General features: G+C 37.1%; 8 protein-coding genes across 14 annotated transcripts; 4 read left to right on the top strand and 4 right to left on the bottom strand.

Annotated features, from left to right (window-relative positions):
* The first annotated feature begins 13,490 nt into the window (after positions 1–13,490).
* LOC121756826 (probable L-cysteine desulfhydrase, chloroplastic) lies at positions 13,491–16,554 on the top strand. Its single transcript, XM_042152225.1, has 2 exons — positions 13,491–15,026; positions 16,253–16,554. The coding sequence occupies exon 1, from the start codon at positions 13,706–13,708 to the stop codon at positions 15,020–15,022; it is 1,317 nt and encodes a 438-aa protein (XP_042008159.1). The 5' UTR covers positions 13,491–13,705; the 3' UTR covers positions 15,023–15,026; positions 16,253–16,554.
* Positions 16,555–18,730: 2,176 nt separating this feature from the next.
* Positions 18,731–21,964, top strand: LOC121757176 (nuclear envelope-associated protein 2-like). 3 transcript variants are annotated; one of them, XM_042152691.1, is made up of 6 exons: positions 18,731–18,878; positions 19,208–19,428; positions 19,634–19,741; positions 20,792–21,253; positions 21,354–21,455; positions 21,594–21,964. In XM_042152691.1, the coding sequence occupies exons 2-6, from the start codon at positions 19,255–19,257 to the stop codon at positions 21,753–21,755; spliced, it is 1,008 nt and encodes a 335-aa protein (XP_042008625.1). In that variant the 5' UTR covers positions 18,731–18,878; positions 19,208–19,254; the 3' UTR covers positions 21,756–21,964. The 3 variants fall into 3 exon arrangements, with proteins under 3 accessions (XP_042008625.1, XP_042008624.1, XP_042008626.1); XM_042152690.1 differs by having other exon boundaries at positions 18,732–18,878; positions 19,114–19,428; XM_042152692.1 differs by lacking the exon at positions 18,731–18,878 and adding an exon at positions 18,895–19,013 and having other exon boundaries at positions 19,114–19,428.
* Positions 21,965–23,539: 1,575 nt separating this feature from the next.
* LOC121759622 (PLASMODESMATA CALLOSE-BINDING PROTEIN 4-like) lies at positions 23,540–25,412 on the bottom strand. The gene is made up of 4 exons (XM_042155277.1): positions 24,956–25,412; positions 24,398–24,871; positions 24,076–24,319; positions 23,540–24,004 (listed from the first exon to the last, which is right to left on the bottom strand). Exons 1-4 carry the CDS (start codon positions 25,023–25,025, stop codon positions 23,818–23,820), a joined length of 975 nt encoding a protein of 324 aa, XP_042011211.1. The 5' UTR covers positions 25,026–25,412; the 3' UTR covers positions 23,540–23,817.
* Positions 25,413–30,316: 4,904 nt separating this feature from the next.
* LOC121759160 (serine/threonine-protein kinase haspin homolog) lies at positions 30,317–37,481 on the bottom strand. 2 transcript variants are annotated; one of them, XM_042154666.1, is made up of 15 exons: positions 36,564–37,473; positions 36,358–36,481; positions 36,196–36,285; positions 34,799–34,886; positions 34,030–34,553; positions 33,193–33,316; positions 32,729–32,838; positions 31,882–31,993; positions 31,659–31,751; positions 31,525–31,586; positions 31,310–31,440; positions 31,159–31,229; positions 31,033–31,085; positions 30,676–30,742; positions 30,317–30,582 (listed from the first exon to the last, which is right to left on the bottom strand). In XM_042154666.1, exons 1-15 carry the CDS (start codon positions 36,577–36,579, stop codon positions 30,448–30,450), a joined length of 1,800 nt encoding a protein of 599 aa, XP_042010600.1. In that variant the 5' UTR covers positions 36,580–37,473; the 3' UTR covers positions 30,317–30,447. The 2 variants fall into 2 exon arrangements, with proteins under 2 accessions (XP_042010600.1, XP_042010599.1); XM_042154665.1 differs by having other exon boundaries at positions 36,196–36,481; positions 36,564–37,481.
* A 6,043-nt stretch (positions 37,482–43,524) lies between these two features.
* On the top strand, positions 43,525–48,047 carry LOC121758483 (probable receptor-like protein kinase At5g18500). The gene is made up of 9 exons (XM_042153873.1): positions 43,525–43,875; positions 44,097–44,181; positions 44,938–45,627; positions 45,739–45,843; positions 46,100–46,222; positions 46,336–46,506; positions 46,594–46,723; positions 47,076–47,288; positions 47,562–48,047. The coding sequence occupies exons 3-9, from the start codon at positions 44,960–44,962 to the stop codon at positions 47,676–47,678; spliced, it is 1,527 nt and encodes a 508-aa protein (XP_042009807.1). The 5' UTR covers positions 43,525–43,875; positions 44,097–44,181; positions 44,938–44,959; the 3' UTR covers positions 47,679–48,047.
* A 15-nt stretch (positions 48,048–48,062) lies between these two features.
* On the bottom strand, positions 48,063–53,328 carry LOC121758484 (ecotropic viral integration site 5 ortholog-like). Of its 3 annotated transcripts, none has more exons than XM_042153875.1 (9): positions 53,178–53,328; positions 52,569–52,811; positions 51,277–51,472; positions 50,258–50,428; positions 50,065–50,181; positions 48,931–49,128; positions 48,779–48,838; positions 48,603–48,701; positions 48,063–48,350 (listed from the first exon to the last, which is right to left on the bottom strand). In XM_042153875.1, the coding sequence occupies exons 2-9, from the start codon at positions 52,703–52,705 to the stop codon at positions 48,255–48,257; spliced, it is 1,074 nt and encodes a 357-aa protein (XP_042009809.1). In that variant the 5' UTR covers positions 52,706–52,811; positions 53,178–53,328; the 3' UTR covers positions 48,063–48,254. The 3 variants fall into 3 exon arrangements, with proteins under 3 accessions (XP_042009809.1, XP_042009808.1, XP_042009810.1); XM_042153874.1 differs by having other exon boundaries at positions 52,569–52,723; XM_042153876.1 differs by having other exon boundaries at positions 52,569–52,624.
* A 7,681-nt stretch (positions 53,329–61,009) lies between these two features.
* On the bottom strand, positions 61,010–62,434 carry LOC121757809. The gene is made up of 3 exons (XM_042153289.1): positions 61,616–62,434; positions 61,423–61,533; positions 61,010–61,339 (listed from the first exon to the last, which is right to left on the bottom strand). Exons 1-3 carry the CDS (start codon positions 62,432–62,434, stop codon positions 61,010–61,012), a joined length of 1,260 nt encoding a protein of 419 aa, XP_042009223.1.
* A 1,988-nt stretch (positions 62,435–64,422) lies between these two features.
* LOC121757039 (early nodulin-like protein 1) lies at positions 64,423–66,128 on the top strand. 2 transcript variants are annotated; one of them, XM_042152507.1, is made up of 3 exons: positions 64,423–64,709; positions 64,782–65,345; positions 65,448–66,128. In XM_042152507.1, exons 1-3 carry the CDS (start codon positions 64,535–64,537, stop codon positions 65,918–65,920), a joined length of 1,212 nt encoding a protein of 403 aa, XP_042008441.1. In that variant the 5' UTR covers positions 64,423–64,534; the 3' UTR covers positions 65,921–66,128. The 2 variants fall into 2 exon arrangements, with proteins under 2 accessions (XP_042008441.1, XP_042008440.1); XM_042152506.1 differs by having other exon boundaries at positions 64,428–64,709; positions 64,782–66,128.
* The last annotated feature ends 3,449 nt before the right edge of the window (positions 66,129–69,577 follow it).

The following is a 69,577-nucleotide window of genomic DNA, read 5'->3' as shown; positions in this document are numbered from 1 at the left end:
TAAAAACTTTTCAATAATTTTTGTTGCTATAAATTTTGTTATTGTTTGATAATATAGCTGCAAATTTATTTGATAAGGTCAAATCCATCGTTGCAAAAAAATTTTGATTTCATAACTTCCCTCCCAAACAAAATCGGCATATTAGAAAAAAAATAGCTAGGATATCAAATGTGTGTTAGTAAAATCAAATCCTTCCTTAACTTGGTCCTAAATCTTAATCACTAACTAACCTAGGCATATCCCATATTAGTTATCAAACAAGCCCTTAATTACTAGTTACTAGAGTAATAAGTAACGTAATTAACATTAACATATAGAAAAATTAACAATAAAGTCAGTTAGCCATGGCCCATGCGGCTCAAATGTTCAACTCCAATTGCACTAAACAAATCAATTATGTAGCCAACGAGAAATTCATGGACACGTTACGTAGTTATCTCTAAATTAGGCTACATTTTTGGAATGGATTATTCTAGTAATCCTTTACTACGACAACACTCGCAAACGTTTTTGCTCTTATAAAAATATTGTCATGATTTGACACATGCTATCTTTGCCATAATAGAGTAAATTAGTAGTTTTGATTGATTTTAAAATTTATAATTTTTTATGTATAGACTTTCTTACCTGCTAAGAATTGATTTTTTTTATAAACAAATCTAGATATATGTATATATAATTCAATTAATCATGCTATAGTTATAGAAACGGTTAGTTTCGTCATGAGACATGAACTACTTGCCATTATGTGATTGATATTATTTTCATTTAGTAATAATAAAAATTTTTGCTAGATTTCTCAACTTTAGTATTGAAAAACTCAACTTTATAATTAAACAATAAATACAATTTGTAATTTTGTAATTTAAAAAAGTAAACTCTCAAATTGTAAAGAAAGTATGTTCATAACAAAACTTCTTCTCTACTTGACATTATTTTTTTGGCGCAAAATATTGCACCATTTAATTTAAAATCTCTCATGCATGAGTAGTAATACTATGTATAATATCACCATCGAAAATAGGATTCTAGTTAAAAATTGTAACCCATCATCAAATCCCCTTTATAATATTTTTCAACTTGGGACCATATAATATAATATAATCATAAAAGTAAGAGAAAGTCGCAGTACATTATTGAACCAACATAAATATTAGGTGACATTCAAATTCCTTTACAATACATATTTTAAGACCAAAGTAGAAAGTATGATTACTACTATTAAATGGGCCCAAATGGCTAATAATGACAAGCCCAAATGCTACTAAAACTAAGTCTAAATATCTCTAACCTTACACCGCGCCTCTATAATATGTAATCTTTGAATCCGGCCCGGCTAAACCCCGTTGAGGCTCCGTCGCGCGGGGGGTTTGCCCCTCCACACGCCCCCTTCATTGACCAATGGGAGTCCAGCCCGGCTAAACCCCTTAAGAGTCTGATTACTATATAGAGTTTAACTTTGATCCGTATGTCTATTTAAATGTCTCAGTAAATATTTTGTATGATCTGATAGAAATTAATGAGTTCCATCATAAAATTAATTGGTGATAGGAGGAGTGACATATTAGAATTATATATTGGTTTCAGTCCTTATATGAACATCGATGTGGGATAGTGATAATTTTATATCTAGTTTCAATTGCTAACACCCTTCCTTAAATCCTTATGATTTTATATCTAGTTTCAATTGCTAACATGATCGTGAGAGGTTAAAGTTTCACAAGTTTGTTTGTTAAGTATGTTTGTCCATCATCTTTAACTCTGGCCATCTGGCCAGTTTATTTGGAAAATTAATTAGGTTTTAGATTCCTGTCTTAATTTAGTCTTATTACCATAGTATTTAAATTTAACCCGATTTTAGCATGACAACATCACTAGGCATGCACACGGTTCAAAAATCGCCGATTCCGAACCGGAACCGGCGATTCACGGTTCAAAATTTCATTGAACCTGAACCGGCCCGCCAAGGTTCTAGGCGGTTCCGGTTCCGGTTCAAAAAAACCGGCAGTTCATGGGGTGGTTCAAAACCGCCAGTTTTCAGCCAAAACCGCCAGTTCGGCGGTTCAAATTTTTTTTCGTTTTAGTCTTTATTTGACCGAGACTACAAGTCACAACTTATTATGTTGGACTTAAGACTTTGAGTTGAAAGATAGTGTATTGGATGATTCTCTTTTATAGCTACATGTTCTTGGATGTGTTGCTCTTTCTTTCAATGTGGGATAAAAGTCATTATTTGTAACTACATGGTAGATTTCCATCATCTTTGTTTATATCTTGACTATTTTCTATTATTATAATTATAATTTATTACATAAAGTATTATTCTTTGATCTTTTATCATTATCGACTCGTTTGTGTGTAAGTTTATGTAGTATATGTTAACTAATAAATACCATTATACACACTAAGAGAATAATTATTACAAATTGTATTAATATAGCGATAACTATTATATGAATGATTATTTATCTATATACAAATCATATTACTCAATAATTGTTTATTCTTATCAATCAAAAATATATTCACAAATAATAATTTTATTTATATAAATTATACTACATCTATTAGAATAATAGCTATTATACAAAATCATACTATTAGTCTACTACTAATATAGTATATAAACTATATTATATCACTATACACATCAACAACATTCTTTAGTTATCTATTTTTGTCATTATGATACAAATTATATTAATTGTTGTTCTTTTCACATTTTAATCAATAGATTGAGAAAAATTAGCAACATGCTTACATTTAAATCTAATTGTTTGAATACGTCCACATTCTATAAATATACAAATTATGAGCAACATGCAACATTCAAATTTAATTAAACTATTCAAATTAAACTATTCTAGTTGATACTATTATTATCTATAAATTTGTCTTAGAAAAAAAATCATACAAAAATAAAGATAATGTTAGTGACTAATTAAATGTAGTATAAAATAAAGAAAAGTAGAAAACAAAAGAAAATTTTGTATCCCACATTGGAAAAAGATGAATGAATGATCTAAACATATAGTTATAAAAGAAAATACTTCAACATATTTTGTCTCACATTGAAAGTGAAACGCAAAATATTTAAGGATATCTCTATAAAAGTGAAACAACCAAGAATGATTTTTTAGAATTATTAAAAGTGAACACATTTAAATCCAAATATTATTTGAACACATCCACATTATATAAATATACAAATTATGAGCAACATGCAACATTCAAATTTAATTAAACTATTCTATTTGATGCTATTATTATCTATAAATTTATCTTAGAAAAAGAATCATGACAAAAATAAAGATAAAATTAGTGAATAATAAAATATAGTAAAAAAATAAAGAAAAGTAGAAGACAAAAGAAAGTTTTGTATCCCACATTGGAAAAAGATGAATGAATGAGCTAAACATATAGTTATAAGAGAAAATACTTCAACATATTTGTCCCACATTGAAAGTGAAACACTAAATATTCAAGGATGTTTCTATAAATTAGAAATAACTAAGAATGGTTTTTAGAATTCAGAGGCCCAATAAATAAATATGGTTATTATGAAATTCTTGTATTTATTTATTTATTTGTGAAAATTGATTGATTTTTAAATATAAAAATTAATTTTTTTAAATAATAAATATATTTTTAAAAATTTCATTTGAACCGCCTGTTCGAACCGGCGAACCGCCGGTTCCGGTTCCTGAAATTCTTGAACCTGAACCAGCCCACATGAATTGCTGAACCGTCTGCCGGTTCGGAACCGGCGGTTCGATTACGACATCACCAACCTATTCCTAAAATGTCTAGACGTTCTTGAACAGTCATTCCTTATGAGATCTTACTTCATATACTAAATACTACTAATACGTATGCTAAGTTAACGTTTATAAATGACTTGAAGTCGAGTTATGCATGCAACGATTTGTTGGGGTCTTAAGTGCGTTTATCTCATATAATCATAGACATATTAAAGTCTCGCTTCGGAAGTACTCCCCCGTCCCCCATTAATTGTCTACTTTTGCCATGTTCGTCCGTCCCCTATTAATTGTCCACTTTCACTTTTTACCATAAATGGTAAGTAGATTTCACATTTCACTAACTCGTCACATTCACCTTTTATTATAAAACGAATATATAAAAATGGGGCCCCTATTCCACTAACCTTTTCAACTCACTTTCATTTACGTTACTTAAAGCCTGTGCCAGAACCAAAATGGACAACTATTAGAGGACGGAGGGAGTATATGAACTAACTAACAAATTTAAAAAATCATATAGTTATTCATTAGATATTAGATTTTGTATATCAAAACATGAGTAATATTTTTAAAGATAAACTTCACCGTCATTCATTTTACATCTTGAATAAAAAAATATAAGAAAAATTGAATGATAGTCAAAACCGGATGTTGCATTCATGCGGATGTGATTGTGAACTTGGGTAAATGTTAGACTACATATGGATGTGGTTGGAATGATATGGAGAGATTAGCATGACCCGTGTATAAGGATTATACACATAAATAAGGAAATAAACTATTATTAGTTGTATATTTAATTTTTTTAGAGAGAATATTTTTTTGGTCCGCGAACTTTGCTAAGGTATCAATTTTGATTCGTAACATTTGAAAATATCATTTGAGGTCCATTAATTTCGATGTAATATCATTTGAGCTACTATTTCATTATTTTGAACGTTTCATTATTTCATTGTTCTACGGTTAGAGTGATGTTTCTGTTATATTTTCTTATAGTGATCTATTTTATTCATATCAGTGAAGTAAAACATGCATAGAGTGATGTATTCGACGGTTAGAGTGATATTTCTGTGATATTTTGTTATAGTGATCTATTTTGTTAACATCAGTGAAGTAAAAACATGCTTAGAGTGATGTATTCAAAGGTTAGAGTGATGTTTCTTTGATATTTTGTTATAGTGATCTATTTTGTTAACATCAGTGAAGTAAAAACATGCTTAGAGTGATGTGTTCCACGGTTAGAGTGGTGTTTCTGTTATATTTTCTTATAGTGATCTATTTTGTTCATATCAGTAAAGTAAAAACATGCTTAGAGTGATGTATTCCACGATTAGAGTGATGTTTCTGTGATATTTTGTTATAGTGATCTATTTTGTTCACACAAGTGAAGTAAAAACATGCTTACAGTGATGTATTCCACGGTTAGAGTGATGTTTCTGTGATATTTTGTTATAGTGATCTATTTTGTTGACACCAGTGAAGTAAAAACATGGTTATAGTGATGTGTTCTAGGGTTATAGTGATGTTTCTTTGATTTTTTGTTATAGTGATCTATTTTGTTAACATCAGTGAAGTAAAAACATGCTTAGAGTAATGAGTTCCACGATTAGAGTGATGTATCTTTGATTTTTACTGCAGCTTCTACTGCAATAAGGTCGAAGACTCGGGAAGATGGACCTCGAAAACAAGTTACTACAACTTCTCCTGAAATGAGGTCTAAGAATAAACATGATAGGCCACAAAAACAAAAACCATATAGTGAGTTATTTAATTATTTAGTATCTTAGCGAAATATATTATGTATATGGCAGAGTAATTCATGCATAATTTTGAACTATGTTAAGTGTGTATTCATGAATTTGACCAATTTTTTTGTATTATGTCTTCCAGCCTCAAAGCGTGGGAGGTCACAAACCAATGATGAAGAAGAACAGCCTGCTAGAAAGAAACAGGCTAAAGGAAAGAGAAAAATGGTTTCTGATGAACAATTTAAAATCAGAAGACCTAAACTAGTTGTAAAGATAGGGGTGAAAGTTCTTGTTGATGTCATTGAGAAAATGAACTCAAAATAAATAGCTGCTCTAGAAGATATGGACAAGATTTAGTTCATCTCACAATAACAAATGTGACCATTTCTCAGTTGTTGAAGTTTAATAATAGCATTATTTGAGAAAATGAACTCAAAACAAATAGTTGATTTATCAACGAGCTCATCGGAAAATCACGGAAAAAGGCTGGAACCCAAAACTTTCTGGATGCAAACATTGATGAAAACCAGCCATTATTGACCAGCCCATATCTTTCCATTATAGCATGCCAAGTTTCTTTAAATGCATCAGGTTCTATCAACTCCGACCAAACACATGCATTCAATTCCTTCTTTAGTTCTTCACTACCAAGCATGTTCTTTGGCAATTTGTCAGCAACTTTATTCATAACGTGCCACATACAACACCGGTGTCTCGTATTGACAAGAACCTTCTCAATAGCAACTTTTATTCCCAAGTCTCGGTCGGTTACGATGAGTTTGGGGGCCACACCCATACACTTTACAAATTGGTTAAATAACCATGAAAAGGAGTTGGCATTTTCCTTGGACAAAAGGCCAGCAACAAATGTCACAGGGCGACCATGATTATCCTTGCCCGTAAAAGGAGCAAATATCATACAGTACCTACATATTAAAATCAATATAAGGCATGCAGAATATACTTCACTATATGAACAATATACGTCACTGAAATGAAAAAACAGTACACTATAATGCATGCTCAAAATACATCACTATAAGCATATACTAAGTTCACTAAATGCTCAATATACTTCACTAAATGAATAAAAATAGTACACTATAAGGCATGCTCAGTATACTCCACTGAATGTTCAATAAAAATAAAAAAAAACAATACACTATAAGCATACAGAAATATACATCACTGTAATGCACAATATACATCACTATATGCTCAATACACTCCATGTCAAGGCATGCTTAATACACTTCACTGTAAGCATATTGTAGTTCACTAAGTGCTCAATATACTTCCCTAAAATGAAAAACAATACAATGTAAGCATGCAGATATATACATCATTGTAATGCACAATATACATCACTATATGCTCAAGATACTCTATGTCAAGGCATGCTCAATACACTTCACTTTAAGCATATTGTAGTTCACTAATTGCTCAATATACTTCCCTAAAATGAAAAACAATACACTATAAGCATGCAGAAATATACATCACTATATGCTCAATATATTCAATGTCAAGGCAGGCTCAATACACTTCACTGTAAGCATATTGTAGTTCACTAATTGCTCAATATACTTCCCTAAAATGAAAAACAATACACTATAAGCATGCAGAAATATACATCACTATATGCTCAATATACTTCACTGAAGTGAAAAATAGTAATTAGTATGCACATACCTATTTGTTGAGTATATCGTATCAAAAGAAACAATATCACCATACAAATGATAGTTTCTCTTGGCAGTAGGATCACACCTACGCGAACAGAGCAAAATCACCAGATTTTGAAACTAAATAGGCAATTTAGGAACTGGAAGCGGATGCTCAGCCGTTGGATTCACGAGTCGATCGCGGGGACCGCGGAAGCTTCCGTGGTTCATCCATGGCTTCATCTGCCACCTCCGTCCGCTTGCCGCTGCTTCGCCGGAAGCGATGATCAAAAGAAATTGAATCAATTGATTACCTAGCTAGGTTGCAGGAGAAAGGCTGCCATCGGTACTTGAGGTAATTCCGATCTGGACGGCGGTATTTGAGGCAATTGAACTGGTCGTCGATGAAGGGGCAGGAGGAGAAGTCGTAGAGCGGGTAGGAGGCGTCGTACACCCATTTACCGCGGAAAATATTGCAATTGGCGGCGCCGACGAGGGCGCGGCGGGTGGTGTCGAGCTCGGTGGCGGAGGCTGGGGAGAGGAGGATGAGAGGGGAGAGGAAAATGAGTGTGAATAGAAGCCCCATTTTTTCTGAAATTGGAGTTGGAAATTTGAAGGAGACGGTTGGAGTTGAATATGGTTTCCAAAAATGCCCTTGTTAATTACTTTTTATTTAAAACATGTAAAAATAGCTAAGCCATAAGATTAAGTTGGAGTATTAAGATGTGTGGCTGAGATTTGTTCTCTAGTTATACACTTAAAAATAGTTAAATATTGATCACTCCTCTATATATAATGATTTACAAACGCAAAATTTTTTAGAAGAAACCACAAATTCAACGTGATCTACAATCAAAATAACCGCTGAGTTTGGAAGAGAAAATCATGGGATTTTCCATAACAACCACCAACGTCAATTCCCTAAACTAGCCTTTTTGCAATTTTTAAAGATTTAGTTTAACAAAAGTTGGCATTATTTAGAGCCGTTAGATCTTCAGAATGAATGGCCGAGATTAAAAAGAACAATAGAACAAAAGATACAGAAAGCAAATGAATACAACCATATATATATATACACGCGTACTATGCTGATAAATTCATAATTGTACCTGATATAATTTTTTATTATAAGAAATTTATGATTTTTTAGCTAATTTTAATTTTAAACGTTGTGGATAATTTAACCAAACCTGATAAACCTGATGATATTTTTGGCAAATTGACATTAGTTGTATTTTACAAGTCATTGCACGAATAACGCATTTTCTTGATTGAAATAATTTTATACACATCCACGAGAAAGGGAAAAAAAATACTACTACTTAGGTGGAAGAATAACAAACATTTTATTGCAAACACATTTTACAAACCTAATCTTTTCGATCCAAAAATCCTACTATTAAATATTACTCCTAAATTATAACAAGTATACATGTACATCCTGAGTTTTAAGCGAACTACAATTTCCCTTGTACAAATTATAACAAGTATACATGTACAATTTCCCTAATCCACTATTTATTCATAAAAAAAATGAAGAATCTCAAAGCAAAAACACGCATTCCTCTAAAAACTTGGTAAAAATAAAAATAAAAATTTACCCCAATAAACTTTTTCTTCGTTTTATAAGCCATCCGCAACGCTGTCTCTTATCCGTCTCATCTCTTAACTATTCATGGGCCCCACTGTACTTTTTACTCCATCTCTTAACTAAGAGACAGCACCTGCAACCCTCCATCTCTTATCTGTCTCTTAACCATCTCATCCCTTAACTATTCATTCAATTTCATTTTTTATTTTTATTTCCAACAAATTCAATTAATAAAAACACACTTCATTAAATAAAATAAATTTTCAACTTAAAATTCTAAAAAAATTTAAAACCTCATTAATAAAATCCTAAAAAAATTAAAATGCATAATTTAAATAAAAAAACATTTTTTTATGGTGGATTAATTTGTGGGAATGATTTGATATTTATAGAAATGATTGGAGGCTTTAAAAAATTAAAAATTTGCAAAAAAACACCTACAAATGGCTAGTGTATTTTTTGGGATTTTTTTAAACTTTTTTGAATTTTCCTGAATTTAAAAAAAAAACAAAAAAAACATTTTTCGGATAAAAACGATGCCCACTCACGGCCGGCGAGTGGGCGTCACGGACGAACATGAGCTCGCCATGTCGCCAACGCGCGTGGCGAGACGTCTCGCGAGCTGTCCCTCCGGGACAGGCGTCTCTCCGAGACGGGATGGAGACGGAAGGCTGCAACGCCTTCTTTTATCCGTCTCGTCTCTCCGGGGACGAGATAAGAGACCGTTAAGGGATGCGTTGCGGATGGCCCTCAAACAACCCCATATCGCAATGACAAAATGAGTATGAATACATAAGAAATAATACATCATCTAAACTATTTAATGCATACAACCTGAAAAAGAATAAAGTATTTCCCTTAATTATCGATTGAATATTACTGAATCAAAATAAAGATCTAAGTTGCCTTTGCCTGTAATATGAGTATACAACCATTTTTATTGAATATATGGGGTTTTATCATTTAGTAATTCTCACATTCGAATATACGATATTTTAACCAATTCTGAATTGGACACTAGTATATGGTGTGGCGATGTTATCAATGATTGATTTAATTACGTTAGAGCATCCACAATAGGAATAGCCCAGCCATAGCCTAGCCACAAACTCCTCATGCCACATCATCAATATTAAAAATCCTCCTGCCATATCATAAATAGCTCAGTCATAGCCTAGCCACATCATAAATAGCCCAACCACATCAATAGCCACATCACTAATAACACAATATACGGAATTTAATTTACGAGACATATACAGGAACATTAATAATACTATTTTAATTTTTAAAAAAAGTACAATAAATTAAAAAAAGTACAAAATAGCTGGTAGGCTGCTGCTACCTTGCCCCACACGTTGACGATCCTCTGGTTATTAGAAACAAGAGGATCGTCGCAAACACTCACCCACGCCTTTGACAGCGCAACATTCTCCTCGTCCGTCCACCTTCTCCGTACCGTGGGGTCATCCCCACCCGGCTGAGACGACTCCCCGACCTTCTTTCCCTTGCCCTTCTTCTTTGGGGCGCCACTACCCTGCACTGCCCCCCCCCCCCCCGTTTGAACGGGAGTTTCCGGAACTCCGAGACTATCAAACCCCAAATCCGACAAAGCAAAATCATCAAAACCGCTCGGCGTGAACTGCGCATCCGTTGGGGTCGATGTGTGCGATGAAGCAGTCAAAAAATCAAAACTGGGGCGATAGACGCCCCCCGGCGTCCCCTGCGTCGCCGAACCTCCCCCGGGTATCATCTGCATATTGGGTACCCACCCCGGCATCATCTGCATATTGGGTGCCCAACCCCGCATCGCCGGGAACCCCCCCGGCGGACTCCCTCCGGTCGGCATCCCGGGTAGCATCTGCTGCAACGGGTACATGTTGTAGTACCTGGGCATCTGATTCCATCCGCCTCCAACGGGGATTGAGGGAGTTTGAGAACCGCTCGTCCCTGAACTAGGCTCGTTGTTCAGATCCATTTCTCGGTGTTGATCTTGTACAGAAATTAAGATAGAGAGAGTACTCGTTAATACAAGTGGTGCGGATGAAAATGAAGTGCAAATCGCGTATATATAGTTAAACATGCCCACGGTTCACGAACCGGCGGTTCCGGTTCGGTCGATTGCGGAACCGGAACCGAACCGTGAGGCTATTTCACGGTTCCGGTTCCGGTTCCGGTTCGGAACCGCCGGTTTTCCGGTGGTTTTGGCGGTTCCGGTTTTCGAACCGGCGGTTTCGCCGGTTCAATTATTTTTTTTATTTTTTTTTTAAAATTTGAAATTTGGCTTTATACAATAAATCGGAACAAGACAATGCATAATTCAAGCACAAATAAGACGAATAAGGAGAAAATGAAATAAATTTTATTGATTTTGAGTTGTAACGGACAACGATACATTACAATTTACAATACATAAGTATACAATACAACAACATACAACAATATAATATAATTTACAAGTGTCGTCGCCTCGTGGGACTCGGAAGGTAAATAAAAAAAACATGAAATGGGGGGGAAAAAGGAAAAATTGAAAAGGGCTTGGGATCAACTTAAACTTTCAAAGTTAAACTTTTCAAATTTAAGTTAAGTTGCCTACGTATCCACAATTTTATTGAGGAATCAAAGCCCACGTAGTTCTCTTACCTTAGGATCAACCATTTTTTCTTGCAAAATGTTGCCCATTTTCTAAGCAAACACATATCAGCACGCCATATACACATTGCTGCATTTCTAATAGGGGCAATTTGATCTTCCAAAGCAATGCAATGCATCTCGAACACACATAGTCAGAATATTATTCAAGCATGGAAAAAATTAGCACTAATAGATAGTTTGTTCTGATTTTTTCCATGATAGATGCTTGAATAATGTTCTGACTATGTGTGTTCGAGATGCATTGATTGCTTTGGAAGATCAAATTGCCCCTATTAGAAATGCAGCAATGTGTATATGGCGTGCTGATATGTGTTTGCTTAGAAAATGGGCAACATTTTGCATGAAAAAATGGTTGATTCCGAGAAGAATTGTACTTGAAGATCATTAAAATATATTCCCCATTTGATAAATTTCACCATGATGTTGGAGGTTAAAGACCTTTCAGCTGGTCTAGGAGGTTGAGGAGGTTGTCCACGACCACGCCGACTCCTTGGTGGTGGTGGGGGTGGCATTTCTTGAACCTCTTCTACCTCCTCCCCCTCCTCCTCGTCGTCATCATCATCATCATCTTCATCAACATTCACAGGGGTTGGACTTTGTTGGGAATAGGCACCGCGACCGGGAGCACCACTACCGGTACCAACATAAGCATCGCCTTGGTATTGAGAGCGAGAAAGAGCAATAGCATGTGCCACATCTTGCTCTTCTCGAGCCTACAAAATAATATTTGTATTGTAAATACAAAATAAAATTATGAACAATAATGTAATGTAATTCAAAATTAATTAAATTAGTAGATAATAAATATTAACCTGCCACTCATCCATGTTCATTTGAGAAATTTCATCAATAACGGATCTCCGAGATGGCCTCTTGGCCTTTCCGTTTCCCTTATCAACACGACCTTCTCGGGATGAAGACATATTGCTATGTAGAAATGTAGAAATATGGAATAATATTTTTTTTTGTTTTAGCAATTGAGAAAGGAAGACAACTTATAGAACTACGGGAACAAGTATAAGTGTATAACAATGCGTAATAAGAGTAGCACTTGCGTAATTAAATGGAAGCACAATAGCACAAATGAGAAATTGGAGACAAGAGAGAGAGAATTGGGAGATTGAAGAGAGAAACTCTTATTAACACAAGAGTGAGGTGAATGTAAATGAAGATAGAGGGGGGTATTTATAGATAAAAATGGGGGGGAAATGGAAGAATTCGAATTTGAAATTTGAAAAAAAAAATTTGAAAAATCGGCAAAACCGGCGGTTTTTGGCGGAAAACCGCCGGAACCGTCGGTTTCCGGGACGAAACTGCCGGTTCGGTCAACGAAACCGTCTGCAAAAGCTGCGTCATGTCGCCTCGTTTCTCGCGCCGCAACCGGAACCCTCTGAACCGGCGGTTAACCGCCGGTTAACCCGCGGTTCACGACCGAAAAACCGCCGGAACCGGCCGGTTTTTCAGCTAAAAAGTTGCCGCCGGTCTGCCCCATCACATTCCTTGAAAAACGCGCCTGAACCGGCGGTTCAGCCGGTTAACTGCAGGTTCCGAACCGTCCGGAACCGCCGGTTCGGTGACGGTTCCGGTTCGAAATATCTTGAACCGGAACTGGACCGTGACCTGAATTCCGACGGTTCCGGTTCGGGAAAAAGGCCACGGTTCCGGTTCGGAACCGGAACCGCAGGTTCCGGTTCGGCGGTTAACCGCCGGAACCGGAACCGGTGGGCATGTCTATATATAGTGTTTCGAAAATTAAAAATAAAAAATAAAAAATCCGCTGGGCTATGCGCTGGGCGATCCGGGCGCTGCAATGGAGTCGAGCGGATCGCCCAGCGCATAGCCCAGCGGTTTTTGACCGCCGAGCGCTAGGTGAAATTGATATCCGGAAAACCGCTCTGCGGTTTTCGGATCCTCCAATGATTCTCCAGCGCCGGCGCTCGGCTAGGCGGTGCGCTAGGCGCCATTGTGAATGCTCTTAATATTACTTTCATGTTACATCGTGTATTTCGTTTCCTCTTATTTTATTAAAGTTGAATAAAAATCCAATTTAATATGAGTGAGACACGTCATGATGTGTAGGCGCAACAAACACAGTGAGGTAGAGAGAGAGAGTCAACCAGCTGCTCCGCCGATTGGAGAGAGAAAGTTGTCCCTGTTCCTTTTTCTGGTATTGTTATTCTATTCATTTTGGCATTGGTTTATTCAATTGCTTACTCATTCTCAACTTTCGATTATGTCGATCGCACTATTACTTTTTCCACTAACTCTCTCTCCTTTCTTCCCCAAATGGCCTGCCCTATCACCGCCACCGCCAATTCAAATTCCAAATCCAAACAAACCCTAATTTCTCCATCGGAGATCCAATCGGAGTTCTCACACCACGACCCTACCGTCGCCCGCGTCAACAACGGCAGCTTCGGCTGCTGCCCTGCCTCCATCATCGCCGCCCAGCACCGCCACCAGCTCCTCTTCCTCCGCCAGCCCGATCATTTCTACTACAACACTCTCAAGCCTTCCATCCTCCAAACGCGCCTCCTCATCCAAAACCTCATCAACGCCGATCACGTCGACGAAGTCTCCATCGTTGACAACGCCACCACCGCCGCCGCCATCGTCCTCCAGCACGCCGCCAGGGCTTTCACCTCCTCCGCCTTCCAGCCCGGCGACGCCGTCATCCTTCTCCACTACGCCTACGGCGCCGTTAAGAAATCCGTCCACGCCTACATTTCCCGCACCGGCGGCCACGTCATCGAGGTCCACCTCCCTTTCCCTGTTAAATCTAGCTCCGAAATTGTTTCTGAATTCGAAAAGGCGCTTCGATTGGGGAAAGCGAATGGTAGGAAGATTAGGTTGGCTATTATCGATCACATTACATCAATGCCTTGTGTTATCATACCTATCATAGAGCTAGTTAAAATGTGTAGAGATGAAGGTGTTGATAGGATATTTGTCGATGGCGCCCATGCGATTGGGAACGTTGAGATAGATGTCAAAAGCATAGGTGCTGACTTTTACACTAGTAATATGCACAAGTGGTTGTTTTGCCCTCCCTCGGCCGCCTTCTTGTACTGCAAGATGTCCGATGAATTGTCGGACTTGCACCATCCTGTTGTCTCCCATGAGTATGGCAATGGTTTAGCAATGGAGAGTTCGTGGACTGGGACAAGAGATAACAGTGCTCAGCTCGTCTTGCCGGAGGTGATGGAGTTTCTTAACAGGTTCGAGGGTGGACTTCAGGGGATAATGACGAGGAATCATGAGAATGTGGTAGAGATGGCACAGATGTTGGTCGAGGCATGGGGGACAGAGTTGGGGGCACCCCCGGAGTTATGCTCTAGTATGGCTATGGTGGGGATGCCGGCTTGCTTGGGAATTAAGAGTGGTTCAGATGGATTGAGGTTGAGGAAGCACTTGAGAGAGTGTTTTAAGGTTGAGGTGCCCATTTACTATAGGGAACCGTTGGAGGGAGAGGTTGACCCGATAACAGGGTATGCAAGGATTTCTCACCAGGTTTACAATGTAGCTGGGGATTATTGTAGACTTAGGGATGCAGTGAATACATTAGTCAAAGAAGGGCTTACTTGTGCACTTCTTCTCAAATGAGAAGGTATCCCTTTTTTTCTTGTGCTTTCTGTTATCCAGCTTTCAAGATTTCTAGAATGCTAAGAATAAAACATTTCTTCTTTTGCTTATTACTTACTACCCTCGGTGCACTCCTCTGTCTTTGTGCATTATGGTCGCAGTTACTATGCTACACTAGATTAGATAATATTATTGAAACTGTTGGTATCTTGCATTGACAACCTATTGCTGCGCAAACTAACCTTTATCGTCTAACTCGTTCTTTCTTTTCAATATGCGCCCTCACCAAACTATGAATATTGGAGTATGATTACCTCATATAAGAAAGTATAGTTTCCCTGTTTGGTTATTGTATTAAAATTTACTCTATTGTTTGGGGACTTGAACTAATTTCCACAATTCCAAAATCATCAATCTTTGTCATCTTGATATCATTGTTAATACAACATGTCAAATAGCTCCAGATTTTAGAAGCTCTATCTGCTAATTGAACAGCCTTTTGTCCATGATATTTTTCTTTGGTATCACTGCGAATGAAGACATATGGAACCACATTTGACAGGCCAATGTATAGAAAAGGGATGCTATATCATTATGTCATAGTAATATTCTACTATGTGTCTCACATTTTAGTAGGTCTAGTTTACCTCAAATACAATCTTGCATAAAGTTAAAAAAAAATACTTCCCATCCTTGAATTCCTAAAATTGGTGGTTGCAATTTATGGCATCATGCTTTTATTCCGTATGACTTGAGCAAAAATGGCGTAGAACCAATATGTTGCTTATTGATTTGTTCATTGATTTGTTAATATGGAACTTGTATTTTTAATAGCTAGTTACTTATGTTCTGCATTATTTCAAATATAGATGGTAACCAGATATCCTTGGAAACATGTAAGTTTGTTTTTATTTATTTCTTTGAGATAATATTGGTAAACATAGATCGCATATTTTCCTATTTTGTTGATGCAAGTCCGTTAGCAGTTATTATGATGAAATAATATTACCTATGACAGATTCTAATGAAAGCACTTATGGTGGATCTTTAGCACGTTAGTACGTTTTTTTACAAACTCAGTGTGATCCGAATTTGATAAGAAAATAGCTACTACTTGCATTAGACATGCATTTAGCATATTCTAGTAGACTAAGAATTACAGTACTTATACTAGTTGTGATTGAAAAGGAAGTGTCGAGAATGCCTAACCGCGTGAATAACCACCTTACGTAGAGTTTTCATATATGACAGCTTAGCAGGAAATAAGATGAAGTTGATGAGCATGAATAGCAACTGTGCGTTCCTCATTAGCTGAGAATAGTGATATGATTGGCCATTTCGAGAAGAGGAGGAAGGAAATGATCATTTCCATACAGCTTCTGTGAAAACAAGAATGTAGTCTTTCATAATCATTATTTTGCAAGGAATGTTGAAATCAGTTTATGTACTACGTAGTTGATTTAATTTGACAGCTTCACATTGTATAAAGTCTAGTGCACATTTCTTGTACTGGTAACTAACACTCTTGCATAATTTTATCATTGCCTTCGATATTTCGACTTGTTATTACCGTATTCATAAGACATTTTTTTGTCTATATACGGCTGGGTTAATATTGTGGGATAGTACTCTGTGCTTGCGTTCGGTTGTCATGACTAATATCATGAGACTATCCATCTAGGATTAAGTCGTGGGATTATTTTAGTTGGAGGGGGAGGCTATGACTAATTATCATGAGACTATTCATCCAGGATTAAGTTGAAGGGTTCAATCTTATGAACCAAACATGATACATATTTAATCATGAGATTTAATCTTGCCAACCGAACACCACCCGTATATATACTAATATCCTCTTTTTTAGATTATTATAGATATTTAAGTCGTTGCATTGAAAAATTTAGTTTATATACGGAACTTAAAAACATATTGCAGCGAGCATGAATAAACATTTCTGTTTTTTTTGTTAGATGGGTCTCAAATCGTCGTAGGAATTCTCATATCTAGAGACGTGATTGATGCCAATTAAGGTGTTCTGTTTTTTGTCAAATTAAAGATGTATGTTTGTTATTGTGATTAAATTAAGTTAATTAATTGTTATTTTATCATATAATTAATGTGTCATCGCTTTGTTTAATACTCAATATATTAGTACTTGTTGCGAATCGGGTAGGGTGACTCGTTTTACGAGTCAAGATCCCTTGATGATTTAAATATTCTTATATTCATGTACAATACGTTATACTCCCTCCGTCCCGCACTACTCGCACATTTCCTTTTGGGCACGGAGATTAAGGAATGAGTGATAGACAAAGTCAACAATTACGGCTGTAGGTATAAATTGTTACTAAAATGGAAAGAGTGCAAATAACTTGGGACGCCCAGAAAGGAAATAAGTGCAAGTAGTGCGGGACGGAGGGAGTATTTAAAAATTTATTAAAATTAGTTAATTTTACAATAAAACTACGTAAACTTCAACTTTGAAAAAATTAAATGTTTGTTAGGTTACTTTTATTGGAATATAATCAAATGCAAACTCTAAATACTGTATAAATTTCAAACTATGATTTGAACCGTTAAAAAATGCCAACAAATTACAAAATAACAGCAACATAAAATATCAATACAGTGTCAACTATTGACACCGCCGTGTTGATATTGTGTTGACATTGTATTGACATCAAAATCTTAATAGTTTACACTGTGTTGACATTGTGTTGACGTTGTGTTACAATAAATGAGTTTTCATTTTATCACTATCCTACTTTTATTATTATTAAATAAATCTAGCAGACTTTAGAATTTAAATTATACTAGTATGTTAAATAAATAAATATAGCTTACCGAAAGGTCAAATCATCGTATTCGTATATACAAAGCAATTTTTAAAGCATGGAGCCCGATCAAGATAATGGTAGGAGACTTTTTGGGAGATATTCATTAATCACTCACAGCAATAAAAGCATTATGATCCAATCCTTTCATAAGAAGTGTACCACCTAAAATCTACTCTTAATTGAAAGAAACGTTTAAAAGTTTTCGAACTATCGCAAACGTGCGAGCAAGTCAACTGCCCTAAGGTAATATTACTCCCCTCCTATGATATGAGTCATATTTGGTGTGAGCACAAGTTTTAAGAAATATAAAAAATAGTTGGTTGAAAAAGTTAGTAAAATATGAGACCCACTTTTTTATTTTGATTTTATAATATAATGTGAGTAAAATGAGTTAATAGAATATGAGACATACTTATCATATATGGTAAAAGTGAAATGTGACTTTTATTATGAGACGGACCAAATTGATGAAATGTGACTTTTATTGTGGGATGGAGGGAGTATTTATTTTTAACCCTTTGCATCATGAAACTTAGACCTTAGGTCATTAATATATTTGCCTAGTTATCATTTACTATTAATTTACATTATTACCGTCGTTCAAACTAGACCGTAGTTTAGCACTGATTCATACTTAAATGACATCTGGTTCCATATAGTTGGGCCTGAGCCCAACTAAAGCCCAAGCATGACACGTGATCCATGAAGCCCTCCACGTGCTCAGATGTCAAATTTCATATTGCCGCGCTGAGCTCATCCGAACCAGGTTCGAATCTTGTCATCTTCGCAACACCTGAGGCTCGGGTACTCCTAGCCTCAGGCTCCGCCTCTCTGTTTTGTCTTCATTCACTCTCTCACTCGATCATCGCCAGCAACTATACCAATTATAATCAACGACTCTCCATTATTCGCAAATTTCCGCATTTAATTTTTCTTTACCTGTCAACCCACCTCTCTCTCTCCCCTCAAATTTGAATGGTTAGAGCATCAATTTTGTGGCGAATTCGCTATAGGTAGCTGAAATCGATCGACTCACGGAAGTATGCATCTCCTGCTCTTCTCTAACGGTCTTTTTTTTTTGTTGAAATTATTTCGGCTCATGTGAAAGTAGTTAATACAAATGCAATTTGAATGTTCAAAGCGAGAAATGTGTGGTTGCTATCTATTCTCTTGAGGTTGAGGGTTTTCAACTGTTTCAAACTTTCGTTTCAATTTTTGATTAGTATTTTTTATTATTTGAATATTAAATGCTGCACGCAATCTGTTCACATGCAGACGGCGATGTATGTAGGACGAGGCTCGCTTTCATTAATTGCAAAGGGAGAGTTGATTGATTAAGTGAACAATTCCTTCTTTTATTTTCTTCAAGGTCCTACTATTTCCATCCGCGGCGTCGTTTTAGGAGGCCAGGTCGTGATGTCAGAGGCGCCGGTGGTGGTGCGGGAAGTGGATCCACTGCTCAAGGATCTGAGTGAGAAGAAGCAGAGTTTCCGGCGTAACGTGGTGTCGCTCGCGGCGGAGCTCAAGGAGGTGCGCAGCCGCCTGGCTTCTCAGGAGCAGTCCGTTGTCAGAGAAACCCTAACTAGACAGGCATGCCTCACGAATCTGACTTATTTGACTGCATCAATTTCAATTTTATTCTAAAAAGTTAGATTTGAAATAGTTATTGTTTACCTTTTTTGTTCTTATTAATTTTACAATCTGAGGTGGCTCCCTCTTTTTTCCTTTGGGAAAAAGATTAGATCTCCGGTGTAATTAAACTAATTGACTTTTGATTTTGATTTCAATTTTATAGGAAGCAGAAACTAAACTGAAGAAGATGGAAAAAGAGATTTGTCAGTTGGAGAAGAGTTTAGAGGAGAAGAATGCGCAGCTACAGGCCTCAAATACTGCTGCTGAAATGGTATGCCCAGTTTTTTTTTCTTTTTTTGCGGTTTTGCATGCTGAATTCTGTTAATTTTAGGATTCAACTTTTTGAATTTTTTGGTCTGTCAAATTTGATGCGATCTGATAACTTGAGTATTGAATTAGTGATTTATTTTTTGTTTTATATTAGACGCATCTTCTCTGCCAAACACATATGGTGCTTCTTGGCTTTCTCAGTTTGTCTTTTCTTGTTTGTTATGTGTGGTGAGATTGATTATACTGAAATATGTTGTCAAACTAGAAATTATCTTTAGTATAGTATTATGATTTGAATGTTTCTAGTGACTTGTCCCCCTATGATTAGCATGAATATGGAATCTTGAAACTGCTGCTTTATAATTGTGGCTTCCAATGGGCTATTTTTAATTGTGCTTTAATGACTTTTCTTCTCAATTCAGATGTTCGCATATGTTTTTGGAATATATTTATTCTATTTAATTCTTATTATTAATCTTTGGAGGTCATTAATATTCGTTAATGCACTAAAAGTCCTTGTTAAAAAATTAAAGTGGCAAAAATTGATGGATGGTTTTAGGTATCTTACTTGGAAAGTTTTTCTGTCTGTTTTAGAAGCATTTTTTATTTCTGCATTACAGATTGAAGGCTTAATGGAATTTCAAGTTTCTTCTTGTTTTTTTTTAAATATAACATGTTTAGCTTATTGATCTTCTATACATGAGAGTTATAACAAGATCTTCCGAGGAAACTCTTGTTCCATCAAACAAAATTTTATAGTAGCAAATAAAAATCCTATGAGAATGAGATGTCATTGCTTTTTCTGTAAGTTGGATATGAGAATTGTTACCATTCTGCACTGTTGTCACAGGAAGCTCCTCATCTGTCTCATGGTTTTATGCAACGACATTCTTACAAGAATGCATTATCTATGTTTCTTCATTGGTCGATTTGATATTATGATCACATATTGTTATTTCAGGGAAGATGATCCTCACTTCCTCTCTATATTGTCATATACTTATAAACGCACATAGTTGTTCTGAAGCGTTGTCTTGGTTATTTAATGCAGTATGTCAAAGAAATGGATGATCTGAGATTGCAGTTATCGTTAACCAGCGCCACTGCTGATGCAAGTGCACTTTCTGCACAATCTGCACAGATGCAGTGTTCGGCTCTGGTAAAAGAATTAGATGAGAAAAACTGCTCTTTAATAGAGCACAAGACTCGTGTAGATAAACTGAGAGAGCAATTAGATCTTCTACAGAAGGATCTTCTAGCCAGAGAAGTTTCTCAAATGCAATTAAAAGATGAAGTATCAAAAATTGAGCATGAGATCACAGAAGCATTGACCAAGGCCGGAGCAGATAAAGATTGTGAGCTCTGGAAAATTTTGGATGAGACGTCTCCAAAAAATTTTAAGAATATCAATAAGCTTTTAACGATCAAAGATCAAGAAATAGCAAAGTTGAAAGATGAAATCAGGTTTATGTCTGCTCACTGGAAGCTGAAGACTAAAGAGCTCGAATGTCAGGTATCATTGAGTATTTAAACTTATGCACCTTCATCTGCTTGCAAAACACCTATTTTTGGGAAGTGGGAACTAATAAGTCCTAGTTTGTTTGTTTGCACAGCTAGAAAAGCATCGTAGAGCAGATCTGGAATTGAAAAAGAAAGTCCTAAAGTTGGAGTTTTGTCTTCAAGAAGCACGAGTTCAAACGCGCAAGCTCCAAAGGGTGAGTTTGAACATTTAGTTTTGACGTTAACAACCTGTAGTGTTGCCTATTTGTAAGCCAAAATGATGGTTACACCACCGTCACCACTCTTTCTTAGGCGGTGATCACCTCAAAATTGACTTTATCTCTATTCTGCAGATGGGAGAGCGAAGGGATAAAACTCTAAATGAACTAAGAGATCAGTTGGCAGCCAAGGAACACGCTGCGAGCAGCGACAAGCACAACTTCTGGGAAAGCTCAGGTTTCAAGATCGCTGTTTCCATGTCGATGTTGGTCTTAGTTATGTTCTCAAAGAGGTAAGTGTTGTAGATTTATGTGCTGCTTTTGTATATGAGGATTAGGTAAGATTAGTTTAGATTAGAATCATAGATGAGTAGCTTAGTGGGAAGAACTTATTTCATTTGTAAAAAATTATATATGTACTATTTGTAGTAGCCTCCATCAATTTTTCATTGAGCTGTCGAGGCCCCTCTCTATTATGAATAGATGCCCTTGTTATACGTACACAATTTAAATGGAATTATTGTAGTATGTATATCAAGTGAATATATACATCTTTGCCAAAGTTGGTGTCAATATAAAAAATAAAGACTAAAGTCCATTACTGGTTATAAATATTTGTGCGTTATGCGATTCGGTCTAAAACATATAGTTTGATATTTTTGTGTTCTAACTTATCGATTATCTGGTTTTTGACCGATTTTGACGGCCAATTCATTTTTGAAAAAAGCGTAAAAGGAGCCAAATTGATTGTAATTTATAGTATTTATTATTAGGGCTGGACAATATACTAATTGGGTTAAAAACGGGTTAACAGTCATTTTTTTTATGATTTCATCAAAATTGGGCATAAAACAGACATATGTTTAGAATTAATTATAGTTACTGAAGTTTAGTTAAAAATAAATTGGGCATAAGAGCATCCACAACGGTGGACGGACAGCATCCGTTCGTCCGTGCCGCTGGCAAGGACGAGCTCCGCCGCCGCTGCGCTCTTGCCGTTGGCACGGAAAGAGCACGATGCGTCGACGTGGCATGCTCTGATTGGCCCATTGATTTATCATTTTTTATTATTTTTTTAAAAAAATAGAAAAAATCTGAAAAATTCAAAATTAATAAAAAAAAATTTTCCCACTTCCTAATAAAATATATCCATTTTTTCCACACTTTTAATTTATTTTTTTTCATTATTTTTACCCCAAAATTCATACTTTCATCTATAAATAGTCTCATTTCAAACACAAAAAAATGACGCTATACCAAACAACTCTCTCAATCTCAAGTTTTAGGATTTTAATTATGTAATTTTTTATTTTTAGTATTTTAATTATGTAATTTTTAATTTTTAGGATTTTAATTATGTCGTTTTTATTTTATTTGTCATTTGTAATATTATTTAAGTTTTTTTAATGAATTTTAATATTATGGAAATGTTTTTGTTTAATTGAATTTTAAATTGAATTGTGCCCGTACTTGCGGAAGAACACAATTGTGGGTGTTGTGCTCTTGCCAGAGAGCAGGCAGAAAAAGTGAGTCCGGGCCCACAACCGTGCTCGCTGGCAAGAGCACGGTTGTGGATGCTCTAAGGACCCTGTGTCGCAGGACCCTTTGTCGCTTGTACCAACGGCTAGAAATTGCTGAATGAGAAGAGTGGAGTAATTCATTTTCAGAATGGTAGATTGGGGCATTAATAATGCTAGCTTACCAGGCAGTCCTTCGTCCGACATCCCAAATTGGAACATAGTACTAGTACCATCTCACATGCATGTTCCAAAATCGTGTCTTATTGATTTTAAAATATAAAATTGAAGGCTAAATTTCAATTATAACCACGCAATTTGGTTGCATTATTACATGACAGCAATCAAATTTGAAGAATTTTTTGAATATGTTGTGGTTAGTAGGTACTAGTATATAGTAGTATTTGACACCATCAAGTAATCCATCCATCCGCCTTCAATATTTCTCCTATGTCCTTCAAAACTCATACAGTAGTATTTGAATTTCGAATCAAATCTTTAAAGTAAAGCCAAGATTTTAATTGAGATATAAAGTTGGACGAAGTAGTCAAAGTTGAAGAGAGATGAGAAAACTTGGAGATGGTATTGTAATTATTATACAATGCAAGTCAAGAACAGAGGGAGGTGAATGGTGATAACAAGTACTAGTTCTAGTAGTAATTATTTCTACACAAAACTAGTAGAGTTTAGTTCTATCATTAATGGAAACCAAATCCTAATCTCTCAATGTTGCATATGCATAAATATCATATGTAGGCTAGTTTAAAAAATACACGTGGTAGCATCCAATTGATCGGTTCAAAATCTCCACGGACGGTAGAGCAATCTGCAACGGCCTTCTTCTACATCCCCAACACTACGATGGCTGCAACCGCAACAATGCACCCCACAAACGGCTCTATCCCGCTAGATCCTGAAACAGCAGTGCTCATGTTGGCCACCGGAGATCCATCTCCGATTCCGAATCCCGCCGTCGCGCCTCCCATACCAGGATTGCTCGAATTCAATATGCTCGGAGGTATGCCTAATCTGCTCAACCAAAATCAAATTAGATGAGTCATAATTAACAGAAACCCTAAGTTGCTTCATCTCAATTTTACCCTGTCGGTGTCGGTGATGCTCCGGTTGATAATGGCGGTGTAGTCGTAGTCGGTGTCGGATTAGGATTCACCGTCACCGGAGACGCAATTGTCGGCGGAGTTACGCTAATCGGCGGCGCCGTCGTCGTCGGCGGAGATACGCTAATCGGCGGCGCTGTCGTCGTCGGTGGGGATACAGTGGCGGGGGGAGTGCTCACCGGCGTCACCGTCGTGGCTGATGCTGCGTACACACATGAACCGGAGCCTGCGCGTTTGTTTACGGTGATTTGTCAGTTCCGATTCCGGCTAGATCGCGATGAATTAGAAATTGAAATGTGCTTACTTGGATTTGAAGTGGTGAGGGCGGCGGCGCCGCCGAAATCGCAGCTGGTGGGGAGGGGATTCCGCTGGTAGTAGCTGTTGAAGGCGTAGGAGGCGTGGTTTTGGAGCGTGTTAGGGTTATAGCAGCTCGCGCCTTGCTGAATTGTGGAGCAATCCGCTCCGCCGATCCCGCAGGCGTAATCCAGCGCCGCCTGAATGCTCTTTTCCGGCGCTCCGCTCTTCGCCACGCACCATCTCAGCGCACCGGTGGCGGTCGGCGGAGCGGCCACGGCGGGGGTATTTGTCACCGGCGCCGCAGGAGGGGTGATGGTGATGGGCGGAGCTCCGGTGATTGATGGAGGGGAGACGACCGGGTTGATCACCGGCGCCGCAGGAGGTGTAATGGTTGAGGTGACAGTGACCGGCGTGGTGGTGGGGAAGGTGGCGTCGTGCTCAGTTGTGTGTTTGCGGCTCCAACGGATAGTTTGCATTTCCCCTGAATTCATTTCCTCACTTATCATTCATCTAACTAAATGATTTTGCAGTTTACAAGATTATTAGAGTGTAAATGAAGTCATACCTGAGGCAGAGGAGTGGAGAATGAGAGTGGAGAGGAGAAGTGAGAAGAGAAGCTTGGGAGCAATATCCATGGCTGAAAATTGGAAGCGTAGAAGTAATTATCAATCACATTTTTTGTTGTTATATTAATGTAGGGTTATTTCAATACGACCGAAAATGAAGGCATTTGGGTGGGGAGAGAGAAAGAGGGATTAGAGATAGAGGTGGGATAAAGTAAAAGGAGGGGAGGAATAGGTGAGTATAGATGGGATAGATAAAAGAAAAAGAGGTTTTCTTTGTCTGGAAGATTGAAATTTGAATTTTAATAGACCATCTCATTCTCACCTCTGTGAAAATGGAAAAAAAGAGACTGATGATTATGATAACGTAGATAAAAAGAAGCACAAAATAGGTAGTGGTGTGATATGAAGTAGGATTGGGGAGGGGAAGATGCATATGCATGCACTGTGCGTGTGTGTGAGAGTGCAAGACCTCTTTTTTAATGTATGGAGTATAAAAGATAAAGTTGAAGTAGTACAATAAGTACTGTCAATTATAGTTGCTTTTCACTATAATAACATCCAATTTTTCGTAGTTTTATGCATTGGTCGATTTTCCTTTCCTCATTGCATCGGCTTTCGCCCATCAATAGCCCAGCCACAAAATCCTCATGTCACATCATCAGCACTAAAAATCCTTCTGCTACATCATTAGGACAAGCAAATAGCCCAGCAATAGCCTAGGCACATCACTCAAAATTATATAAGCTGAATAATTGACAATCACACAAAATACGGAATTAAATTGACGACACATATACGGGAAAATTCAATAACAATATTAAAATTTAAAAAAAGTACATTAATTAAAAAATTTACATTAATTTAAAAAAAACTCCTCTTCCACACACGAATTACGGAATTACATAATTAAAAATTACAATCACGCAAATACGGAATTAAATTTACTACACAGATACGGGAAAATGCAATAATTTTATTTAAATTTAAAAAAGTAAATTATAAAAAAAATTACATAATTAAAAAAAAAATCGGCTAGCCGATTCCGAGCCCGCAATGGCGGCTAGCGGATCGCCTAGCGCCCGCGAATCAGCTAGAGCTCGCCGATCGGCTAGCCTAAATTGTCGCAATGGCCGCTAGCGGTCGGCTAGCGCCCGCGATCGGCTAGCCTCCATTGTGGATGCTCTCACAATTCGGCGCTGGGATTTTTTTAATATGATCTTGAATAAGTTATATGTGAAAAATGAAAATATTTACTTTCATAAATCACAATGTTGGTTTACTACTTTCGTAAATATTTAATTGTGCATGCATGGAGTACTACAATTTCAATTTTTCAATAAAAATTGTTGGGAAGTGGTGAGCAAAATGGTGAAGATTTTTGTATCCGAATACAGTGTTGTTGACTGCCAAAAAAGAGGCAAGTCGAAATACTTAGATTTCTTTTCAAATAAACGGTGATTTAAATTTAAAATAATTGTAATTTTCAATTTTAAAAATATTACTATAATATATTGTAGTAATTACTTACATAGGGTTTATGAGAAAAAAAAAGGATAAAAATGACGATACAATACACGATGAGATAATTACTTTTACTACCCAATTGGCATTTCTTTTTATCCATCACTTCATAAGCAATTTGTTTCTCATATAGTATTGTGGAGTGGAGTATCTTTTTATCCAGACTGTCTTTCATCTATTCTTTTTCATATGCCCTACCAGCTGGCAATTTCTATTGTCTCGATCCTAGCTAAACCCTAATTGAGAAAAAAAAATAGTAGTGAAATTAAATAAAGATTGTTTTTCGTTTTAAAACAAAATTTTAAGTAACCTCAATTTTGTTGGGTAAACAAATCTTGCCATATGGAGTATATACATTATCTCTTAGACGATATTTCTCACATAGTAAACTCAAATAAGTTTCTATGAATTATGATCGTGATTATGTATAAAATACAACTCTGAGGGTGGACAATATGATCGAGTGTAAGATGGTAGATGGTACAAATGAAGCTAAGTCAATTGTATGGTAAACATGCCGGCCTCACCAAAAAGAAAAAGGTTAAACCTCAAAGTTGCAAAACACAACAATTATGATCTATAACTAAAATAATGGAGTGAATTAGGGATGCTACAATTTCAAAATTTGGACTGCAAGTTGATAGTTGGTGATAGTATGAAAATTTTATGTTGTTCGTTCTTTCACAAAGTCGTCAATTTTTTGGTAACGTATTTTTGGGCTATACGAATTGAGGATGGAATTATATTTACTACGAATTTATTTGGGGTACAAATTAATATTTCTGTACATATTTTTATTCAATTTTTACTATGCATATAATTACCCTAACTGGTTCGAACTCATAACCATTTTAGAATCATTCAATTTTAGTGAAAGAATATTTTAAATTTTGGGGATACTTCAAAATGAAAATGCTAAAGCCTTTTCTCTGTTCATGGGCGTGACTTCTCATGATAATGAGATTGTTCATTCATTGGTATCAAAAAAACTGTTTTTTTATACGTCAAAGAGGATTCAACATCAATTACATTAGATAGATCGTGCTAGAAATATTTTATCAGTTAGAAAAAAAGAACACAGTTTGCTCCAAATATACAAAAAAAATTATACATGTTCACGTCGCATGGAGTAGCTTTAAATTCGTGAGCAAGTTATTCCACCCATTAAGAAACCTATAAATCAGCACGGTTAAAAGTCACTGGTCTGCTAATGAATACCCTCGGTAATTATAAAAAAGAAAGATATCACATTAGAGGTGTATATCTTATATTGCAATAACCAATCATTGCAAATAATGATATTTCACAACCACTAGGTCCACTACACACGAAAGAACTTATCAAATATTCAAACGTAATTGTAAATTTTGAATTTGAAATTTTATTTTTATGTTTTTGGACGATGGGATCCAATATCAAAACTAGCATATTCGATCTAGTATTTCAGACATTTTTTTGGTCATAAATTATCAAATTATATTTTGTCTATATGGAATAGATTTTTTGTATAAGTGTCAAACCAAAATAAGCCTAGTTTGCAGTTTGCACCTAGCTAGGATTTGTCTTTGCCGAATAAGCGGCTACTTTTTCCGCCATTCTTGCCTAATTTTCAGGATCAAATCTCCCATTAACATATGTTAATCATTTTCCTTCTTACTCAATTTATATCTTCATCATAGTACCAGATAATTAACATAATGTTAATCGTTTTCTTGCTATCTTTTATAAACAAATATTTCAAGAATGCAAAAAATCAAGTCAGTTTACTTCTCAACGACTCGAACATTGCACATGATTCATATCAATTCAGCAAAGCAAATATACTATGCAACTATGCAATATTTTCTTATTTAGACTAGTCCTGAAGAAGAAAATTTTTTGAACAACTAAACACTATTAATAATGTAGACCTTATAATCAATTAACACTATTTTCATTATATTTTCTTTTTCTCTCTTTTTACCAATTGCACGATAAAACTCACGTCTATTCAACTTGTTCTATTTTAATGGGACAAAGGGAGTATAAAACTAAAGTGTTAGTCTAGGCTGCTTGAACAAAAAAAAAACAAAAACAAAAACAAAAAAAGAAAGATAAACATCATCTACTAGTCAGCTGCACTATATGCTTAGTCCACCTAAACTTAATCCACAAGTAATCAAATTGATGTAGATAATCACATTACACACGTCAGATTTGAGAATGTCTTTTTTATGATTTGAGAATGTCAATTACTGGCTGCTCTCTCTTTTTTTCTTCTTCTTTTCGGCGCACCAAAAATCAAATGAGATAACTTATTAGTATGATTACAGTATACTATTAAGACATGTAAAACTCAAAAGTGAGAAAACTAGAGTTTTAGTAAGAAAATTGCATTTTATATGAAGTAAAAAAAAAAGATTTTCCAAATGTGTATTATGACAAATTTATATTCGTTTATGAAGAATACACAAAACATATCGACACTTTAATCTAATTCGTTTATGAAGAATACACAAAACATATCGACACTTTAATCTAATATCCAAGTAAAAATTGATAAAAACAATTAAAAATAAAACCCTTTATTTTTAAGTGAGCTGGATTTTAACCCTTCCACACAAGTTTTTGTGTTCATCGTTTTAGAGAAGTGATCAATTGCTAACTAATTAGCAATCACAAATTAAATCAAATTTTAGTTATTAAATTAGAAGATCTAGTGGTTGAAATAATGTCACATACATTATATTTTAAATTAAAAAAATATCACAAATTAAGATTAAATCTTAGTCATTAAATTAGAAGATCTAATGGTTGAAATAATGTCACATACATTATACTTTAAATTAAAAAAATTATTAAATAAACTTAAAAGGTATAAATGTCAATTCTCTCTAATCAAAATCATCTTAAAACTTTAAATTTACGTAACTTTCTTGATTTAAATTATTTTTTCGCAAAAAATATATCAAATTAAAGATAATTTTATAAGGATTCCAACAAGATCTCAATTGCATATGTTCCAACGATGTTCGAATGATGAAATTTGATAAATTATATTTCAATTTTCGTACATGTTGATAAACAGATTTTATCAACCAATGCAAAAAAAATCTCTAGGGTATGCAAAATCTCAATATAATATAGGTAAAATATCAATAAAACTGTATTGATATTTTCTTGTACTTGTATTAATATTCTCATATCATATTGTTGATATTTATAATACACTATATTGATATAAAAAACACTCACGAAAATTATCATACTCCATCCGTCTGCACTTTTCATTTTAGGCCATAAATGTGAGATTGATTTTTTAGTGTAATTAAATTAAAATTTCAAGTGTAATGAGACATCACTTAATAAATGAGCTCTAACTTAATCTAACATATTAATTAAATACATTAATTCTAACTTAAACATAAATAATATAAGTAGTTTGTGACGAGCCGAAATGAAAGAGTGCAAGTAACATGGGACAGAGGGAGTAACATGGGACAGAGGGAGTATGATAACATGATAACGATATTACCCTTTTATTGATATTTTGTCTACTATTTATTGAAATTTGTGAGCCTTAATATCATTCACTTATTTCAAAATCTAAGGGTGTAGATTTAATCTTAATTTTGGATTATGGTGTTATAAGCATTAGAAGAGGACCCCGCCCAATCACTTTATATGAAAAGATTTTTTTTTTGCGTGCCGGCGTGTTCAAGATATAAAGATCCCCTCCATGTGGTCATCAACTCCCTCCCAATCCAAAAGCATTTAATCTGACTCACCCCAGCATCATCATACACTCCTTTTTTGTAAATACACTCCTTTTTTTGTAACATCTACTAATTTTATACTACTAACAATAACAATTTGATTCCCATAAACATCAGAATCAAAGATTTCCTGCTATTACCTAAACCACTATATTGTTGGTGGCTATAGACTTAAATTGCATAAATCATCAAAATACCTGCAGTTGTAACATGCTTCAGCCGCTGCTTGGTGATTCTTTGATAAATAAATCGCTGAAGAAAGGATCACGCACACACTGCTTAGCTGAATCGTAAGTATTCAAGCGTTTCTTCAGAGATCGTAGTTCCCTCTCATCTTTGGATGTTCTCTCCTGTGAAATTAAAATATGTGTGTCACACCTTAACAAAGTTTAAATAGGTGAGTCTAGATAATGAACTATATTAGTTGCCGATAAAAGACTTACAAAGGATTTCTTCAATAGCAAGATGTCAACCAAGTACTGCAGCCATAACACATTGGTCTTCGGGAAACTGTAGATCGTTACCAAAGAACAAATTCATCTTTGGGCAAAAGATTCTCAAATGAAAAACTGTAGTTTTTCATGCTTGAATAGTAAAATCAGGTCTTCTCACAGTTGCCGAATAGAACTCATGAAACTTTTTAAAAAAAGTTAAATATGTAACAAATTTGAGGATCTCATGACTTGAAGGGTTTAGGGTTGAAGTCCTGACAACACCTTTCAGGTCGAGCTACCAAAATGCATCCATGAGTAATGATTCTGGGTAAATTATAAAGAAAGGGGAATCTGTGACATTTTTACCTTCCTTCCCAACATTCATCCGTCACATCCCTCATCTTCCTATAAGCATCTGCCTGCATTTATTATTATGAATCATTTTATCATTAACTCTGGCCAAAAGCTAATAAGTGTGACTTGGTTTCTTACTTGTTTATCTCCTTTTGTACCCTGGAAAATCACTGGGTCTGATGATAGGTCGAGAAAGAGTATATCTTCACCTGTGGATGCATTATACTTTAGCTGTATTATCTTTGCAAAATGGGTACCATAGTGTTGAAATAAGTAGATAATCTTTTACCTGTATTCATCCTTGAGAGGGTGAAATCAATAATGGATATGACCAATCCAGAAGTTTTTATTAGCAGCTTTTTTCCTTCAAGAATGAATTGCAGAGCAGCAGGCTCTTTACGAGTTAACAGAATGTTACCCCTGTTCAAAATATACACCTTTTAAAAAAAATATCAAGCAACAGAACATAATATGTTGCAAATATTGAAAGTATAACAACTTAACCAGTGCAAATCCCTGTGTTCAAATTCATAAGCAGCCTCTGCCACAGCCAGTGCCAAAGTGACCTGCAATATATAGTTAAAGTCAGGGTAATGCTTAGAAACTAACATTTCACCCAAAAAGACATGAACTCCTACCTGAACTAATAAACTTCGTGCTTCCTCAAAATTAAAAAGCACAAAGCTTTCAAGATCCCGACCACCATGTTGTTGAACAAAAACTACATAGCACTGTAAACAAAATCCTCAGCTGACTTAGAGGAAACAAAATAAAGGCAAACAACAACCTAAACTTTCAAGTATTAATGAAATATTATTATGAACGTGATAAAGCTTATCCAAAATGTCATTGAAGGCATACCTGATCAGATGAAAATTCCTTAGGGTTATCATTTTCTGAATGATTCTTCACATCCCAGTCTTCCCATGCTCTTATTAGATTACAATCGTAACATCCTTGGCAAACCCTCAAACTATGACAACATGAAATAATAAATGCGGTTTAATTCTTCTTAACAAAGTTGTTGATCGAGCCATAAACTAACTGCTAGTGCTTTTTTTAAGATGGGAAGTAACATCCTGTACAGTTAACATTTTCTATGCAAATTGTAATACAAGAAAGATATGCAGAATTTAACTGAAGTCAAAAGGCAGATATATTGATTACAAAAAAAAAGTTTCCCAGCAAGTCAAATGAATTAATACATAAGAAACTGAAGCCATTACATTTCAAGAAAATTATAAATTACATACCAAACACTCTGTAAATTGCATTCAGCATAGAGGCAATGGAACAACAAATATCCAAAACGAAAATATCCTTTCTTTACTACTTCAGACCAGGGGAACCTCATGATATATGTTAGTCAAGTTTTCAGCCTTTATGCCAAATTAATGAGTATCCGTTCAATGTTTATATCTATCAATATATATTTCAGGGTTAATATTCGAATATGATTCAAGTTCTAAAGATATAGCAAGTTTCCTAAACCAAAAGGTAGTTATTCATCATAGATCAAGTAAATACAACATTTTAAGAATAAAGCTAACAGCATGGCCTATAAACAGTAATGCTATTTATGGAAAAAGAAAGCAGTTTTACTCATCCGAGCTTCCCTATTACCAAAGCATAAAATTCCCAGCAAACAAGCATTTGCTTTTAAAAGAGAAAAATAATATATGCCGCTAACAAGAAAAGGAAAGCTTACTCGATGGTCTGTATGAAGGAAGTGCAAGCATTAGATACATCACCCTCAAGTCCTCTAAGGTGATTGAGGGTGCATGAAAGAACAACCTCCTCCAATAGTTCTTCTGCTTTCTGAAGCATGCCAATGTAGTAGGATCAAACACTTGACTTATAAGACATATATATCTTAGACCAAAACGTTGCAATCCTACGATACAATGGGTGTGGGGGGATTATATTACATGTCGCAACACTAGCAAATTTCTGAGCAACAGAGAGCCAGATTAGCAGGAACCTAAAAGCAGCTAGAAGTAGAGACAAGAATTGTCATAGAACAAGTAAAGTAACTTCGATAGTTGTAAATCCCCAGACAAATTGTAGAACATTAGAAAAATGGCCAATAGTTGTAAATCCCCAGACAAATTGACCTATAAAATGTAACTTAATATAATTTCCAGTTTACCTAAAAGTAATGAATAGTTATACCTTCTGAACTTCACCATTGACAAGCGAATCTCCACCAAATGGGACAATTTTACAAACTGTATTGCCAACCTTAAAAGCTTCTCCGTATGTTCCCTCCCCAACCTTGGAGATATTCTCTCTTTCACTAAATCCAAACATTTTATTTCCATGAGTAAGAAACTAAGATACAGATAAAAGTTGTAGCAAGCATTAAGTCACTATTCCTAATGATAATTTGCTGCATCATTTGCAAAAGCAAAGTAATTATGCACTTATGTCAAGCTTTTAAAACTTAGAGTAGGAATCACTCTAAGACCAAGGGGGAAATGACTGGAGTGATCTACAAGATAACCCCCAGCTTGATTTCACAACAGTTTTCGCCCAAGTCAACCATAAGGTAGATTTAGACCAAGCCTTAAAAACAGGATTTTCATCTTAAGATTTCTCCTTGGCTTCCAACTCCTCCAGCATATTGACAATAAAATTTCATAGCGAAATGTACTTTGGATAAACATAAGAGTTTACAGCTGAACATTAATTAACCTAACAGTCCTGTAGACATAAGCATAATCAATGTTACAAAATGAAGTATTTATGTCCTTTTCAAAGGTCTCGGAATCCATATCTATTCAGTGATCTCTGATCAGGATATTACTATTAAATTGGTACAAAAAGGCAGGCCACTTTAGAAAATGATAGCATAAGATTAGCAGATGCACACAAACCTAGAGTCTTGAGAGTCCATCATCAAAATTTGCAGTAATTTGGAAGCAGTAAATCATAAGGATGCTAAATATTTTGAAATTAATACAAACTGAGATAGGAAAGTATATTCAGCAGAGCAGGAAGGGAACAAACCAGTAACTAGTCAACATCTCCGTCAATGTTGAAGGGATTGACTGACCACAAGCAGTCAATAAGGCGGAAAATGAATCCCAGGCATGACTATCAAGTGAAGAAGGCCTTGAAGTCAAAGAGAGTTTGCTAACAGCAACTCCAATATCTTCACATGTGTCCTCAAGCATGCTGGATGAAGGCTTCTCATTCAAGCTTGATCTAAGCTTTTGCTGAGTAGAATCTTTGGTCAACCGAACTCCTAGATATTCCTCTCCTGGAGTCTTTATGGTTGAAGATGAAACATCAGATTCCAATATCTTTGAAAGCGAACCAGAAAATGCATATGTTTGGCTTAATTTCTTGGAGATCAGCCATTTCCGCAATACTGAGGATAGATGGGAGATGACAACTTCCTGAACTTGGGTGCCCATGGTCCAGGTACTAGGTTTCTTTGGTGAGGGGCTTTCTTCTAGCAATTCAAAATCATCGACCTCTTGAAAATAAGCTCGCTCTTTGTCATAATTGGGAAGCTCTATGCATTTCCCCTGTCAAAACAGAGAAAGGAGGGTTGAGAAGGAATCAATAAACAATACAGGTTTTCTTCACACTGATGGCTGTTAGTAACTTAGTTTCATTGCACTCTAGCAGTTGACTGTCCCAATATACAAGTGCATGATACTCTACTACATCACAACATAAAAACCAACTGATGCCGATAATATCATTAAAAAGTATTAACTGAAGGACAAAATTCCTCAACGGAGTAAGTGAAACTGGCAGCCGGACATACTCTAGGGAGTGGTGGTTTAGCATTTCTCCTAGGTTTTCCTTGTTTTGGTTGATCCACACATGCATTGGCAGCAATGCTTGTCCTTCCTCTGTCAAAGGAAACCAACATTTGCCAACTGTTAGCATAGTAAACTTTTTTTCAAACAAATACATAAGATGACTAGACTTTTAATAGCAAGCACTAATATTGATCTTAAAAGTAAATAATAATGTGACAAACAAAGATGGTCTCATAAACCAATATTATAGTGGCACAGTACTCAAGATTGAAGCTAGCAACAAAAGATTGTCTCAAAAGCCAATATTATAGTGGCAAAATACATCAATAACTGATAAAAGGGTCTTTAGCTTTCCCTCTTCTCCAATCTTGCTTTCATGTGAAATATAATGTTACACTTCATTTCTGACATTTATTTTTATCCATTTCATTATTTACTTCTTTGCACTGAATGCTTTGACCTACGCAGTTCATCACCCTTATCTTTATAATGAAGTGACCAACTGTAATCTTAGTGACACTCTTCAAGGAAATTGACACTTAAGCCTTACTATAAAATCAAAAATCTGCTGTTTCTATTGTTCTCTCCTGGTCTAGTAGTTGCCACTTGAAAACCCCATCATGATGGAAAAAAAAGGAGTTAGTCAAGTCACATGTTCAATTCCTGTGTTTAAATAAAAGCATGTTAGTCAAGTCACATGTTCAATTCCTGTGTTTAAATAAAAGCATTTGGCCTTGCCCGATCACAAGGTACTATTAAGTGAAAGTGAAATATAACATTTACTTGTTCATTAAATAATCTAGTTTCTATCTTAACTGTGTTATTAGATTTTAGTGCGTATTACTAGTTTCAATTGCCATACCAAGGAAGATGTGCACTTAGTCAGTTCAATCTGTTTATTAGTTGTAGCTGTTCATTTTATAATTACTCTATCTTCCAGAAATTAGGTACTGAGGAAGATGGATACACATATTTTGGGATTCATGAGGCACAGATGCTTTCACGTTCCACCGCCCTGCATTTCTTCCTAAATTATTTCATACTATAAATTAAAATGCTACTAATGTTTAACTTTGTCCAAACAATGAATAAATTTGCTGACAAACAGTACCATCTGGAATGGGTCTAATCTAACTAGGAACAGTGTGCTTACCAGTTCTAGCTACTTAATGCCCACAACATAAGAGCACAGAGATGAACAGGAAGGCAAAGAAAGAAAAGTCGGATAAAATTGAGCTCATTACCGCATAAGCCCCAAAATATCTTTTCATTGTAGTCAAACGACTCAACTGAATAGGGAATGTTCCTTCAACATATAAAACCAAAAACCATCTCCCAAAAACAATTAGAACTCTCGTATCATCGTATGGAGAAGCAATGGCACAAATATAGAACCAACCTAGTGGAAAGAGACCGATTCCAACTCACGCGCTTCACCGGCAAAATACTCTTACGAGTCCCATCCCTGCTGCTTGAATTCGATTGCCTCCTGCCAACAAAATAATCGACAGAATAAACCCCATAGATAGTCAATTTTTGTATATAGCATACAGAAACGAACCTCGGTAAAACTTTTTGAGGGATAGAATGAGGTTTTTGTCTCCGATAGACGATTGCAGGCTCCGAATCTTCAATTGGTCGCTTACGCTCCTCTTCTTCTGATACTACTTCGGCCCAAAGATCAACTAGCAAGGAAATACGGCGATCAAATTAAAATCAGTGTGAGAAAACTATCTCAGCTCTGTATGTAAATGCAGGTAAGCTCACCTGTTCGTGACGCCATAGTGATGTTGTAATAGTGTGAAATTGGGGGAACGGAACGCCTACACCTGCATTGGCTAATCAGTAGGCATTTTGATCGTTGGGCGGGAAATGTCTTCTCTCCAGTTATTCTGCCTCCAGTTTTATCCGGTTAGAAGTGTATGCTATAGTCCAAATGTTTGCTCCATTTACCGGTGATTTAATAACGCTCTTTGAGTTTTGAAAATTTTGAAATTCCCTCACCTCAAAAACTGTAATTTTAGCCACTTATAAAATGGAGTAATTAAATTTCCTAAATCCTAAATTCATCTATCCAGATATACTACTCCTTCCGTCCCAAGATAGTCGAGTCGTATTCTTTTTATTAAAATTTTATTTTATCTCTTACTTTACTCTCTATTCATCTCTCTTACTTTATTCCATCTTTTATTATACTCTCTCCACTTTAACTTTTGACAAATCAATTTCTTAAATCATGTGCCCAAAAGAAATACATCAACTACCTCATATTCGTCCGCGGTGGGTTTGCGTTAGCCGATCGCTCCTCCGTTGTTGTACTGACGCGATCGGCGTGCGATCAGCTATTGCTATTTTTTTATTTTTTATTTAATTTCAACTCTATATATATGGCTCGTTGCACTTCATTTCATTTGCACCACTTGTATTAACGAGTTTCTTTTTCTCCACTCTCATTTCAACTCTATATCCCGCCACAAGCGAATCACAAACGCTGATGTTCCCCGTTGGAGGTGGGGAAACGCGGCTGGAATGGTCGGGAACGCCGACGGAATGCCCGGGATGGCCGGGATGATGCCCGTAATGGGTATGGGTATGGGTGGATATCCTGGGTACTTCGGGATGTACCCGTGGATGGGGGTGATACACGGAATGGCGGGGATGAATGTCGGGATGGCGGGGATGAGTGTGGGAATGCCCGGTATGAGTGCCGGGATGGGGGGATGTTGCCCTGGATGGCAGGGATGGGCGGGATGATGCCCGGGATGGGGAGTGGCTTAAGAATGGGTATGCAGGGCATGCCTGCCACTGCCGGAGGCAGTAGATCGGAGGTCCTCCAATCGCTTGGGGACAATGTCTATCGGCCCTCTCTGGATTTTTTGACAGGCGGTTCCAGGTTTCTATTCCACCAGAGACTCAGTTCACCGTCATTGAGACTTTCTCATTGGAGGAGATGAGTCTTTCTCCGATCAGGGAATCTCCCACTGAGAGAGAACCGGTGGTAGGGCATCGGGGTGCTTCGGCAGGGAAGTTGAAGAAGAAGGGCAAGGGGTGGCAGGTGCTTCGCAGGCGGGGGACGAGGGGGAGGCCGGTGATGGACGGAGGTCCGCTTGGAGTCCAGAGGAGTGCGTGGTTGTGGCAAAGGCCTGAATCAATATTTGTGAAGATCCCATTCGGTCGAATAATCAGACCATCGACAGGATATGGGCTCGCATCTCCGAGTCCTACGAAACATTTAAGCTGAGGGGTGCGAAGTATCATACGTCTGAGGAGATCTGGAAGCAACGGGAACGGATAAAGGCCGCCGTCTCCAGATTTGTCGGCATCTACGACAACAACACTCGTTCGATGACCAACGACATGACCATGGACGATGTGAAAAGGTTAGCAATTCCCCAAGCCCAGAAAATTCGACCAGTTTAAGTACTAGGATACCTAGTAGAGCTGATAGAATCATCCAAATTCCGTGCTGGAGTTGATGCTGGCTGGCCGAAGCAGACGAGCCTCAATCTCTCCGGCGAGTACAGCAGCAGTGGGGGTTCCCACGACCTCCCCGACGATGCCGAAAAGGCGCCTCCACCGGTTCCCCACCGCCGTCGCCCGGTTAGGCAAAAAAAGGCAATGCGGATGTCTAGGGGAGCCTCAAGCGGGTCCCAGGAGGTCCAATCTGCAACTCCCAGTACCGAGCCTAGTGCCACTCTCACTCACCTCGCGCGTATGCAAGCGCAGAGGAACTTGTTCGAGGCCATACAGGAGTTGAATGCGGCAACGGACTCCAAACACAAGGACTTTCTGGAGAGCCTCATCCATGATATGAGGCGCGATTTGGGGATGACACCCCCCGCCGGGGGTGCCGTTGGGAGAGTTGCTGGGGATTCCGATGCCGTCGGGGATGGCCAAGGGGACTCCGAAGAGTGAGGCGGGTGGCCGCGTGCGATGAAGCTTAGAGATGGTTTTTTTTTAATTGAGACTATGTTTTTTAATTAAATATGTTTGTTTGTTTTTTTAAATAAAATGGTTGCAATTTGTCCATATTCGTGTCAAATTTTTAATTCTGTATTTATGAATTTGTGCATTTGTTTTATTGGCTAGGGCGTCGGCTAGTCCTAGTGCTAGCCTATTACTAGGTTGTGGGATGTCCTAGTGATGTGGCAGGCTGTAGGATGTCCTAGTGACGTAACAGGAGGTGTTTTTGGTTAGTCCTAGTGCTAGGCTATTGGCTAGTCCTGCCTATTGTGGATGCTCTAAGGTATGATGGTATCGCCAAAAACCTTTTTTGAGCACAAAGAACACAACTTGGCCTCATCCTCGTGGGATTGAACTCTCATTGTCATTGTGCTAATAATACCTCGGACAGTTGGAAACATAACACTGATTCGGCCGATTCGTTAGGAATGATGATCTATGGAAAAGATTTGATTTGATAATGCGGATGGATAATGAGGAGATTTGATTTGATATGCGACAGTTGCAAGACCTATCACAATGTCAAAAGGGGCATTGAGTATGATGTCCTAGTGTAGATAGATCTAAGTTGTGAATTTCTTGAAGAAGATAGTCAATTTTTAGTTGGAAACAGATAAATGTTAATGTTGTTTTATTTATACGTACTTTGCACTACTATTTTTAGACTTCGAAGTTCAATCCTTTCATTTAGTCGCTTTATTACTCGAATGGTGAAGACCAGTGGCGAAGCCACATTTGGGGCCAGGGGGCAATAGTCCCCCATCATTTTCTTGTTTACGGATATATTGTATATGCAAACTACAATTAGCATGTGATTCCAGTGTTGCAGTTGGTTGCAGACGACATCATGCGAACCGGGTTTGACTCTTCGCCTTTTTCTTCTTCTATCTATTTATGCATTATTGCTTTCTGTTTTTAGGTATAATTTCTATTTGTTCTATTTTATACCATTAATTATGTTAATTTAAAATCTTTGTCACTTCATAATTGTTTTCTTCCATCATTATACATTATAATGTGGGGATGTGTTATATTGCTGTCTTTTTAAGTTGAATGTATTAAAAATGTCAACACAATATATTGCAATGTCGACAAAATTATGTGTTGACATATTAATGTCATCGTGTTGACATTTTTAATACACTGCGTTAATAAGATATCATAGTTAGAAACATAATGTTAGCAATTGATCACACCGCATTATAATTTGTATATTATGTTTCTCTTTGCTTTCTATTTTTTGAAATATAATTTGTATTTGTTCTTTTTTACACCATTAATTATGTTAATTTAAAATCTTTGTCACTTCATAATTGTTTTCTTCCATCATTATACATAATAAAAATTTTTAAAACTATTTTATTCTATTTGTTGAAATTTATGTTTTTGTTTATATTTTATTTGGTGGACATTTAAACATCATAGTCTATTCATTAAAATTTATATTTTTGTTTATATTTTCTATGGTGGACATTTAAACATTATAAAAAAATTGTTTTCAATCATTATACTTACGTAAATATTGAAAATACTAAGTATTTCGAGCTTCCGACGTCACCTGCATCGAATAAACCCTATAACTATTAACCATGACTTGGGGGGGCCATCATAACATCGATGTTTAACAAAATTCACAGACTTATACATGTGATTGTTGTCTCAGTCTTGGAGGATTTACTGTACTATTGAAGTCGAGAGGATGACAATGCTGCTTCTCCCAGAACGAAGATATATTAAAACGACGTGTAAAATTATGCTTTGAAGTGATTCAATGAAGCTTTTCAACTCTTCGTTCTTGGGTTTTGCCCCCATTTTGTATTATGGATTTGCTACTGAGTCTCGTACTTGCTTTCGTGTATACTTTTTGATTTTTTTTTCACTTTTGATATTCTTGTTAATGATGTGTTAAAAATACTTATTTGGATGAAACACTTAGATGTTTTTTTATTTATTCATGCACAAGTTTGAGGTCTACATAATCTTCCATCTTTTGTTTCGAGGGAAAAATCGGAAACCATAAATCCTTAAATTAGGTAATATGTTTTGCGATTGGAGAAGCCTAATTTTGTTGTTTTTATGCTAGTTTGTTTTTTTTTAATTAAGTGTGCAAAACAAGAATAAAGTATAAACTCCAAAAATAAGTAAATTGCGCATTATTTATTAGAAAGAAGGCGTGTTAATTTTTTTTAGGGAGAAGACACCCAAAACTTAATGATATGGAGTAATTAGAGTATCCACTATAGGGGCGGGGCGGGGGCGGGGGACTATAGGGGCAGCGCGCCGGTCGCCCCCTTCCCGTCGCCGCTCCGCCGATCTATAGTGCGGAGGACGTCCACCCCGAGGCGGACGGCATTTACGGGGCGGAAGGCCCTTCGGAGAAAGTTGTGCGAGGACGCGCCGGCCTATAGTGCGCCGGCGATCGGCGCGCCGATCGCCCTGGTGAAAATTTATTTATTTCCGAAAATTGTAATATAAATACCACTCCTCCATCACCCTTTTCACACACTCTCCATTCATTCACTCTCTAAAAATGCACGGTGGAGACGACGAATCACCCGACACTGACGAATCGGGATATGGCGACTATCCTTCCCAGCCGTCGGGATATGGCGACTATCCTTCCCAGCCGTGGGGTTGGAGTCAAACTTCCCCTCCGTGGGGATCGAGTCCAACTCCTCCTCCATCTCAGCCGTGGAGGTCGAGCCCCACGCCCCAACCTTTTCAGAGGAATTTGAGCCGCTCGGCGTTTGGAGATTACAGACCCAACCTCGACGCGCTTAACCATCCGCGGCCGGAGACCCCTTTGCATTCCAGTCAATCTCATTTAACCGATGCAAATCCAGACGCACTAGAGACGTTGATGGGTCTGCTTAGTCCGAGCGTACCGGACACGCCGGCGGTGGCGGCGGCGGGTGAAAGCAGTGGCAGCGGAAGAGGCGGCAGCCGCGGCGGCAGCAGGGGGTGGACGGGCCGTGCACTACACCAAAGCGGAGTCCCTTGCTGTTCCGCGAGCATGGGATGCCGTCACATCGGACCCCATAGTGGGCACCGATCAGACCGAGGGGAGCTTTTGGAAGCGCGTCCTGTTGGCATACAACGAGTTCAAACCTCGAGGCGCCAGACCGCGTGATGGGGAACAACTTCGCAAAAAATGGTCTTGCGCACAGATGGCCCTGAATTTCGGATAGTGCTCGAGAACAAGATACTCCTCCCACATAGTGAACTTTCGGACATTGACAGCGCCATACAACGAGTTCAAACCTCGAGGCGCCAGACCGCGTGATGGGGAGCAACTTCGCAAAAAATGGTCTAGGATTCTGCATGCCACCAAGCGGTTCGCGAGCATATACGAGAACAACCTGCTCAGTGCTGAGAGTGGCCGAAGCGAAGTCGACGTGAAGGCGCTGTCAATGTCCGAAAGTTCACTATGTGGGAGGAGTATCTTGTTCTCGAGCACTATTCGAAATTCATGGCCATCTGTGCGCAAGAGCGGGCAGGAGCTCCTGGGGCGAAGCGTACTAGACACAACATAGCCGGGGACTACAGCAGCGACAACGGCTCGCAATCATTCGACCTCAACGACGAGCAAACCGAAGAGCCATCCGCTACACACTCTAGGAGCCCACGCCCTCCGGGACAACGACCTCTGTCCGAAGTGCTAGAGTCGCTGGAAGTTCCTCCCGCCTATCGTCTTCCGCGTCTGGATTGCACATCCCGCAGCCCATGGCCCCTAGTCCCCACGAGGTCTTGAGGAAGAACATAGATGTGCAGTTGTTCAAACAACTGTAGGACAACTGTCGTTTCTACGAGACCGCAACCGACCCGGTCATCAAGGGTATATACTGGAAACTCATAGGCGAGATTCAGCGCCGACTAGGCTTGTCTGATGAGGGTTTTACTGGGGCGGCCGGCGGCAGCGGGGGAGGTGGCGGAGAAGAGGAGGAGGAATCCGATTCCGCCACCGAGTAGACGGTGGCGGTTTTTATGTGTATTGTGTTTAAATGTTCGTAGTATAATTTTACCGTTTCCAATACAACGAATATTCAGTCTCAATTATCTCGTTTTCTAATTATTTACATTCCGATAATTTTAATTGATTTAATATAGACGAAAAAAATAAAATGATAAGTGGATAAAAATTTTAAGGCTATTGGAAGTGTCCACCTTATAGCTGCGAACAAGGTTTTTTGTGGGCGCGGATAAATTAATTGGGGCGGTGAAAAAAAAAAGGGGCAAGGCTATGGGGTTACTGGGGTGGTCCGCCTATAGTGGACACTCTTAGAATTCCCTAAAATAGGAGGACAGTTCTATGTTTGCTGACAGCTGCAAAACTGTGCTTGCACGCGTATATATCTACAATTTTTGTTTTTATGAGGACAATTAGTTGATTTATGGATACTTTTAATTTACTTGTAGCATTAAAAGTAATTAAATTACAAGTAGTAACCAAGAAGACGAAATGGCGGTTCTAACTTTGCCGGTCAACTTCAATATTGAATGAATTTAAGGAAATAATAAGCAGTAAAGAGAGTTCAAGGATGACAAATGCAGTTACCATATCAATATTTATTGTTTCAAGGTCAGCATTCAGCATTGCTGTCTTTATGTTTTATCCCTTATTCGAAATTAATTCAAACAATCAAGGACAAAAAATGCACATGATTAGGTAATTCCCTTTCTCTTGTGGATAGAGTAGTGAGCTCAGGAAAAATATCAAGAACCACTATACCATTTGTGTGTGTATAAATGAATATAAGAAAATCCAAAATGTATGCTTGCTTCCGTTTTACTGTTTGTGTTTTATTACCGTTTCTCTGTGCTGTGTTTTTAAGTGTTACTGACGCCTTTTCCTCATCATCTACCTCTGAAAACTCAACTAGTCCTTCTTTCTCACTCATTTGTTTAATGTATTTATCAATATCAATATATATTTAATGTGTATATCCACCATGATCAATTGATCATATATTCATATTCCTTTCCTGAAACCACCGCAGACAACAATTGGCAATTCATTACTACTCTACCATTTTTAATTCATTTCAGCAGCGTTTACCATTCTTCTATTCACATATGCCGCTTCTGCAACCAAGACACTTTCTTTGTTGTTATCTGGGTAAGTGTGGAACACCCACCACTCACATTTTGTGTGTTTTTCTCAATTCCCATATGTAAGATTCACCCAGATTTGCAATCTACTAATTTTCAAGGGTTTATGGATGAAAAAGATTTCATTTTTCTTTTATCACTTGAAGTTTCTTGAAATGGCATTGTGGGTGATTATAGAGCTATCTGGGGTAGAGATCTGTTGTTAAAGACTTGGTCTTTCTTTTGTAGTTTGAAAAAAAATTGTACTGTGGAAAAGGGGCTCTCAAGATCTGGGCTTTCAGAGGTTTCTTTCTTGTATCCAGTTGTTATAAAGGTAAGAGCTAAGTTTTTTCAGATATCACGAAATGTCTCTTTTTTGTATTACAATAAGCTTTGGATTCTTGGTTAAGATTCATGTAATAAAGTAGTTCCAGGTAAAAAGAGTTTTGCTTTTGTTAGACTGGCATAAAATTAGTGGTCTTCTTCAAAATTGTGTTTTGTTGATCTGCTTTTCTTTTCTTGTAATGATTGGTTGATCATATTGCGATTCTATACTTCTGTTTTTGCATTTACCTCACATGTAATGCTGTATTCTTTAGAGGCATGTTAAACTAAACTTGTTTCTTTGAAACCTGATTTTTGTGAATCTGCATCAGGTTTAGTGTTGCTTTCTTGTAGCTTTAGTCATGTTTACTATTGTGCATTAGTAATTTTCCATCTAGAAGCAACTGTCCAAGAACCTTTACAAGTGACAAAGAAGTTGAGAAAAAAGGTTATGGGTGTCTGAAATGAGGAGCTCAATAATTGATTTGAGAGCTCACTTTCTCGTTTGCTGCCTTTTCGTGCCCTTCATTCCTTGCTTATATCAGATTTAGTAATTGTCTAGATAATACTTCCACAATGTGTCTTGTGTCGTCGAGTGGCAGCAAATGTCATTGCTATAAATGAGTTTTAGCTTCAATTAGGCTGTGAAAAAAGGTTGAAGGGAAGATTGTGATGTAAATGTAAAACTGTGGTGAAGTATAAATGTTAATGCAAAATAGTGCTCAAAACACTATTGTTGATTACCTATTTTGCCTTCTCCTTGTAGTGGTTCTTTGACATTGTCAAGGATGGCTTCTGACCTTAATGCTGAGCTCTCAAAGAACGTTGGGGGTTCGGGCATCAAGGTTTGGGAATTTATCGGAATAATTGTAGGGCTATTGATCGTGATTATCCTCTTTGTGTTGACATACTATCTTACCTCGCAAAAGAAACTAAGAAGGGCTCAGGAAAGGCGTCCTCTTAGCCAGATACCTACTGTTTCAAAAGAAATTAAAGAAGTACGGGTAGAGCAGGTGTCGACCGAGGAATTTGCTCCACGCGATGGAATTCTTCTCACCATTCAAGATAAATCAAGTGACAAAGAATCAGACAGGGTCTTGGTTCATCTTGGGATGCAAAAGGCAAAAAATGCAGATAACAGCAGCCAGTCAGGCTCGTTCCGTCATATTGATAAAGATATTTGCGGGTCACAATCAGGCGAGGAAGGGAGTTCGGGGACTTTTGCGTCGTACAAACCATCCTCGTCGCATCCAATAACTGCTCCTTCTCCTTTAAGTGGTCTGCCTGAGTTTTCGCATTTGGGTTGGGGTCATTGGTTTACTTTAAGAGACCTTGAGCTCGCCACAAATAGATTTTCAAAGGAGAATATTCTTGGAGAGGGTGGATACGGAGTTGTTTATCGAGGACAGCTTATTAACGGTACTCAGGTGGCTGTTAAAAAGCTCCTCAACAACCTGTAAGTTCTAAATCCCATTTCGCATTCTAGTACAATCTTGGAGTTAGTTGCAAAAGAACTTGGAACCTTTTGTCCGTTTTATGTTTTAATACATTTTTTTATTCCACTCAGAGGTCAAGCAGAAAAGGAATTCGGAGTGGAGGTTGAAGCTATTGGCCATGTGAGGCACAAAAATTTGGTTCGACTTTTGGGATACTGTATCGAAGGAACTCATAGGTACTATTTTGTCATCAATTTCTAAAGCTGCAAATTTCCCTTTGACATAATATAATTTTGTTAAATAAAGGGCAATAGGACTTATTCAACTCGAAGTTGTTTGTTGATGATGCATACACCTTTTAAATTTTAGAAGTGTAGATGTAACTATAGCGGTTGCTTCCAAACTAACGTGACAGATCCATTATGAGCTCTAAAGTATTTAGGACTGGCTTATATATAATCATTTTATACTGCTCTCACATTGTCATTTCAGGATGCTAGTCTATGAGTATGTTAACAATGCCAATTTAGAACAGTGGCTTCATGGAGCTATGCGCCATCATGGATATCTTACATGGGAGGCCCGGATGAAGATCCTCCTCGGCACTGCTAAAGCGTAAGTTGGTTAATCTGCGTTTTCATCTCGCCTGTTATCCCTCCATCAAAATCTATGACTGTAATTTCCCTTCTTTACTGAAAAATAATGCCATCGTATTGTGCTTCTGGCAGTCTTGCCTACTTGCACGAGGCAATTGAACCAAAAGTTGTTCATCGGGACATAAAATCCAGCAACATTCTGATTGATGAAGAGTTCAATGCTAAGGTCTCTGATTTTGGCCTGGCCAAACTGCTTGGTGCAGGAAAAAGTCACATCACAACTCGGGTGATGGGTACGTTTGGGTAAGTTTCTGTATTCCAATGCTCACCAACTTTAGAAAGGTTGTCTTTACAGTATTTTAAATAGGTTATTTTTCTAATGATTTTCAGGTATGTTGCCCCTGAATATGCAAATACTGGCCTTCTAAATGAGAAGAGTGATGTTTATAGTTTTGGGGTTTTACTACTGGAAGCAATTACTGGAAGAGATCCGGTTGACTATGGGCGACCTGCTCCAGAGGTAAACAGAGCCGCACCCAAAAAAACAACCAAATAGGAATGCATGTTTCGTAGATTTACTGCCAAATATCATATGGAGCTTATGCAGCCAAAGTATTATAATTTTTATTTTCTAATTAGATATGCTTAAGCTTCTTAGAAAGTATGATAAAAATATTTGTTATCTGTCTTCTTTATAATTATTTTGAAACTGACAGAATCATGGGGTGCATTCCTCTATATGATCATTATAAGCTTAATCTTCTGTTAGACAAAAATCAGTCACAACTTATTTTGAAACTGATAGAATCACACGGTGCACTTATAATTCTGAGTTAGCACTGTATTCGACTGAAATTCTTGAGTCATCACAGGTTAATCTAGTTGACTGGCTAAAAGTGATGGTTGGAAGTAGGCGATCAGAGGAAGTAGTAGATCCAAACATTGACACAAGACCATCTACTCGAGCCCTCAAAAGGGCACTTTTGACTGCTTTGAGATGTGTCGATCCAGATTCTGACAAGAGACCTCGGATGAGTCAAGTTGTCCGAATGCTTGAATCAGAAGAATATCCCATACCTAGAGAGGTTAGCGTCTGACTTATGCCAACTAAATGTGGAGTATCTTGTGTTGCTAGTTGAGGAGGACGAAGTTAGAGTATGGTGTATTTTGCTTAGCTCATTTTATGAGACCAAGGCGGCCATGACAGAGAGTTTCTCAGGAGTAGATATGTTGTTTTCTTCTTTCGTGATAATCTTTGGATATTTTAAAATTCATTTGCTAACCGCTGCTTAGACCATTGTCTCTACCTTATAATCATGATACATGGTTGTGTTTTTTGTTGTGCTTGAATTGTCCAGGATCGAAGGCACAGAAGAACGCAAGCAAGTGGCGCTCATATGGATTCACAGCGTGATAATTATGATACTGATAAAAGTGACAGTCAAGAGCCAAAGTCAGAGAGCAAGCAATATTGATGAACTTCTTCTGAAGAGGAAATCCCGGGAAACACGAACTTCTACCTAGCAACTAATGATTTGCTCGGCAACCAGCTAGAGCAAAAGGAAGTAGATTGGTGCAACTGCTGGGATTCTTGCTCTTCCTTCTCCTTTTTTCCATTTTTTTTGTGCTTGTATATTTTTTCGTTTGTTTACGGTTGATTATTGCCTGATGTTTCTAGCATGATTCATTCTTATAAAATATTTTATAGATAGATGGTTGCTTTTATGATTGAAGTGGAGAAACCTTATTCAAACAGGCTTTATATGTTTGATGTAGTGCCTCATTTGTACGTTTATGTATATCTTTTTGGGTAGTATGGAAATTTCAACATCCTAGTTTATAAATGAGTCGGTACCTCATAAATAGATAATCCCTCTCAAATTGCCAAATTTCAATTGACAAGCACACCCAGCAATGTAAAATACAAGCATCAGATTCAGGCTTTTGTACAATTTTAAAAAACTGATCAATCAATCTAAAACCTCGTGCATGCAAGACAAATACTTCGCCCAGCAACAATGCTTGTTGCCATTAGGATGCATCGTCGTCATTCAAGATGTCTGCTGCAGCCTCTGTTTAACACGCTCGGACAGTTTCCCGTGCTGTTTCTCATATTCCTCCTTCAATTCCTCCAATCGCTTGGACACCTAATTGAGGTGCAATTGTGTACATTAGTAGAGTTATATAGTAGTAATACTAGGCAACAAGCATATGGTGAGTGGATTATTCTGTTTCACCTATTTGATGTATCAGTTGTTGGCCTTATATAAACCCAAGTATGCCAATCATTATATTGAAGGTTCACATAAATGCATACATGCACAACTCAACATGTCTTTTTCACTCTAACCGACCAGCAGGCAATAGTCAAGTAGTGTTGGGGTGGGGTAAGGGCTAACCTCTATAGAGTAAGCCATTGGTAATAAAATATCTGGATTCATAGCATCTTCCGGAAAATTCCGTAGTGCATGGATAAGTTTTTCGAAAGGCAACTTCACCTGTTAAAATACATAAATCGTCATCAAAATCCAAAAGAAAGATATAAAATTGTGAGGATTCAGAAGGATAACTCTACCAGATCATCATGGCAGAATTTTAGTAGTGCTAAACCAACTTTGAAGACAATCTTGACGCCCTGGGGAAAAAATGACAAATTACAATCAGCAAATTTTAGGGATAGCGTAAGATAGCTGATTTGCAATATATAAAAAAAAAGTGATAACTAACCTTGAAAAGAAAGACATCCCAAATCCTAAGAGCCAAGTGGAATGGGAATGAGTAGGAAAAAACGGTTATGAACCATTGGCTAGCATACATGCTAGGGTTTATCATTTCTTGAGTAAAATGCTCTCCCAACTTCGGTAAGTGCTTTCTGACTAACTGATCTAGCTGGAAAAGATATTGCTGCACAAGCGGCAAACCAACCTGCACAAATGCATGAATTTCATCAATACATCAAAATTATTGTGACCATTTAAATAAAAAACAGATTAAAGAATGTGAATTCATATTCCCCCCAGAAAAGGTAGGGCAATATGTATTTCCTTCCCTCCATAATCTTTCGACTTCCCATACAACTTTTAATTCGATCAAACAAAATATAATAGTAATATATTTTTAGCTTGATATTTTTGAGTTAACTACTTATGCATTACATTGCACAACACATTAATTCAAGAAATAATAATAGATATTGCCATGAAAGGCATGCATGGCATGAGTTTCAGAAACTTATCAACTAAAATACAGGAAAATGCAAATGTAACTGAAAATGAAGCCCCAATCAATACAATGCAAGCATGAAAGAGAGATAGTTGAGGTGGGATCAAATAGGTTCAGCAGGAGTGACAAAAACTGGCTACGTCTTTAAAATAAAAAATAATCTTAAGAAGTTTGATTTTAGTTCAGTGCCCTGCCAGAAATATCTTCCATTATATCACGCATGTGAGCCTGTGAGATTGAGAATGTGCAAATACAGTTCTTCAGATGAGTGTTTGGACTGATTTTCTCCATTAAATTTCATTTAGGATTTTGCTAGTTATTTATGTCACGTCAAAATTATATGATACTCCCCCGTCCCATTTTTGGGCCATATCCATTTTTAATAATACATGGGGTGGGGCACCACATAAACCTTCTCTTCTAAATAACATTCTCTTCAAGAACTTACCACTATTATTTAATCTCCAATGGCATGAACACATATAAAAGTTGTGAAAAATTGGAAATTGTTTATTCATTTTGCCTAATGATGTTCTAAAAGGTCTTTTGCCAACACACACCCAACATTCATTCCCAGGTTATGACTTATGAAATAGGTTGCTGAAAATGAATTGATGAAAGTACTTAATTAAACTTTACCAAATACATTCCTTCCATAGGAGCATGCACGGCTCCTTTTAGAAGTGCTACCAGTAACCAAAATGCATCTTCTTCACTCATATAAAGAAGCAAGAGACCTGCGACAAATCCCATGCCCTGCATTAAACACAATTTGTATAAGGTGAGAAACAAAAACTGGTAGATATGTTGATAAGCTGAAAATAATACCAACCTGTACATATCCAACATCTCTGTCATATACAGAGTAAGCTTTTAAAACATTATAAAGAGATCTTTGACCTGGACCATGCCTCTGCTGGAAGAAAACATGTGAAGGAAATGTACGAGAAATATCTCGGATAATATCTAGTTCAGAAGCAGACGTCTCATATATGACTAGTTGCTGCAGAGAAAATAAACAAATCAGTATGATTGGATAGTTAATATAAAGACTTGCTTAAATAACATTCATCAGTTCACAACAAAGAAGCATGAAGAAAATTGTAATCCAACAGAACCAAGTTCATTAAAATTAATAAAGAGACATGGAAAAATAGTATAGTTCCAGGCTGTCCAGCATTCAAGCATCATAAAGAAATGACAATTCTAATACTTTCACGTGAAGTAAATCAAACTCCAATGAGGTGTTCAAAATGCACAAACATTGAGAATTTAAGATTAAGAAGCACAAGATGTCGCCCAATGCTTCAGATCGATTGGGTGATCCAGCCACCATTTATATAAAGGAGCTACTATGTAACTATAGTCAATCAGATATCCTTCTCTACACAAGTTGACAGAGTACGTGTATATCATGCCATGAATTAAATGGATTGTTCATAACTAAAAGTATTTGCGGGATGGATAGTTTATTAGACGGGACAAAAATATCTCAGACAGTAATATATTATCAGGTATAACTGCACGTTTCTAGCAAATTAGCAATTAGGTGAAATCCTAAATTAATTTCTCATACGCCAACTAATGGCACTGGTTCAAGGGAGCACTCATATAAATAAAACAGCGAACATCCACTTCTCCACTCCGATCACCCCGTGCCATTCCGACTGTTGATTTGGTCACACCCTATGATGGTAAACTCGGATGCAGATCACTGACAACACCTACTTGTGTTACATTCGATATCATACAACAAATTCAAGGATATCACATAACATCTTTAGGGTTTTTAACTTTATATTCTCTTAAAAATCCCATGTATAATTGGCATAAAAGGTCACAAAGTTTAACCTCATAAACACCTGGATTCATGAGCAAGAGGTCACGACTTCCAGATATCAGTTGCCAAACAAGTCCTCTTAGACAGTCAGGAATTCCTTTCCTTATTCTCCTTTTGACAACATGGGGTTTCCTTCGAACATAATGCTTCCAATCACTTCCTCCAACCCCTATCATCTTTCTCCATTTCTTAATTCTTTTTTCCTCCCTGGAAATGAATGTTAATGTGATAGCATTATGATGTTTGAACAGCATCAACAAAAATGTATAACAAGCAAACGCATCAATATAGTTCTCAGCAAGGTGCTCTTTGAAATATAACAGACTCCTTTTGCAAATCACTGTCAAGTCCAGCCTTGATGGATCTGTTTGTTATCTCTTTGGCAAGTTAAAAATATTTATGAAGATTTCTGGTTCACAAGTATAAGGAGGATTTGTACCTTCAATTTTGGGTTTTTTCTTTCTTCCCAATTCAAAATAATACTTTACTTAGTGCAGTAGTGTGTTTCCCAATTATCAGTTAAGAACAAAGTAACAATACTCCAAACATTCATAGAGTTCAAACCATAAACCTCTATGCCACAGTTTAATCTGGACGGAGAAACTGCTCTTGGAGAGTTTTCTTTTTTTAAAGGGTAAATTCATCATTCTAACAAGAACTTTATTGTATGACTTGTTTCAAAGCAAAATCAGATAAACTAAAATGATATGGAGTGTCTGGATCCTATTGAAAATGACATTGTTTTACATTTGGTTTTAATTTTTTAACATAAAACGATGTTGCTTCAATGGAAAGGGTGTCATTTACGAATGTTAGTCAACGCAAGATTCTCCATGTAGTATTTGGTATTCCACATCAATTTTTAGGACTTTGATTAAATGTCAGATTTGGAACAAGTCACAAAGGTGAGGTACTAAATTTATATTTTCAGAGGCCGGAATATGTTAGAAAATGTAGTGGAGTTTTGGTTAGATTATTGAACTCACCCCTTTTACAGTGAACGGGTTTTGCTCAGATTTGACCTAAGTTTATCTGTTGCCCAGAAATTATCTTTATCATAAGCTAACTCAACTCAGTTCTTTCTTCATACTAGGTTCCAGAAATGTATGAGTGTCAAATCTAAGGGCTTGAAACTAGAGTGTAGAATATGATTCTGTTACGATAGGTCTAGCAGATAACTGTGAACGGACAATCTAGATCATCAGAAAAAACAGAATGCAGATTAAATAAAGTGACATTTGGGGTATGAAATAATTAATCACCATAAAAGCTACAGCTACATTTGATTCCTCACTATACATACCTCTCAGACTCTGCAGCTGATCTGCTCTTTGCTAATCCATCAGGTGAGTTAGTTTCCTGCTTTAGAAATCCAAATCTATCAACTTTAGGCAGTGAGGCAGGTGGGGGCTCTTGTTCATCCACTCTTTTCTTTTCCATCCAAAAAATCCCCAAAAGCTAGAACAAGAATATAGCTAGAATTTAAGCACTAGTGGAGCTTCATTTCAATATCAATTATCAAACACAACCCCAAATTCTGAAATAGCTGATGACCAAAATCGAAACAGCATAAATCAGATTGAACAATATATTAAATGCACTAACATACCAAAATCGGTGCATATAAATGTATACTCAAGAAGATAAAAACAAGGCCAACAATCTCGTTGAACAAATATATGACGGACTCAGGACAATAAAAAATGGAAATATATTACGAAATTTATGGTTATCAAACAGGGTTTGCATTGCACTCCGCCTACGAATTAAAATTAAATAGCATAGCAACTACAACGAAATAGCTTCCCCAGATAACAAAATTATGAGGAAGTAAAATCAAAGGATCAGTATGCACATTAGATTTTGCTCACAGATTAATGCATAATTTTTCGCTCCTAATTATCTATATTACCCCCAAATATTTGTGGAAAATGCAGAGAGATCGATTGAGAGGGTTGCGATGGAGGTAGAAGAAGAGAATTAGAGTGATTTTTGCAGCGCTTGGTTGGGGGATGCCACGGTGCGCGTCGCCGGCAGATTGATGGCAGCGCTGGTCGTAGGAAACTGTCTTTAGTTTTTATCTGTAATTAAATTAAAATAATTATATTTATCCTACTACTAATTTGCTACTCCAACAATTGTAACAATGACGTAATAAATATTTGTATATTTTATTTATTCATATTAATTTACACATGATTTTTTAATTTATTTGGAGCTATTCCTACTATTTGATATGGATAAATATGTAAATATTCCAATTTGAAAAAACTCAAAAAAAAAAAGTTATTGATTACAGATATTCATATTTTATCCTTTTTGAACATTTTTTATTCTTGAATACTCAAATAGTAAAATATTTTAAAAATTAAATATACAAATATGTATCATATCATACTAACAATCTATTACTAGTATTTAAATAAATACAATATTTTATTTTATAATTTTTTTTAGTTTGCATCATTTCTTTTGTATAAATACTAAAAATATTACTTATTGTATAATATATTTAAATAAAAGCAACGATGCAAAATAAAAATAACATATTTTGCATTATAAAGAGAGAAAGAGGGGAGTGCGTATATACGTACTTTTGTATCTAAAATAACATATTTGCTGCGTTTCATTTGTATATGTCTGCGTTTCAACCACAGCTCCCTCTGCTGTGTTTTTCACCACAACAGAGGATCCATTCCCCGGGGCTGGATCCCCTACCGTGAGAGAATCACAGCACCATTTGTCGTGGAGCTAAACGACGCCGCATTAATCAAATTTAAACTTCTTTTTTTCTTCTTTGCTTAAAGTTTCCCATTGATAAAATTTTAACATCTTTTCATGCACTTTCATATTCTTTTTTCACCTCTTTCATAATAAATTCAAATTCGCCAAACAGATTAAATTTTTTTTCTTATGTTTATTTCACCTCTCAAATTTTAATATAAAGAATCATTCTGAATCTTTTTTTTATTTCTTCGGTTATGTGTTTTTCTTTCTCATACCTGTCATTTGATCAGTTGGGTACAATATAAATTTATTTGTACAGTCTATTTTATGTAAAAAGCCTAAACAAGATAGATTTAGTAGCATATGTAACAAGATAAATTTTAAAGGCTAGACTAAAAGAAAATATTTTATACTAATTTTAAGGGATGAATGAAGTAATATTATGAAATTTGTAAATGATGATCACTCTGTTTTATATACTCCATTTAGTAATTTACTAGCATGTAAAATATATAAATTCAACAAGAAATCTAGTATAATTTATTATACACTCCTAGACCTTTGAAATCTAGAGAATGTAAAATTGGTAGAAAAAAAATATACGAGAGAGGTATAAAGAAAAACTTACCAAAAAAGTAGATTCTTTTGGGACAAAAGCAGTAGTTTTGTGTTTATTATCATAGGGGTGTTCGGTTTGCGAGACTCATGATAAATTTGTAGTTATGTAATAATTAGTCATAGTCAACCCCTCCTATTAAATAATCTCACAACTTAATCTTATATTATACTTGATAAGGCTCGTTTCATGCATTGTTTTTTGGTAATATTACATGCTTTTTGGGGGAGATAATGCGCAAATTTGAGCTTAAGTGTGCAGATATTTGCTGGGTTAAGTAGATGCTGCAAATTGACCGAGCAGATGCAAAATGAACAGAAAAGGAGTAAAAAGTGTCAAAAATCCACTAGGTCAAGGAGACTTATCAGGAGAGTAGGTGCGTGAAAAATCTGCCGGACCTAGGAACGCACACAAATTACCCGGGGTGGGAAAAATGGAGCAGAAAAGGTGAAGAAAGGAGCAGATTTAAAAGATCATATTTTAAGGGTACAAACGTCAAATCATGAAGAGCATACCCTAGGGATTCGAGCTTGAAGCCTCCCTATATAAAGGGACCAACATGAATAAAGAAAAGGAGCGCTTAACGCTATGGTAGTTTAGGTAGGGAGCTCTCGGTAGCGCTTAACGCTACCGTTCTCGTAGTTTAGGTAGGAAACTCTCATAGGCGCTTAACGCCACTGCTCTTTTAGCTTAGTTTAGTTTGGTTGCTGATTTCTTAGCTTAGTTCAATGGTTTCGACGGTGGAATTGACGCCTCCGACGTTGGATCCTTGCTTTCTTTACCGTTTTTGAGACGATGTAGTAAGATCTCGAGTTTCATCGGAGGAATTGACGACTCCGCCTTTGGATCTCGACTTATTTATGGTTTTATTAAGCTTTGGTGTTTACTTTCATGTTGATGATGTTTTTACTTATGTTTCTTGGATGCTTTTCGCAATTGATGGCTTAGATGTTTAGATCCATGATGTTTACATGATTTTCAGTAGTTTAGAGGTTGAGATCTAGTTGTTCTCGTGCTCGATTTCTGAGATCTGTTAGTTTAGGGGATGCATGCAAGGTATATCTGTGTTTATTCTGCTTTCCGCTTGACCCAGGAGAGTAGATCTGTTAGTTCTAGCTTGAATTTCGTGTTTACGAGAGGTTTTGAAGCATGCTCTGTTTTATTTCGTCAATGGTGTTCAATGCTCTGTTTTCACTCTGTTTTAGCTTAGTTACATGAAGAAGATGAAGTGGGAAGTTGGTTAGAGAATCAGATCTGCTTTGCTTTTGCTTTTTGCTTTTACAGTTTCTGTCAGGCTATTTAGGGAAATCTGTTATGCTGCTTTTCTTACAATCTGTTGTCTGGCTGTTTTAGGAAATTTATTTGCTTGACCCAGGAAATTCGGTGAATGTTCCAAAGTTAAATTCAGTTTCGAATCATGCATGCATTTATATTTCAAGCAATTTCCATTCTCTGGACCCAGTAGATAGAATAGATTAGGTTTAATTTCCCAGGTCTAGGAGTTAAAACTCAACCCTCTCGTTGCGTGGCAGCAGCCGATCACTTTTCTAAATGTGTCGTAGAAACAATCTCGAGTAGGTCCCTAGTCTCAGTGGTTCGACCCCGCTCTTGCCCCTTATACTTCGTAATATTTGTTGCATTAGTAGGAAAATTATAAATCTTGTTGAAAGGGGGAACACGTGCACACGACACACGTGCAAAAATCCTCTCTTCAAATGGCGCCGTTGCCGGGGATCGAACCCGGGTCACCCGATGTTTATTATTGCTTTCCGTTATGTTTATCCATGCCAGCATGCTTTGTTTTGTACATATGTGTTGCAACTTCCCACACTTAGCCCAATCTTTGGTCTAAGTGTGAGAAGGGGTTGCGTTTATTTTTGCATGTTTGGTTTTGTTTGTTGAGCCTTCTCTCACTTAGCCCGGTGTACGGTCTAAGTGTGAGAAGTTTGTTTTGTTTCTAGCATGTTGTTTGTTTGTTTGTGGTCTGTTTTGTGTCTTTTATACTTCCCTATTTCCCCCCTTCACTAGGATAGCTTGGGGACAAGCTTGAGTGAAGTGGGAGGGGGAGGGAATAGGTGCAGTATTTGCTTTTTTTTCTTTTTCTGTGAATAAGAGTCTTAGAGTTTTCAGTTTTGTTTGTGTGTTGCGTGTTGCATGAGCTAGTGGATACAATAAGGCAAAAATTCCCTTAGTAAGAGCAATTGAAGAAAGGATACACGTCAACTTTGATGTTCTTTTCCTTAACAAACTAAAAGCGGTCTGAATGAAGTAAGGACGATAGAAAATGCCTTAGATAACCTAGCTGTGCAGCCCTACTATAAAGTGAGTTATAAGCCTAAACACTTTGAGCTAACATGTAAAAAATGGGCAACCATTTGATGCTTAGGGAGTAGAGTATAAAGGAGAAAAAATGGGTTATGGAGGTATAAGCTGGACGAAGTCCAGGAAAAGGAGGTATAAGCTGGACGGAGTCCAGGAAAAGGAGGTATAAGCTTGACGGAGTCCAGGAAATGGAGGTATAAGCTGGACGACGTCCAGGGGAGAAATAAACTAAAAATTCGGAGGTATAAGCTGGACGAAGTCCAGGGGAAAAAATATATATATAAAAGGGAGAATAGAAGAAAAAAAAAAGAAATCTAAGGGCATGAAGCAATAGTAACCTGACCCAGGATTTAAAAGGAAAAGGGGACTGTAGAAAGGAGAAACTCTCATAACCTGAAGCATCAGTGGTGTGTCATTGACTTAAGAGTGAATCGATCCTAACATCCCTGGTGAGGAATGAGTGATCAAGTGAATCCAACAGAAGGTAAAATTTAAGGCTATCTTGATGAACTGACAGCTTGAATAGATAGAAGAAGGGAGGGGGAAGAATCTGAGGCTGTAAATGCTTGGATTGACCTTAAACTTGTGGGGATGACTGCTAGGAAAAATACCAGCTTATGCGTTTATGTGTTTTTGTGTTTTTCTTTGTCATGTTGTTTTCCGTATGAGTGTTCGTGTCTGTTTTCTGTGTCCAAGTTTTCCTAGGTCTAGGAGTCTTAGTTTGGTTTTCTTTTCTTAGGGTTGGTTAAAAGGGGTACATGCATTGAAACTTGCCTTATTTCTTTTTCTTGTCTTTCATACTTGAGGACAAGCATGGTTTAAGTGTGAGCAGTTCGATAAGGCTCGTTTCATGCATTATTTTTTGGTAATATTACATGCTTTTTGGGGGAGATAATGCGCAAATTTGAGCTTAAGTGTGCAAATATTTGTTGGGTCAAGTAGATGCTGAAAATAGACTCAGCAGATGCAAAATGAGCAGAAAATGAGTAAAAAGTGTCAAAAATCCGCTAGGTCAAGGAGAATTATCAAGAGACCAGGAGCGTGAAAAATCTGCCGAATCCAGGAACGCACACAATTACCAGGAGCAGGGAAAATGGAGCAGAGCAGATTTAAAAGATCCTATTTTAAGGGTACAAACGTCAAATCATGAAGAGCATACCCTAGGGATTCGAGCTTGAAACCTCCCTATATAAAGGGACCAACATGAATGAAGAAAAAGAGCGCTTAACGCTATGGTAGTTTAGGTAGAGAGCTCTCGGTAGCGCTTAACGCTACCGTTCTCGTAGTTTAGGTAGGAAACTCTCATAGGCGCTTAACGCCACTGCTCTCTTAGCTTAGTTTAGTTTGGTTGCTGATTTCTTAGCTTAGTTCAATGGTTTCGACGGTGGAATTGACGCCTCCGACGTTGGATCCTTGCTTTCTTTACCGTTTTTGAGACGATGTAGTAAGATCTCGAGTTTCATCGGAGGAATTGACGACTCCGCCTTTGGATCTCGACTTATTTCTGGTTTTATTAAGCTTTGGTGTTTACTTTCATGTTGATGATGTTTTTACTTATGTTTCTTGGATGCTTTTCGCAATTGATGGCTTAGATGTTTAGATCCATGATGTTTACATGATTTTCAGTAGTTTAGAGGTTGAGATCTAGTTGTTCTCGTACTCGATTTCTGAGATCTGTTAGTTTAGGTGATGCATGCAAGGTATATCTGTGTTTATTCTGCTTTCCGCTTGACCCAGGAGAGTAGATCTGTTAGTTCTAGCTTGAATTTCGTGTTTACGAGAGGTTTTGAAGCATGCTCTGTTTTAGTTCGTCAATGATGTTCAATGCTCTGTTTTCACTCTGTTTTAGCTTAGTTACATGAAGAAGATGAAGTTGGAAGTTGGTTAGAGAATCAGATCTGCTTTGCTTTTGTTTTTTGCTTTTACAGTTTCTGTCAGGCTATTTAGGGAAATCTGTTCTGCTGCTTTTCTTACAATCTGTTGTCTGGCTGTTTTAGGAAATTTATTTGCTTGACCCAGGAAATTCGGCGAATTTTCCAAAGTTAAATTCAGTTTCGAATCATGCATGCATTTATATTTCAAGCAATTTCCATTCTCTGGACCCAGTAGATAGAATAGATTAGGTTTAATTTCCCAGGTCTAGGAGTTAAAACTCAACCCTCTCGTTGCGTGGCAGCAGCCGATCACTTTTCTGAATGTGTCGTAGAAACAATCTCGAGTAGGTCCCTAGTCTCAGTGGTTCGACCCCGCTCTTGCCGCTTATACTTCGTAATATTTGTTGTATTAGTGGGAAAATTATAAATCTTGTTGAAAGGAGGAACACGTGCACACGACACACGTGCAAAAATCCTCACTTCAATACTCCCTCCGTCCAGCAATAGAAGTCCCGTTTTTCCATTTTTGTCCGTCCGACAATAGGAGTCCCGGTTCTACTTACCATAAATGGACATTTTAATTACCCTCCCTCTTCTCTATTATTTACGCCATATGCCATTAAAAAACACCCCCTCCCACAATCTAATTTTTTCACTCACTCTCTCTCACTCTCACTCTCATTTTCTCTCTCTCGCTCGGTCTCTCACCCCATTCAAAAACCCTAGTTCTACCCGCCTCCTCTTCCTCCCCACCATCGCCTCCTCATCCTCTTCTTCACTCTACCCTAAATGGAGTATGGACCCTCTGAAACCCTATCCCCCATCAATGGGTTCGATTCGACCGATTCGATGTCTACTGTAGTTGATGAAACTCCGATGGTGGAATCGAAGCTCGATTCGACCGATTCTAAGCCATCTATGCCCGTTGAAACACCAGATGTGGAATGTAAGCTCGATTCGGAGCTTATTGTCCCAGATACGCCTGATGCTTGGGTCGATTCGGAGCTATACATCCCTGATACGCCGGATGCTTGGCTCGATTCAGAGCTTATCATCCCTGAAACACCGGGTTTTGAGTTTGTTGACTCCACCGTGGTACCTGAACCACGTCCCTTGAAGAGGCGGAGGCGTCCTGTGGAGGGCGAGGAGTGGTTCAAGGAGATCCTCTTGATTCTCTTGCCTGGCATGAAAGATCTGCTCTAACAATTGTGAGTTGTGTAAGAATCACCCCCTATCTAGGGTTTGGAGATTCATGTTTTGGTTTGATTTTTGGGGGTTTAGGCAGGGATATTTTGCCTTGTTGCTTTAGCCACCCCCATTTTGGGTTAGGAGGTTTAATCTTGTCTGACTGACTATGTTTATAGAATTTGTTGTTGGTTGGTGGAATTTTTGCATTGGGCTGTTCTGTGGTTAATGAATTTTGTTTAAGCCACCCCCAATTTGGGTTAGGAGGTTGAATCTACTGATATGTGATGGAAGTGAATTGAAATTAGTCCCTGGTGCTTTTATCTTGGTTAATGTGCTGTTGGTTGTTGCTGTGATTATGTATGTGCTGGTTATTTTGAGTGAATTGTGGCCCCTTGATTAGGTTTGGAGGCTTTACTTGTTGAACTATGATGAGATTATTCTGAGTTGTTTCTATGATGGTGAATTCTGCCAGTACTTGGTGTAATATGCAGTTTATAGTTTCTGTGATGATGGGGTTTGTATGTGCTGGTTATCTTGAGTAAAAAGCCACCCCTTGAATAGGTTTGGAGGCTTTATTTGCTGCAAAATGATGAAATTATTCTGAGTATGTTCTATGATGGTGAATTGTGGCTATACTTGGTGTAATATGCAGTTTAGAGTTTATGTGATGATGATGTTTGTATGTGCTGGTTCTTTTGAGTAAAAAGCCACCCCTTGACAAGGTTTGGAGGTTTTTCTTGCTGCAAAATGATGAAATTATTCTGAGTATGTGCTGAATATAGTAAAGTCAAAAGCCACCCCTTAAATGGTTTGGAGGCTTGGGTCCATACCCTATGATGAAATTTTTCTGAGGGTCTTATATCATCATCCTGAATATGTGCATTACATTAGGTTTGCACTATGTCTATACACCAAAAAAACAAAAAATTCAGACCCTAACCCAAAAAATAATAGGGGCTGACCAACACACCAAAAAAATCAGACTACCCTATTCCAAAAAACATCCATTTGGCTTACTTAGAGACCAAATGCATTTGACAGAGGGCCTATTTCATACATTGACCCATAATTGTTCTCTGGCATTTGTAAGTAATGTAGCACCTCTCTCACAACATCCTCCTCCACCTCAAGAACATTGGGCAGTCCCACAGTTCTTTGTAGCCTATCCTTGTTGATGTGTGGAATTTTGTAGCCATTTCCACCCCTGCACTGTATAATTTCAGTGAGGCAAGCCTGCAAACTGAGGAAAACTTTGTTGAGAGTTTGTGGTGAAAGCTCTGCAAAGGAGCAACACACATTCCCCACAAGTTCATCCACAGTCTTGCATGGTTTCTCATGCTGCAGTGACTGAATTGCTCTAAAAAAGCCCAGGTCTAAGATATTGGTATCAGGGGAATTAGTTGGATTCTAAATCCATCTGAATTGGCAACAGCTTGAAAATCTGGGTCCATGGCTGTTATGTGTGGGGTTGCATTATCTTGCTGAATGTAAATATCTTTACTTGCCCAAACAGGCCACTGGACCTTTATTGCAGGTATGATCTGCCATGGAGAAAAATAACATATCTAAATGATGATCTTTAATGAGTTTTTAAGATCTGATAGAATGCAAAAAGTTGAATACCTTGTTGATAAGGCAGTCCCTCATCACTTCCTTTGTGACTGAATAGATAGCCTTGGTTTCCATGGTCCCTCTGGGCCTGTTCTTTGATCTCCTCTGTGCTGGCATAACTTCAGTGAATGGAAATATTTCCACCTTACCATCATATGTTGCCTGCCCATCAAGACCAAAATGTGGTCTACTGACAGCACACATAAACATAACTTTGGTTATGAATCTCTTGGATTTACATGACCTATATGGCTCATCCTCATCCGGCAAGAGGTAATACCTGTCTGATACTCTGGTCATATAGAACCATTTTTCATCTATATGCACTACATTATGCATGCTTTGATATGGAACCCTACCTTGAGTAATTTGTGGCTGAAGTTGACTAAGACTCCATCTAACCCTTGCTAGCTTATTGATATTGGTGAGAGCAGGTTTGATTGCATTTGTATGTGGCCTTAGTTTTCCTTGCTTTACCCACTGACCTAATGTGCTCTTGCTCATATTTAATTTGACAACCATTTTCCTCAATGAAGCTCTCTCAAGAGTAGATAAGTTTCTAACCTTTTCTTCATCAAGTACAAATTTGTCAGCATGATGGTATCCTTTAATCTTTCCTTGCATCATTGCAGGTTCTCCCCTTTGCATCTGCTCCTTGGCTGCCTTCCACAGCCTGTACACGGTTTTCCTACTGACTTCAAATGTCTCTGCTGCCTCCATAACAGCCCCTCTTGCGAGCACTCCATCATGGCTGTGCTTGAGTAGAAACTTCACCATATTGTTCTTGATGCTGCTATTCAAGTGTTTGGTTTGCCTCTGCCCAATATCCATCCCTATAATGAATTTTTTCTGAGGGATTTACATCAACATAAATGTTGGGAGTATTTTTTGGGAGTTTTTCAGATTGAGAAAAATAAGAAGTGGAGTAAATGAGTGTAGGTGAGGTATTAATAGCAGCCTTGAAGTTGTACCTTTTGTTGTTCAAATTTCCCTCATTTTTTTGTAGAGAGAAATTTGATTTTTGGTTTCCCTCATTGTACTTTCAAACAATAACAGGTTCTGTGGTTATTGAATGTTGAACATATTTCAAGACTTTTTGATGAATTATGATTTGAAGGGTTTTTTAATATGTTGACTGTAATCTTTAAATTCAGTTTTAAATTGTGAATCTCTTGAATAGAATTGAATTGAATTGAATTAAGGTTGGCAGCAAATTTCGAAATTGGGAAGCATATTAAATGCAATTGAATTCACTTTTGAAAGCATATTTAATTTCGAATTTTGGCTGCAAAATTCGAATATTGGCAGCAAATTTAACACAATAGAGGTGGGTCCCATATTACACTATCACACACCATTTATTACACATTCCAACAACTTTCTTAAAACTCGTGTCATGGAGAAATGGGACTCCAATTAATGGACGGAGGGAGTATATTGCTACTATTTTAACTAGGAAACTAAACACCACCATATTAAATGATGTTTATGCTCCATATTATGAATGACAATCAAAATTTTATCTTAGAATTTTAAAGATTTATATGTTAATAAATTTTAAAATATATAAAATTGTTTGAATATTACTATATATAATGTGAAGGAGAAACATCATTTACAAAATTTAAAATTGTGTTGCATTTGTGTAAAGAGAGTAAAGAGCAAAATAAATTTATTCTATAGTGCAAATTTATTTTAAAGACAACGGAAAATAACTGAATCTAGGAAAAATAAGCTCGAATCAGATTTCACTAAAAAATCGCAATAGAAAATAAATAGACTACTATGCCACGTTCTTTTGATAAACTGTAAGATAAAACAATAAAGATGTTAAAATTTGATCAATGGTTAAACTTTAAGCAAAGAAGAAAAGATGAAAGAAGTTTAAATTTGATTAATGCGGCGTCGTTTAGCTTCACGGCAAATGGTGCTGTGATTCTCCCACAGTAGGGGATCCAGCCCCCATATAAACTTATGCTTTCTAAAATGCGTTCAATACGTATCTTTATTTTTCAATCACATGTATTTTTATATCTTTTTAGTTTTGTTGTTAAAATATTCTATTTCATTTAAAATCAATACAATTCATAAATCACACACATATTCATTTTTTCTATTTTTCCATAAAAATTCACGCATTTTTTTCATACCTATCATGTTAGTTTCGTATTAATATTTTTATAGATTTTGATTCTTTTGCATATTGTTTCATCATAAACTAATTAATTTTTATCTTTCCAATTTTGTTCTAATGCACATCTATATGATGATGTAATAATAAAAATAAAATTACTGAATTTGAGTGAGAAAACAAATTAAATAAAATAAAAAATAATTTGTTAGATTTTGAAGTTTCGAATGATTATAATTATATATCGCACCCCAAATGAAAAATCATAAATCCGCCACTACTCATAGTTAAGTCTTTTTTTCATTTCGGGAAGTTCCCTTATAGTTGAGTTATTTTCATATATAGTAACTTTTTTTTATCTTTCTTATTTTACTCTGTCTTACCTTATTTATTTTTTATTTTACTCATTTTAAAATTTATTCTCTCTACTTTTTATTTTTTTATCTATTTATTCAACACAATCAATATTCATTTTTTAAATTTCGTGCCAAAAAGTTTTGTATCAACTGCGAGGGAGGGAGCCAAGAAAGTGAGAGTTAGTAACGCTACTACATTATTGCTGAGTACTTTATTTCTCGTAATTCGCAACGGTAACAGAATGAATACTCTACATAAACGGATACGGATTCCAATCCTTGACTCCACACACGACTCCCCCCCCCTCCCCACACTACTGAGGTTCAGCTTTCAGTCCCTTTCACCTTTAATATTATCTGGCAGCTTCTTCTTCTTCTTCTATTTAAATAAATTGATAGCAAGAAAACTAAGCATATAGCTTGGGAAAGGGAAAAAAATCTGCCATGGCTGATGAGCAGAGAAATTGGTTTGTCTTTATGGTGTTGTTTTCTTGTTTAGTATATTCGGCGTATTCTTACCAGTTCGTGGTGGGAGGTAAAGATGGATGGGTCGTGAAACCTTCAGAAAACTACAATCAATGGGCTTCGAGGATGCGCTTTCAAGTTAATGACACTATTCGTGAGTCTCTTTCTTTCCCACCAATTGTTTTTGTAACTCAACTACCTACTAATTGTTGGTTATTTATTGCAGTGTTCAAATACAAGAGCGGGTCGGATTCGGTGTTGGTGGTGAACAAAGGAGACTACGACAGCTGCACCGTTGCGAATCCTCTGCTCAAACTCGACGACGGGAATTCAGTCTTCAAATTCAACCGCTCTGGTCCATTCTACTTCATCAGCGGCAACAAGGCTAATTGTGACCAGGGCCAGAAGCTAACCGTCGTCGTTTTAGCCATCAGGACTCCGCCCGCAGGGAAAGGCGGACCTCCTGGCTCTCCGTTATCGCCGGGCCATCCTGGTGGGGGAGCTCCAGTGCCAGCTGGCTCTCCGTCATCGACAGGCAATCCTGGTGGTGGAATTCCAGTGCCAGCTGGCTCTCCGTCATCGACAGGTAATCCTAGTGGTAGAGCTCCGGTGCCAGCTGGCTCTCCGTCATCGACAGGCAATCCTGGTGGTGGAGTTCCAGTGCCAGCTGGCTCTCCGTCATCGACAGGCAATCCTAGTGGTAGAGCTCCGGTGCCAGCTGGCTCTCCGTCATCGACAGGCAATCCTGGTGGTGGAGTTCCAGTGCCAGCTGGCTCTCCGTCATCGACAGGCAATCCTGGTGGTGGAATTCCAGTGCCAGCTGGCTCTCCGTCATCGACAGGCAATCCTGGTGGTGGAGTTCCAGTGCCAGCTGGCTCTCCGTCATCGACAGGCAATCCTAGTGGTAGAGCTCCGGTGCCAGCTGGCTCTCCGTCATCGACAGGCAATCCTGGTGGTGGAGTTCCAGTGCCAGCTGGCTCTCCGTCATCGACAGGCAATCCTAGTGGTAGAGCTCCGGTGCCAGCTGGCTCTCCGTTATCGCCGGGCCAGCCTGGTGGAGCTCCGGTGCCAGCTGGCTCTCCCGGATCTCCGTCAGGAGCGCCTTCTCCGGGTGGTTCCGGATCAGGGTTTGGGCCGGCTCCGGCAAGTGATTTACCGGGATCGCCTTCCTCGTCGACGACGCCGGGATCACCGGGTTCTTCTGTGCCGGGAGCGCCTGGCTCCTTGACACCGGGAAGTGGGACGCCGGCGGACGCTAATTCACCGCCGGGGTCGTTATCGGCGCCACCGTGCAGTGGTTCGGTTTTGTTGATGTCAGTGTTGAGTTTGGGTGTGGGCACATTGATATTTTCACCCAACATTTAGCTTTATCATTGGATTATGATTTGGTAGGAATATGTTGCGATATTTATTATTGTTTCTCTTATTTGTTTGTGATTCCGTCGAGTTTATGTATGAGAGCATTTGTATACTTTTTGTTTAAGTATTTGTATATTGGGATGCTTGTTATTGTTGCTCTTATTTGTTTGTAATTTGTGCCAATTTATTTATGATAGAGTATTTGTATAATGTACATTGTTTCTTTTATTTAATTTTTTTCTTTTCTTTTCTTCTTGGTTCATTAATATTTTAAATACATAATCCATCCATCATTACATGTCTCATTTTTCTTTTTGATGGAACATCATTTTTGGTCCACGAACTTTGCCAAAGAATCATTTTAGGTCCATGAACTTTGAAAATATCATTTTACGTCCGTGAACTTTGAGTTTGTATCATTTGAGGTACTTTTTACTATTTCCAAGTTTTTTTGGACGAAAATACCCTCAATACCTTAAAGTGTATATATTTTTAATAAATTTATCATATACTCATATTTTTTATAAATATCTTTACAATATATTTTTGACAAATTTTCTAAATATAATTTGACCTTAAATATTATCACTTAATTTTGCGACATGCAAGTAAAATTGCTTCTTCAATTTTTTATATTAATGTTTTTAAAAATTTGAATAAAGAATTTTTTTAATAATAAAAAATTAAATAAAGATCTTTTTATATATATCTTTACAATATATTTTTGACAAATTTTCTAAATATAATTTGACCTTAAATATTATCACTTAATTTTGTGAGTAAAATTGCTTCTTCAATTTTTTATATTAATTTTTTTAAAAAAAATTGAATAAAGAACTTTCTTTAATAATAAAAAATTGAATAAAGATCTTTTTATAAATATCTTTACAATATATTTTTGACAAATTTTCTAAATATAATTTGACCTTCAATATTATCATTTAATTTTGTGACATGCAAGAAAAGATCTTTATTCAATTTTTTATTATTAAAGAAAAGTTCTTTATTCAATTTTTAAAAAAATTAATATAAAAAATTGAAGAAGCAATTTTACTTGCATGTCACAAAATTAAGTGATAATATTTAAGGTCAAATTATATTTAGAAAATTTGTCAAAAATATATTGTAAAGATATTTATAAAAAAATATGAGTATATGATAAATTTATTAAAAATATATAAACTTTAAGGTATTGAGAGTATTTTCGTCCAAAAAAACTTGGAAATAGTAAAAAGTACCTCAAATGATACTAACTCAAAGTTCACGGACCTAAAATGATATTTTCAAAGTTCACGGACCTAAAATGATTCTTTGGCAAAGTTCGTGGACCAAAAATGATGTTCCCTCTTTCTTTTTTTATCCGTCCACCAATAAACGTTTTATTTCACTTTTGCTACTTTTTGTAAGTGGATCATACATTCCACTAACTCATTTCATTCCACTAATATTTTATTATAAAACCAATATATAGTAGTAGGCTCCACATTCTACTAATTTTCTATCTACTTTACTTTATAAATTCATACACTCTCTTAAAAACGGTGCTAGTCAGATATGAGGCATTTAATCATGGACAAAAGAAATGAGTAAAATTCTAATTTATTTAGGATCAATAATTTATGAATAAAGATAAATATAAAATACTTCAAAATTTTAAACTTAACAATTTTATTTTATTATAAGTTATACTATTATTCTAGATAATAAAAAATTATATAAAATGTTTATGATAAATTTTCACATAATTTCCAGCTTAATTAAAAATAAAAATACAATATATAACAAAACTATTTTTCTAAACGTGGCTATTTTATTTAAAATTTTAATCTTTTATAAATTAATTCTCGATATAAAGTATCTCAAAAGTTTTTATTATATAGTCTGTGAAAATTAGTTGGCATGGGATTGGTCCATTTTAATCATGAAAAGTATCCTATAAATTATAATTAAATGGTGAGATGATTCATTTGATTTTTGGGTATGGAGTAGTCTTATATATTTATATTAGGTATTTCATCTATAGAGAATAATCATTAGATCCGCAAGTGGATAACTCTAGTCTAATAACAAAAAAAATAGTAGGCTAGATTTTTCGGGTACTACAAACATATCAATCAAATATATTATTTCCAAACCAAAAAAAAAGATAATGAACTATGTAAGAGTTGATTAATTCCTATATATATGGCACATATATTCATCATACTACTCTCTCCGTCTCGTCATAAGAGAGACATTTCTTTGGGCACATGATTTTAAAAAAAAATATTTAAAAAGTTAAAGTAAGATAGAAAATATAATATACGAGTGAAAAAAGAAAAAAGTAGGAAAAAGAATAAAATAATTAAGAGAAAGTAATTGAATTATAAGAGCATCCGCAACGGTGAGCAGGACGACATCCGTCCGTCCGTACCAGCGGCACGACACCACTGTCCGCCGCTGCGCTCTTGCCGCTGGCGCGGCGCTGCTCGATGCATCGAGCACGTCCTTGTCAGCCTCCCATTGGCCAACGGCATAGCCATTGGCAATTTGAAAATTTTTTTAAAAAAAATCAGATTTTAATTAAAAAATTCGATAAAAAATAAAAAAATTATTTTTTCCCACTTCCCAAAAAATCCGTTTTCTACCCACTTTTAATTTATTTTTCAATTTTTTCCCCAAAAATACACATTTTCATCTATAAATACCCTCACTTCTACACCAAAAAATTCACACCATACTACACAATTATAATCTAAATTCTCTCATTTTCATTTTCATTCTCAATTCTCAATCTTTCTTTCACTCATTACTCTTACAACAAAACAATGTCCGGCCACGGCGATCACCCCTCCGGCTCCCACGGTTGGAACCCCGATTGGTTCGGTTCACAACCATTTCCTAGTCCGGAAACGGAATATTCGGCCCTTCCTCAAACCCAAGGTTCGCAAGTTCCGGGTGGCTACCGGCCTTACCCGGTCGACTACCAAGATACCCCGAAGGGCAATACGGGTGGACACCCGAGCCATCCGTGCCTAGAGCGGGAGGGAGCGGCCCCTCTCAAACTCCTCCTCTTCCTACTCGCGGTGTCGGCATCCCGTACACTCCGGGGGAGATGGAGCAATTGTTCAAAGCGTTCTTGTCAATCTCCGAAGATCCGGAGGTTGGCACGAACCAATCCGGTGACCATTATTGGTGGCACATCTGTCGCCGGTACAATCAAAACCGGTCGGCTGGAACAATCGAGTGCAACGAGAGTATGATGCGCGATGCCATATACATAGCCAACGAAGAAATCCAAAAGTTCCAGGGGTATTACCTCCAGGAAGAGCGGTCGGCGGGGAGCGGCCGGGGCGAGCTTGACATCATCAGTTCCGCCTTGGCGACCCACCAATCCATGAACTACAAGCCGTTCAAGTACCTCAACATTTGGCAGAAGACGCGGTCGCATCCGAAGTATAGAGGAGGCGTAACATCCTCCTCCAAACGGTCGAGGTCGGTATCCCTATCCGACGCCGACTCCGAAGATGTGGCTAGCCAACTTGCCGGAGCTAACTTGGGTAGCCCCGACGCCGGCCCGAGCGGTTCCCAACGCCGGCGGCAAGGAAGAAAGAAGGCGGCGGCCAACCGCCGTCGCGCCGCGACTTCATCCGCCCCCGCTCCCTATGTGCCACCTCAACCCCC

The sequence above is a fragment of the Salvia splendens genome, chromosome 12 (genome assembly GCF_004379255.2).
Source record: "Salvia splendens isolate huo1 chromosome 12, SspV2, whole genome shotgun sequence".
Classification (NCBI taxonomy): domain Eukaryota; kingdom Viridiplantae; phylum Streptophyta; class Magnoliopsida; order Lamiales; family Lamiaceae; genus Salvia; species Salvia splendens.
This window is presented reverse-complemented; position numbering and strand designations above follow the sequence as displayed.

Excerpts from the sequence above, each read along its gene's own strand:
- LOC121756826 (XM_042152225.1), top strand. The coding sequence starts at position 13,706 with ATGGCCTGCCCTATCACCGCCACCGCCAATTCAAATTCCAAATCCAAA.
- LOC121757176 (XM_042152691.1), top strand. The coding sequence starts at position 19,255 with ATGTCAGAGGCGCCGGTGGTGGTGCGGGAAGTGGATCCACTGCTCAAG. Across the intron at positions 19,742-20,791 it reads CAAATACTGCTGCTGAAATG|TATGTCAAAGAAATGGATGA; the intron begins GTATGCCCAGTT and ends TATTTAATGCAG. Across the intron at positions 21,254-21,353 it reads CTAAAGAGCTCGAATGTCAG|CTAGAAAAGCATCGTAGAGC; the intron begins GTATCATTGAGT and ends TTGTTTGCACAG.
- LOC121759622 (XM_042155277.1), bottom strand. The coding sequence starts at position 25,025 with ATGGATATTGCTCCCAAGCTTCTCTTCTCACTTCTCCTCTCCACTCTC. Across the intron at positions 24,872-24,955 it reads TCTCCACTCCTCTGCCTCAG|GGGAAATGCAAACTATCCGT; the intron begins GTATGACTTCAT and ends AAATGAATTCAG. Across the intron at positions 24,005-24,075 it reads GCATCACCGACACCGACAGG|ATTAGGCATACCTCCGAGCA; the intron begins GTAAAATTGAGA and ends TTGGTTGAGCAG.
- LOC121759160 (XM_042154665.1), bottom strand. Across the intron at positions 34,554-34,798 it reads CTAAACCACCACTCCCTAGA|GGGAAATGCATAGAGCTTCC; the intron begins GTATGTCCGGCT and ends CTGTTTTGACAG. Across the intron at positions 31,441-31,524 it reads GAACACAGGGATTTGCACTG|GGGTAACATTCTGTTAACTC; the intron begins GTTAAGTTGTTA and ends TATTTTGAACAG.
- LOC121758483 (XM_042153873.1), top strand. The coding sequence starts at position 44,960 with ATGGCTTCTGACCTTAATGCTGAGCTCTCAAAGAACGTTGGGGGTTCG. Across the intron at positions 45,628-45,738 it reads AAAAAGCTCCTCAACAACCT|AGGTCAAGCAGAAAAGGAAT; the intron begins GTAAGTTCTAAA and ends TATTCCACTCAG. Across the intron at positions 46,507-46,593 it reads CGGGTGATGGGTACGTTTGG|GTATGTTGCCCCTGAATATG; the intron begins GTAAGTTTCTGT and ends AATGATTTTCAG.
- LOC121758484 (XM_042153875.1), bottom strand. The coding sequence starts at position 52,705 with ATGGAAAAGAAAAGAGTGGATGAACAAGAGCCCCCACCTGCCTCACTG. Across the intron at positions 51,473-52,568 it reads TCAGCTGCAGAGTCTGAGAG|GGAGGAAAAAAGAATTAAGA; the intron begins GTATGTATAGTG and ends ATTCATTTCCAG. Across the intron at positions 50,429-51,276 it reads TGAATCCAGGTGTTTATGAG|CAACTAGTCATATATGAGAC; the intron begins GTTAAACTTTGT and ends TTTTCTCTGCAG.
- LOC121757809 (XM_042153289.1), bottom strand. The coding sequence starts at position 62,434 with ATGGATATTGGGCAGAGGCAAACCAAACACTTGAATAGCAGCATCAAG. Across the intron at positions 61,534-61,615 it reads GGGACTGCCTTATCAACAAG|ATCATACCTGCAATAAAGGT; the intron begins GTATTCAACTTT and ends TCTCCATGGCAG. Across the intron at positions 61,340-61,422 it reads TGGACCCAGATTTTCAAGCT|TCACTGCAGCATGAGAAACC; the intron begins GTTGCCAATTCA and ends AGAGCAATTCAG.
- LOC121757039 (XM_042152506.1), top strand. The coding sequence starts at position 64,535 with ATGGCTGATGAGCAGAGAAATTGGTTTGTCTTTATGGTGTTGTTTTCT. Across the intron at positions 64,710-64,781 it reads TCAAGTTAATGACACTATTC|TGTTCAAATACAAGAGCGGG; the intron begins GTGAGTCTCTTT and ends TATTTATTGCAG.